Here is a 71,679-nt window from a genome sequence, read left to right on the forward strand (position 1 = left end):
CCTGGGCCAAGTGCCTTCAATTGCACCCCACCTTCTCTCAAAGCCAATGCAACCTGCGAGAGAGAAAAGCTCCCCAAAGGGGAGGGGTTCCCAGAGTGGGTAACCGTCCTGGTGACTGGTCCAGGGGTTTATATATCTCTGTATGTCCTCTGTTACTTGGAGTCTGGGAGGCAGTTCTTAAAATTTGCGTAGGGTATTTGCATGTCCTTGAGGGGTCTCCTTCTTTCAGTAGAGGTGTCAGGCTTGCTCCAGGGATGTCTCCTGGGTTTGTTGATTAGTAAACAGATGGTTTTGTGAAGCTTTGGTCATTCTTATCTCTGAACCTTGGAAGGGCTGGTCTCTTTTTAGGAGCCTTGGAAGTTAATTAGCATTCGTTGCCCCTCAGGAAATTAAGTTTTTTCTACTGAGGCCTCTTCCCTGCCTGCCTACTTCTTTTCTACCTCCTCACTAGCAGGACCCTGCTTCAAAATAAAAATTAAAAATAGGGCTGGGGGTATAGCTTGAAGGTAGAATTCCCCCAGGTTAAATCCCTAGTGTCACAAAAAAAGAAAGAAAATGTATCCTGCTCACTAATGTCTACCAGTTCTCACCTAACGGCCAAGGCCTGATTTTAGGATTATAAGCGATTGACTTTGGCCCTGCTGCTGAGCACCGTGAGATGACGTGGCCCTTTGCCCCTGCCCAATATATCCCTCCAGCAATACATCTCGTATCTTTAACTGCCTTCTGCCCGTATTTATCTCTGGGTTCATTCTAAATTAACCCTTTGTTTCAAATTCCTTATACCACCAAGTAGAGACATTACCACTATAAGTGTTTGCCCAGGAAACGCACTAGATGAGGCTGGTTGAGTGGGACTGTCTGGTTCAGGGGCCCACTGATTCTGTAATAGAAATAATGAAAATGAAGGCATAGCCATGGGGCGAGGGAAGGTCCTCATAGAGATACAGTATGTAAGACAGAACCTGGAGCAGCGTGAACACTCGAAGAATGTCACTCGGTTATCATTGCTGTTACTGCCATCAGCTCTCAGCAGAGGTTGTGCTGAGGGCTTCCCGTCCAGCGGATGCCTCCCAGCTACCTCATGAAGCTACGGGCCCTGTTTCACCCAGAGCTGATCTTTTATATTGGGCAGCACAGCGATGCTATGCCTGAAGAGAGGGCCCTGCTGCTAAAGAAAAGGGAGAGGAATTGGGTAAGCAGACTTCAGATAAAGGAGAAGAAACTCCAGTGGAGTGATGGAGAGGGTTTAGAGGAGGAAGTGAGGGGGGCGTGATGAAGGCAGTGGTTCAAATAATGGTATGTGCATATATGAAATTATCAGCACCAATCTCAGTAACATGTATGGGAAAGGGAAGAGGGAAGCGAGTGGATTGGGATCCAGTGGGAAGTACACCAAGTGCTATGTGCATGTGTTCCTATGCCTCAGAAACTCATTATGATATATAATTACAATGCCTCGAAAAAGCATATTTAAAAAAAGAAGTGCAAAAGCCATCATTCTGGAAAAGCAATTAAAATTTACCCAAATTTTAAAATAGCCCTTCTTACGAAAACAGAACTGCAAGAACTAGAAATCAGTCAAGCCCACAGGTTCCAGGTCTCTCTGGCTCAGAGACCAAAGTGAGGTCGCCCCCACTTATCAAGACAAACAGACAAGGAACCTGTGCCCCCCTCCCGTGACTTTTTTTTTCTAAAAAACATTTCTTACGCTAAATGATGTCATTTGCAAAGAAACTGGATGGATCTGGAGAAGAGAAATGCTGAATGAGATCAGCCAGACTCGGAAAACCAAGGGCCACAGGTGTTCTCGCATATGGGGAAGTCAAGAAATAAAAAAGGGAAAAAAAGAGCTTCATGAAAATTAGGAGAGAAAAGAGAAGAACAGTGGAAAGGGATGAGGGTAGGTTGGAAAAGGGCGATATGGGGAAGAAAACAGATTAAATAATGTTATGTACATATATGAATGTACCACTCTGAGTCTCACCATCGTGCATAATTTCAATGCACCAATAAAAATTAAGCCCCCCAAAAATCCCTTCTGATAAAAACAGAACTAGAAGTACTAAAAATTAATCACGTACGAAGCACCCCCCACTTTTCTATAAATAGAATATTTCAAAGTCAGAAATACTCTGGCTTTGAATTTTAAACAATCCTTTAGAAAATACACGTTAAATTCTTTTATTTCTCCTGGAAACCTAAAAAATTTAAGTCAGCAAAAACATTTTAAACACAGTAAAGACCGTCATAATCAAGCAGAAAATAAAAACAAAATAGTTGGCTTTCAGGAAAGATGTGGCCCAGCTGAAAGTTGCCTTCAAAGGTGTTGGAAACAGAAATCTCTTCGAGGGGCTTAAACAGCCTTGTTAGGGTGTGTATAGCTATAGCCATTAGTTATTCTGCTAAAGTCACATGAGAGGTTTCTATAGAAACAGTGTGAGGGTCAAAATGTGCACCTAACCCCTCCTCCCCTCACGATGTGCTTGACCATGTGGGGTATAAGCATTCGTGTTCTGCACAGATTCAGGAATCATTTTTCATCCTTTTTTTGGGGGGGAGGGAGGGAGGTACTGGGGACTGAACCCAGAGGCATTCTGATCTCCACCTCTGAGCTCCACCCCCAGCCCTATTTTATTTTTTACTTTGAAACAGGGTCTCATTAAGTTGCATAGGGCCTAAGTAGCTGAGGCTGGCTACAAACCTGTGATCCTTCTGTCTCAGTCTCCCAAGTACTGTGATTACAAGTGAGTGCCACCACGCTCATCTGGAATCATACTGTGTCTTCAAAACTTACTTTTTCAACCAATCTCCCTTCCTACATGACTACAGGAAATCCAGTTCTTTCTCAAAAAATTTCAGAAGACTCCAGAGGCTGCCTATATATGTGTGTGTGTATGTGTATATGTGTATATGTGTGTGTATATATATATATATATATTTTTTTTTTTTTTTTTGGTGGTACTGGGGTTCCTGGAAACTCTTCTACCTCCGGGCTATACTCCCAGACCCCTATTTTTTTAATATTTTCATTTGGAAACAGGGTCTTTTAAGCCAGTGAGTCTGGCTTCCAACCTGCGCAAACCTCCTGTCTCCGCCTCCCAAGCGCAGGGATTACAAGCGTGAGCCACCATGCCCGGCTGGAAGCCGCCTATATTTTAAACCAATATGAGACCTCCCTGCTCTGCCTGTTTCTGATGGGCCAACTCTGGTGGCCCCCAAGCCACCTCTGCAGAGCTACAACTTTGGGAGTACAGCAACCCCTGGACACTGGCTCTTCCCTTTATTCCGCAGACACAGCTAGGAGCAAAACTTGAACACAACAAAAGGTGACTGAATCCTAAAACTGACTCGGAACTAGGGGACAGCTTGCCTCGTCCTGCGGTATCACAACCCTAACCCTAACCCTAACCCCTGGTCCTTTCCTCTGCAGCCTCTGGCCCACCCCTCCAGTGATGAGATCCAATCTCCTTTCTGTGTTTGGGGATCAAACACGTTCTTCACCCCTTGTCTCCCACTCCCAGTCAGCAAAACTGCATCCCCTCCTGGCTGTAATACTCTCAGCACAGGTATCTGCTGAAGTCAGCCTTTCTTTTCCTTCAGCAAAACATCTGGCTCACACAGGGCTCTTGCTGACTCATGGGTCTGCTAACCCCAGGCCTCCCTCACCCACTAGGTTCCAGCTCTCTAGATCTCCGGGTGACTTGCCAAGTGACCCAAAACCACCACCAGCCCACGTGCCCACTCCCTCAAGGCGAAAAAAATAAATGCTCAAACAAGCGCTTGATCAGTGTTGAACTAACCTCGGAAACCTTTCCGCTCGGGTTCCTTCCCCTTGGGGGTCCCTTCTTCACCCGTGATTTATCCTCGGCATGAGCCTGTACCTCGTCTCTTTCATTTCTCCCAGGCTGGCGAGGTTCACCCTGGTGGCCTCGCTCAACAGGGTGATTCCAGTTTCCACTCTAGTAGGGAATCTGCTGCGTCCTGTGAATTGCGCATTCCTGAGCTCACAGCCAGAAGGACAGGTTAGAAGTAGAGAGACTGCTGTCTAGCCAGTGACCTGGGCCCCACGCTCTGTTGTGTCTTGGGTCCTCCCAACTGACTCGGGACTTCCCATGGCTCTCCTGAACCGGTGCTTCTGGGCTCGGGCCTTTTTTCTTTTCTTTTACTTTTTTTCCTTTGGTACTGGGGATCGAGCCCAGGGGTATTCTACCTCTGAGCTACACCACACACACACACACACACACACACAGAGTCCTTTTTATTTTTTTGTTTAGAAACAAAGTCTCCCTAGGTTGCTGAGAATCTCCTTATGTTGCTGAGGCTGTCCTCAACCTGTGATCCTCCTGTCTCAGCCTCCCAAGTACTGGGGTTACAGGCGTGCACCACCAGGCCCAGCTTCTCAAAACTGCTTTTTCAGAGAAGGAGTCAACATAACCCCTGACACACTCTGGAATGTCTCCGCCCCACAGGGTTCAACCCAGAAAGAAGCCAGAGAAGTTTCTTTCTGCTCCAAACATAAGCAAACCGACTCAGACAAGCCCACCGTTTCCACGTTTCCTCAATACTTCGTGGTAGGCGAATCTGTTGCTCAAACAACATCCAGTTTGTCTAACTAGAGACTCACTTGGCCCGTGAGTTCAAAATCATCTTCAGAGTCAGGGTTCACTAACGCGTGCCTGAACTGGCTTGCAGCCAAAAGGCACATACTTCATACACTGTGAACTCCTGGTCCTCAAGTTCTGCTTCAAGGCGGCCTCAAGATGGTCAGACAATGAATAAAGATACTGAGGGAAGAGGGGAGAGGGAAAGTTAGAGGGTGTCCACCGATGTGTCCTGGATAGGTGTGGGAGGGAGTCGGGGAAGAGGAGCTGGGGGAGGCTGGCTTCAACCTAGTCATAATTTGCAGAAACCAGGGCAGATGCTACCTATAAGCACCGAGGCATGCTGTGTCCAGCAGAGGAGATGCTGCTTAGGAAGGACAGAGGGAAGCCAGCAGACATATGCCCAGACCCCAGCAGCTGGGAACCCGAAGGAGGCAGCCAACTTCAGATTGCTTAAGAGAAGTTGGGCCGGGTGTGGTGGCGCACGCTTGTAATCCCAGCCTTCGGGCGTCTGAGACAGGAGGATCTGGGTTCGTGGCCAGCCTCAACTCCTTTGCAACTCAGTGAGCCCCTGTTTCAAAACAAAGAATAAAAAACAGGGCTGGAAGTGTCGCTTGGAGGTTGAATGCCCCTGGGTTCCATCCCCAGTACCGCAGAGAGAGAGAGAGAGAGAGAGAGAGAGAGAGAGAGAGAGAGAGAGAGAGAGAGAGAGAGAGGAGAGAGAGGAGAGAGAGGAGAGAGAGGAGAGAGAGGAGAGAGAGGAGAGAGAGGAGAGAGAGGAGAGAGAGGAGAGAGAGAGAAGTTGGTTAATGGGAAAAAATTCCAAGAGTTTCATGGAGTCTATTTCTCCAAACAGAAGAAAGGTCCACGGGCAAGCCTCAAAGAGCTTTTCTGGAACCCTCTGAGGGCTTCCGTCCTCTTCTGCAGGCCTTTTCTTCTGCCCACTTCCAGAGCTCCAGGGAACTCATCTCCTGCTTTCCTGGAGGCTTTCACTCTCCATGGCCACTCTAACTCCCAGTCATTACTTCAATTCTCCCATCAAAAATCACTCTTTCTTTTCCTTCCATGGCACAGTAGAGATCAATTGATTAAAATGTTTTAAATATTCATCTAACATCAATGAGAACAGAAACAGCAAATTTTCTGGTAATTATAAAGATAGGAAACCAAGGGGGAAAAAATGGTCACACTTATTTAAAGTGAGAATTTCTCCAGGTGTAGTGGCACACGCTTGTAATCCCCGCACTTGGGAGGCTGAGACAGGAGGATCGCACAGGTTCGAAGCCAGCCTCAGCCACTTAGTGAGGCTCTCAGCAATTTAGTGAGACCCTGTTTCCAAATAAAGTATATAAAATAGGTCTAGGAGTATAGCCCGGGGGTATAAAGCTTCTGGATTTCACCCTTAGTACCACCAAAATAAATAAATTAATTAATTTAATTAAATACAGTGGGAATTTCTAGCTGGGTATAGTGGCGCACGCTTGTCATCCCAGCATTTGGGAGGCTGAGACAGGAGGATTGAGGTTCGCGGACAGCCTCAGCAACTTAGTGAGGCCCTTTGCAACTCAGTGAGACCCTGTTTCAAAACAAAGAATAAAAAATAGGGCTGGAGGTGTAGCTCAGAGGTAGAATGCTCCTGGGTTCCATTCCCAGTACTGCAAAAATAATAAATAAATAGGGGATTTTTAAAACACAAGGAATAAAGTTGACATATAATTTTTAAAAGAAAATATTTCCTAGGATATATGTTCTCAGGTGGAGGGACAGGTGGCTCTAAATAGTGGACTGCACTTTGCCTTAAAGGTCTCCTCTCCAAACTGTACTGTGGGAAGGAAGGGTAGGATTAAGATGAATGGAAAGAAACCAGAGACATTCTAGCTCAATATAAAGGATTCTGAGAAGAGTTCTTCCTTGATGGACAAGTTCAGACAGAACTCTCCAAGATGTTTCTGGTGGTATTCCTGCATCACAGACTCGGATAAGCTTAAGAACAAGCAAAGCTCCTTCCTACAAAGACTGTAAAATTTAAAGATATGTGAAAGGCGCAGCCCGTGCCTGGCGCATGACAGACACACACGGATATCAGTTCTTCCCATCTTGAGCATCCACGGCCCACAATCACATATATTGGATGTATTTCTGGAGGGGTAATCGGATACATTCTAGAAGCTCACAATTTTCTTATCAGGGCAAGTGAGAGAGGAAGGCAAGGGGAGGTGAGGAGACAGGGTCTCTCTCCTGGTGTCCACGGCTCTTCCCCTGCTCGGAGTTTTCAGCACCTTCAGGCAGTGACAGGTTTGGGCTTGATGCTACCCACCATGGCAGAGATGACCGCACCTGCAGCCTTCGCACCTTCCCTGAAGGCGTGCTCTACCTGCAAAGCACATCAGTTCACGGGACTGTCAGTGCCCACTCTAGGCTGGTGCACGCGCGCGCGCGCGCACACACACACACACACACACACACACACACACACCTTTACCCCACCAGTCCCCGTCAGGAGCCAGCCTTTTCGTAGGGGAGGAGTGAGCCTGGGCTATCCTATAATGCCAAAAATCCTAGAGCTGCAGGAGACCAAGAGAAGCCAGGACTGCCGGGAACGGATCACCAAGGCAGACTGGCTTCCTTTCTCCCAGATGCATCCAAGGATCCCGATCCTCATCCTCCTTTGGAGCCAGTCAGTCAGCACAGAGCTGCCTCTGGAAAGGGGCTCCGACAAAGGATCTCTACAAAGGATCTGCTGCAGCCTCTGAGACCCTCCATCTACAAGAAGGGCATCTGGGAGCCGAGGAAAGGGACTCACTTAGACAGAAGCACACACTGAATAAGTGCCCTAACTGAGCTCTGGGCTGGGCCCAGGGTTCTTCAGAGGGTCCCTGATCGCGCCTTTGATCCTCTGGGTCTGGTTTCCCATTCAAATGCCCATGGAGCAGGAAGACCATCAGGCTTCTGGCACTGGTGCAGGCCTTAGAGAGAATGGAGTACAAGCAAGGCCAGGGTGCGGGGTACGAAGAGGAAGGCTCAGAAAGAAGAAAGAGAAGAGGAAGCAGGCGGAAGACCCACAAATACTGTGAGTTGAATGATAGGGAGATCGATGGTGGGACTTGAACCTAGTCCATTCAGAGAATGTAAAAAACAGAGAAAGTGGGGAGTGCGCTGGGGGAAGCTTCACCAAGCGAGCTCATTGCTGAGTTCACGTCTTGCTAAGTTATAGCTAAGTTACTGGACTCCGATCTGTGATTCTCCTGTCTCAGCCTCCCAAGTACTGTGATTATGCCCAGCTCCAAAATTTTTTTTTTCTTTTTGGTGGTCCTGGGGTTCCTGGAAGCCCTTCTACCTCTGGGCTACACTCCCAGACCTAATTTTACATTTTTATTTGGAAACAGGGTCTCCTAAGCCAGTGCACGCGGCTGGCTTCAAACCTGCGTGATTCTCCTGTCTCTGCCTCCCAAACGCAGGGATTACAAGTGTGTGCCACCACGCCCAGCAGCTCCAAATATTTTTATGTAAAATATCTACAATATTAAACACTGGCAAGTAACTTGAATTAAGAAGATAAGCCGGAAGCCAGGCGTGGTGGTGCACGCTTGTAATCCCAGCATTCGGGAGGCTGAGACCAGAGGATCGAGGCTCACGGACAGCCTCAGCTACTTAATGAGGCCATTTGCAACTCAGTGAGACCCTGTTTCAACAATAAAAAAAAAAAAAGACTAAATAATAGGGCTAAGGGTGTAACTTGGAAGTAGAATGCCCCTGGGTTCCATCCCTAGTACTGCAAAAAAATAAAAAAAGAAGATCAGCCGGGCATGGTGGCGCACGCCTATGATTCCAGTACTTGGGAGGCTGAGACAGGAAGATAGCAGGTTCAGTGCCAGCCTCAGTCAGCAATTTGGTGAGGCCCTCCACAGCATAGTGAAACCCTACTTCCAAATAAAAATTAAAATAGGACTGGGGTGTCGCTCAGAGGTAGAAAGCCCCTGGGTTCAATCCCTAGTACCACAAAATAAAATAAGATAATAATAATAACAACATCTGTACGAGATATGACCAGCGGGCTGCTAGTTTGCAACTTTAACGATAAAACATCTACCTCAGTCTCTCCACATTTTGTAATGGGAGAAACAGCCTCAGAAATGGAGAGGCCAGAGACCGAGGAGACCACCCTGGTCAATGGTCAAGCTGGGACTTCAACCAAGTGGTCTTCCCAAGGCTCCTGCTACTTCCCCACAGGGGAATAGAGGGGGAATTTCCTCCCGAACCCTACAAGAATGACACATTTTGTGACGGCCGTTCTGGTCACGGCCGAGCTGGCCGAGCCCCGGTGGCTCGGGTCGGGGCACACCTGCTGGCTCCTGGGCACGCCGTATCTGAGGTTGTTGACAAAGTGTTCGCAGTTGCCCTCGATCAGGCTGTACTGCACAGTCTTGTTGATCATCTTCTTGGTGCGCTGGAGGATCTTGTCCACGGGCAGCGGCAGGTAGGTCCCGTCCAGCTTGTTGTTGACCTTCCAGGAGCAGCCGTGCAGCACGTCCCCCAGGCGACTGTACCTCACCACTGCGCGGTTGCTGAACACGGAGGTGATGCTGCCCACCTCGAACTCCTCGCCTACGGGACACGAACAAAAGCCGCACAGCCGCTGGCGGGGCCGGGCACTGGCTCAGCCTAAGAGTGTGCCAGCCGCTCCCCTCTGGGAGCCTCAGTTTCACCATCTACGAAGGGGCATGGCAGAGGATGGGGGTGGGTTAAATGAACCGCAGGGGACCAACTTTCCCTAGACGCCTTTGGCCCTCCACTGTACTTTCCTCTCACCTCCCCAGGAGTCCCTTAATATTAACTCTAGCCGACCCTGACAGCATGGCCTGGACTGTGCTCTAGGACTCCGGTCTCGCTTCCTAACCAGACGGCACTAATTGCCACCCTGGGTGTTAGGTGTCAGCTTCGGGGTATGGGGCGGTCACCTTTACAACCACAGTGGTTCTGTGACAGCCTCTCTCTTGGCCACAGGAGAGGCCAAGCGGCCGAGCTCTGGATGGTGCCCCTCCCAGCACTGTCCACCCAGAGCCTCTTGGCTTTTATCTCTACTCAAATGTGCAGATTTTTATTAAGTGTTTGTTTGAAAATAGGGCTGCAGGGCTTTGAACAAAGAGATGATTGAAAACTGAGATGTGGGAACCTGCTAGAGGCCAGGTAGGTGGTCCTTTAAAACCATCTAAGGGGAGCCGGGCCGTGGCGCACGTTTGTAATCCCAGCATTTGGGAGGCCGAGACAGAAGGATCACAGTTCGCAGCCAACTTCAGCTACTTAGTGAGGCCCTCTGCAATTCAGTGAGACCCTCTTTTAAAATAAAGAATAAAATAATAGGGCTGGGAGTATAGCTCGGAGGTAGAATGCCCCTGGGTTCCATCCCCAGTAATGTAAAAAAATTTTTTTAATTAAAAAAAAATAAAACCATCCAAGAGAGAGGATTTTGAATGTTCTCACCAAAAGGAAATGATAAGTGAGCTGGGCATAATGACACATTCCTATAATCCCAGTACTTGGAAGGCTGAGACAGGAGGATCACAGGTTTGAGGAGAGCCTCAGGAACCTAGCAAGGCTACCAGCAACTTAGTGAGACTCTGTTTCAAAGTAAAAATAAATTAGGGTTGAGGGTATAACTCAAGAGACAGAGTGTCCCTGGGTTCAAACCCTAGTACCAAAAGAAAAAGAAAAAAAAATGATCAATGCTAGCCGGGTGTGGTGGTGCACGCTTGTAATCCCAGCACTTGGGAGGCTGAGACAGGAGGATTGCGCAGGTTCGAAGCCAGCCTCAGCTACTTAGTGAGGCTCTCAGCAACTTAGTGAGACCCTGTTCCCAAATAAAATATAAAATGGGTCTGGGAGTATAGCCCAGAGGTAGAAAGCCTCTGGGCTCCACCCCCAGTACCATCAAAAATAAATAAATAAATGAATAAAATAAATGATCAATGTTTAAGGTGATGGATAAGCTAATTACAGCAATGTGATTATTATACATTGTTGGCATCAAAAACCCTCCGCACCCCTATAAAGACCTACCATTCGCATGAGGCACATTCACAAACACATCAATGTCAATCACTAAGCCAAACAGGAGAAGGAAGAGGGGGGGGGAGTGGGGCGGGGACTGGGTAAGGGATAAAGTGATCTGCGCATATATGCCTCTAACATCTTGTATCCCATTACGATGTATGAGTACAATGCACCGATTTAAAAAATAAGAATTATTCATTATAATAAAGGAATATTGGAAGCAGCTGCATCCGTGGAAACTAAAATATTTGACTGTTCAAGCCATAAGATAAAACTATACATTTTCTTCATACACCTAATTATTTGAGTATGAGCTATGTGCATGCATCTGTGAGTTCATATACAGAGCGTGATATAAGCACCTATGCAAAATAAACTGAAAAGGATAAATTAAAATGTTAAAAAAGATATACCATTAATAAAAGATCGCTCTGCCCTAACTACTCGGACATGCAGATGTGTGTGCCTTCCCCTTTGTAAACTGTCCAAGAGAAAGCAACGCTCCTGCTCCCTATTTGAAGGAGATGTGCTGGCTTTTATAAAAAGCCAGGGGGAGACAATGTGGGGCCCAGGGACAGACACAGAATCCGTTTTGAGAGAGCCCGTGGGGGGTGGAATAGCTGTTAACCATTTCTCTGGCTGTACAGGAGGAAGCTCCTGGACTTCATCTGGGAAGGACAGGTGGAGATGAATTTTTACCTTCTTCAAATTAGACTCCTAGGTGGGAAGTGGGGCCAGGAAGTAGACAGGGCTGAGAAGAGAGTCCAGGAGAAGGAAACTCTGCTCTGCCAGGAGGCCGGGGCAAGGTGGAAGACTAGGCCTAAGGCAGGGACAGCACGCAGGGACAAGGGCCGAGAACAAGATTGGCCCAGGGCCTTTGGGATAGTTACCCTTCCATAATTCGTGTGTGTGTGTGTGTGTGTGTGTGTGTGTGTGTACTGAGGGTAGAACCCAGGGGCTTTTCTACCTCCAGGCTATACTCCCAGACCTATTTTGTATTTTATTTGGAAACAGGGTCTCACTAAGTTGCTGAGAGCATCATTAAGCTGCTGAGGCTGGCTTCGAACCTGTGCGATCCTCCTGTCTCAGCCTCCCAAGCACGGGGATTACAAGCGTGCGACACCACGCCCGGCTCCATACTTCATTCTGAATGGGCAAGTCTTGCACAAGACCCCAATTCAAAAGGCATCAGAGAGTGATGCAGAGGCCGCTCCCCAGCCCCCAGGCCCGCCCCACCCCACCCCAGCTCCTCAGCAGTGGCTCTAGATGCCCAATTTTAAGTTCTGTCGCTATCTTCCTATACTCTCCCCACCTGCTCCCCCGCAGACCCCCACTCAGCTGTATCAAGCACAGGTTCAGTTTCAGGCTGGTGTCACTGCTGTCTTGAGAAGTGGGAGAAGAACTGTGCATTCTGGGACAACCAGAAACAAGTGGCAGGTAGCCAGCCCAGCCCCTCAGGTACCTGCAGAATGCTGGGAAGGGTGTTGAGCCACTGTCAGTATAAAACGGAGGCTCAAGTTCTTAGACTTGTACGTTAAAAGAGTGATCAGAAGGTCACGGGACTTGGGGCACACTCCACACTTCTGTCACTCTTAGGGCTGAACACCCAGTCAGTGGTTACTGGTAATCAGAGACCAACCTGGACCACAGAGTAAAGAAAGGTCCAGGAATGCTCCAGGGTGTCCCATCACCAAAAGAGGCAGCCATAGCCACGCCTGGTGGTGCACACCTGTAATCCCAGGACTTGGGAGTCTGAAACAGGAGGATTGAAGGTTTGAGGCTAGCAACAACTAGAGTTAGTTAGTGATAGCCTCACTAACAACTTAGTGAGGCTCTCAGCAACCTAGCAAAACTCTGTCTCAAAACAAAAAACAAAAATTTTCCAAGGTTTATCTACATTGCACCTTGTATTACAATTTCATTCCTTTTTTTTTTTTTTTTTTTTTTTTTTGCGGGTCTGGGGATGGAACCCAGGGGCATTCAACCTCTGAGCTACACCCCCTGCCCTATTTTTTATTCTTTATTTTGAAACAGGGTCTCACTAAGTTGTGGAGGGCCTAAGTAGCTGAGGCTGTCCGCGAACTGTGATCCTCCGGTCTCAGCCTCCCGAATGCTGGGATTACAAGCGTGCGCCACCACGCCGGCTAATTTCATTCCTTTTTATCACTCAATAGTATCCCACCATATGGATGTAACATATGTTATTTACCTGTTCATTTGTTGATGAGTATTTGGGTTAATTTCTTCTTTTTTGGCCATTATAAATACTATTGTTAGGAGCATTCATGTATGAGGTTCTGTGTGAACATGCGCTTTCATTTCTCCTGAGTATGTGCTTAGGAGTAGAATTTGCAGAACATGGTAACTCAGCCGGGCGTGGTGGGCACGCTTGTCATCCCCATGCTGGGGAGGCAGAGACAGGAGGACCGTGCTGGTTTGAAGCCAGCCGCGCTGGCTTAGGAGACCCTGTTTCCAAATAAAATGTAAAATAGGTCTGGGAGTGTAGCCCGGGGATAGAAGGGTTCCATCCCCAGTACCATAAAAAAAAAAAAGAATATGGTAACTCAATGTTTAATCTTTTGTGAAATTGCCAGACTTTTCCAAAGTAGCTATACTGTTTTACATTCGCACATATGAGTGTTTCAGTGTGCCCACATCTTCATTGTACTGTCTGTCTTTTTTTATTACAGCCATCCTAGGGGATGGTTTGATTTGCATTTCTTCTTTTTTTTTTGGTGCATTGTAGTCATATATCTAAAAACCATCACCAAAGGCTGCTTATTCCATTATTCCATATATATGAAATGCTCAGAACAAGAAAAAATGTAGAGACAGAAAGCAGAGTAGTATAACCCAGGGCTGGGGAGTTGGACAAGATGAAGAAGGGTTCCTGATGGGTTTGTGCTTTGTTTCGGAGGTGACACAAACATTAAATGTGTTAAGAATGTACCAGATATGGTTGAATGACACACTTTAAAATATTGTTAGGGCCGGGTGTGGTGGCGCACACTTGTAATCCCCGCGCTTGGGAGGCGGAGACAGGAGGATCGCGCAGGTTCGTAGCCAGCCGCGCTGGTTTAAGAGACCCTGCTTCAAAAATATAAAATACGTCTGGGAGTGTGGCCCGGAGGTAGAAGGGTTCCAGGAACCCCAGTACCACCAATATAAATAAATAAATAAATAAATAAATAAATAAATAAAATATTGTTAGAAAAATTACTGCTATAAAAAGAGAACAAAGGCAGAGTAAAAACATTTTTTGTGGTACTGGGGGTGGAACTCAGGGACTTTCTACCTGCGGGGTATACTCCCAGACTTATTTTATACTTTATTTGGAAACGGGGTCTCACTAAGTTGCTGAAAGCCTCACTTAGTAGCTGAGGCTGGCTTTGAATCTGTGCGATCCTCCTGTCTCAGCCTCCCAAGCGCTGGGATTACAAGCGTGCGCCACCACACCCGGCAAGTAAAAACATTTTTTTTTTTTTTTTTGGTGGTACTGGGGTTCCTGGAAGCCCTTCTACCTCTGGGCTACGCTCCCAGACCTATTTTTATACTTTTTTTTTTTTATTTGGAAACAGGGTCTCTTTAAGCCAGCGCAGCTGGCTTCGAACCTGCCCGATCCTCCTGTCTCCGCCTCCCAAGCGCGGGGATTACAAGTGTGCACCACCACGCCCAGCTAAGTAAAAACATTTTAGACGATAAAAACTAAATTCTGTTTCTAAATAAATATATAAATAAAATAAGAAGGGCTGGGGGTGTGCTCAGAGGTACAGCACCCCTGGGTTCAATCTCCAGTAACACACGCTGCGCAGGTCAGCAGCTGGGGAACACGGTCAGTAACTCGACTTCTATCTGCTTCTGTAACCTGCATATTGCTATTTCAATAGTGTATCCATCCTTACTTGGAGGAGCCAGGTGGACCACACAGTCATCTTCCACATAGATGGCCCAGTGCTCATAGCCAATTCGGAAAATCTCAATCAGGTCTCCAGGTCTGGGTTTTGGTTTGCCCTATGAACAACAACAAAACACACACACACAAAGGTAAATTGTGCACGGCCAAGGAACTCCAGAGACCCTATTTAGAGAGGAGCACTGCGATTCACCACTAACAGAAAAGCTCTTTGCACACAGAGGACTCCAGGACTCCATCCCCCTCACTGAAGCTGTCAAGCTCTGGGGGCATCTGAGCCAGCGATGCAGCCCGTCTCTCCGCTCCACATGCACCGCGATGCGCCCTGTGATAAGCACCTAGACTACTACGTTTCTCCTTCGAAGTGAAGCATGTTCAGCTTTCTGGGTAGAAGGTGCTGGAGGGTCGTTGCAAGAGGAAAGGGCCCTCCTACTGTTGCAGGCTGGGGGCAGGCAGCATACTGGTCAGTGGTCTGGCATGGGAACACCCAGTAGAGCTCAGCCCAGGCCCTTTCTTGACAGGGAAACCATGCCCAAAGGCCACCTGATACCAGCACCCTGATTTCCTGTGCAAGCCCCCTGAGTAGCCCCCTGTGGCCCAGAGGAACCCCCTCCTCTGCACTCCCACACCCACCATGGCTGCTTGCACATGGCAAAATCAGCGGGCCTCTCTGTCATCGGGTGGGTTGGACCACATCTCTCCATCAAGGTCTGAACCTCTTCCAAATGCATCCTTCCTTGAGCGCTCTCCCTAGGCCCCGGGAGACCCTCTAGAGTCTCCTCATTCCTTAAGACACTCTTCCATCCCAGCCTAATAATTCTGCCTGCCTTCGCTCTCCTGGTCGGCCCCAGACTGCTCCTTCACTGCTTGTCAAAGAGGCTCAGAGGAGAGGAAGTGTTCGTGTGTGTGTGTGTGTGTGTGTGTGTGTGTGTGTGTGTGTGTGTGTTTCGAGAAGTAGAGAAGGTATAATATTGTGAATATGCTGAGCATCCACATTGCTAGAAATTTTTATTGAGCACATAAAAAGTGTCAGATAACACTGCCCTGGGCACTAGGGATCCGATGAGAAAGAAAATGGCAGCCTTTGAGGGTGTGGAATGTTCATTTCAGTGGAGGTCCAGAGATATCAAGAAACTTCCAATCAGTATGTCGGTAGGAGTGCACACATGAAGGTATGTGTGCAGTCGGGTAGCCATTGGTAAACATTTGAGTGTGCGTGGCATAAATGTGCTTGCACATGTGTGTGCGAACATGTAGACAAACTTACACAACTGCTGGTTGGCCCATACGTGTGAGGCTGGATACATGTGCTCTCGCTGCACACACCAGAGGCAAACAGAGCCCTTGGGGATCTACTACTTATGATAACCAGAGTCCTTTTATCCTTACAGTGCCAGTATTGTGCTTCATAATATAAAATTCCCCCTGAAGCTCTGACACCCAGGCCTCTCATGCCTCCCAAACTATCTCCAAGTTTGTCCAGGGAGGAAACGCACCCTTTGCTCCCTGGGAAGGCAACCAAGGAAGTTGGGGTCGCAGAGAGACCTGAGCTCCCCCGCTGCCTATCCATCTCCCAGCTGCATCACCCCTCATTCCAAGTTTGCGACAAGCTTCAAGCTTCAACTGTCATCTAGTTTCCTGGGTTGTGTCTCTCCTCCCAGTTCCCAGCCCCATTTGCCTATCTGAGGATGATCACTTGCCAGAATTCACAGACATAAAAGTTCTTTTTGTTTTTTTACTTGTTTCTCTTAAAGATTTTTCAAGATATTATTTAAATCCAAAAACATTTGCATTTTAATTATGCAATCCGGTGACTTTAAATAAACCTAGAGAGAGTGTGCAACCACCACCACAGCCCAATTTTAGAACGCGAGCATCATCCCAGGAAGACTCCTGACGCCTGTTGGCGGTCATCCCGCCTCCTACCCCTGTCCCTGTCAGTCAACCTTGTATCCGTGGGAGGCCACTGCCTTTGCCCTCTCCCCTCCCTCCCAACCCCCAGCCCCAGCCAACCACTAAGCTGCTTTCTGCCTTTGGAGACTTGCCTTTTCCAAGCACATCATGTAAGTGGGTCCATCCAGCCCGTGGCTTTTGTGTCTGGCTTCTTTCACCTAGCTCAGTGTTTGGGCATCCATGTCCGAGCAGGTGTTATGGGCACCCCATTCCATGAATGCAACACAGCTTGCCAGCCAGTTTTGCTCTTTTTAATTTTATTTTGGCTATTCTGGGTCCTCAGTCTTTCCATATAAATCTTAAGATCACCTTGTCGATTTATTTTTAAAAGCCTACTGTTATTTTGAAGGGGGGGGGCTGCATTTAATACAGAGATTAATGCGGTAAAGGATTGCCACCTTAATATCATAGAGTTTTCCAGCCCATAAATGTGGGATGTCTTAATTTATTTAGATGTCATTTCATCTCCCTTACCAACACTTTGTAGTCTTGTTTGTTTGGTTGTTGTTGTTGTTTTTAGTTAAATTTATGGCTGAGTATTTCACTCGCTATTATGAACAGAACTATCTTCTTCATTTTAATTTCAGATGGTTTATATCTAATACATAGAAATACCATTGATTTTTGTACATTAATCTTATATTCTACATGCTTGCTGGACATTGTTCCTAATTTTTACTATGTTAACTATTATTGTTGCGGTTACAGAATAGCATGGGATGTTGGAGTGGGGGGACATATTTACTAATTCTAAGAGTTCTGTAAGTGTGTGTCTATAGAATCCTTAGGGTTTTCTACACACACTGATTAGAAGTAATGAGAACAGATGCCCCTGCCTTGTTCCAGAGCTAATCTTTTACCATTAAATATGTTAGTAGCAGTGGTTTTATACAGTCCCTTTCTCCAGTTAAGGAAGCTCTCTTCAGTCGATCATTATTAAAGAGAATTTTTATCATGAACTGCAGTTAGATTCTGTCAAGTGCGTTTCCTGAGGCTACTGAGAGAATGCCGTGATTTGCATCCTCTGCTGTATTAACGTGGTATGCAACATTCATTGCTTTTGTGGTGTTACATCAAACCTGCACTCCTGGAATAAATCTCCCAGAGTCACTGTCTACAATCCTTTTCATAGGCTGCTGAGTTCCAGTTGCTGGTATTTTTCTAAAGATTTTTTGCAACTATATTCGTAAGAGATATTAGTTTGTAGTTTTCTTTTCTCCATCTATGTTTGGCTTTGGTGTTGGGATGATGACCATCCTCACAGAATGAGTTTCTCCAAATAAAGTCGCTTCCCTCCACTGACGGGCAGCCCTCCCGGCAGCCCGCCCACAGAGCACTAAAGCACTAGACACCTGCTGTTCTTCTGTTCGGTAAACCTATTGAACTGATGGTGTTCACCTTGTCGCGTGCCCTTGGGCACACATCCAGCATACCCAGGCTTTCAAAGTGTCAGTCTTGGGCAATTCCATCAGACTTCATCTCTGCTTTTTGGAGGGAAGCTGTGCTAAGATCTGTACTTAGCCAAACACCAGGAATCTTACTCACAGTCGGAGGACTACTTTCTATGCACTCAAAGCAAGCAATCAACGTTTCATGGAGAAAAGTACTGGTGCCTGAGAAATTAAGTGATTTTTCCAGAGTCCCAAAATAAGTCCATGGCAAAATCAGGACCAGAATCAAGTCCTAAACAAACCATGTGGAGGCAGCCTATTGCCACTAGAGGGCTCCCCAACCCAGGCTTCTCACCTGGGAGGCAGAATTAAGAGTGTAGAATTACAAGTTGACTTGGTTTTCTTTTGCCATAGGACTAAGGAAGGGGAAGTGGACCTTCTCCTCCCTGGAACCTGGAAGGTGGTAGTATATTAAGGAAGGGGAGAGAGAAGGGTCAGGAGGTCATGTAAAGGATGCCAGGCATCCTAAGTGGTGTGATGCTGGCAGGTGGGGCTGGAGAGCCAGAAAGCGGGCAAGAGCCAGCAAAGGAGGGGAAGAGTGAAGAGGGCGTCCTTCCCATCCCTCTAATATTAAAAAGGGAACAATTAGCAAATCAGCAAGATTCCCTTTGTGTTTCAAATGATAAGAAGAATATACCATTTTAGCCAGGTGCCTATAATCCCAGGATTTGGGAGGCTGAAACAGGAGGATCGAAGGTTCAAGGGCAGCCCCAACAACTTAGCAAGGTCCTCAGCAACTCAGACCATGTTTCAAACATAAAAGATAAAAGAAGGCGAGGAGGGTAGCTCGAAGGTAGAATGCCCCTGGGTTCCACTCTCGATACTACAAAAACAAACAGAAAGAATATATTGTTTTAAGCAAATGTCTCTGCTTTGACAAACAGCAGATGGGTCTGCGAGGCAGGTTTGTAAATGTCCATAAAGAGCTAGGCGTGGGGGCACATGCCTGTAATCCCAGCATTCGGGGGGCTGAGACAGGAGGATCGCGGTTCACGGACAGCCTCAGCTACTTAGTGAGGCCCTCCACAACTTAGTGAGACCCTGTTTGAAAATAAAGAATAAAAAATAGGGCTGGGGGTGTAGGTCAGAGGTAGAATGCTCCTGAATTCCATCCCCAGTATGGTTAAAAAAAAGAGAGAGAGAGAGAAAAGAATTTTAAAAAATAGGGCTGGGGTTGTAGGTTGGAAGTAAAATGCCCTGGGTTCCATACCTGGTATTAAAAAAAAAAAAAAAAGATTACATGCCTTAATAGAGAACACCACCTGTTTTAAAAATCTGTCACCGAAAACTTGTTCTAATCCTTTATAGTAGATATATGATCATTTTATTCCCCCAAGAAACTCTCCCTTTACACACTCAAATGACAAATATTTGTCGAACACCTACTACTTTAATCACTGGGCATATAGCAGCAAATAAGGCTGACAAGTTCTCTTGTTACCTGGTTGAAAGGAGACAGGCAATCATTAAGCGAAATATCCGTGTGATATAAGTGGTATTAAGGCAATTAACAGAGTAATAAGACAGAGTATCCTATCACTTGGTTGCAGAAGACTACTTCAAGTCGTGTGTATAGACTGTAGCTCTGGTGAGTGGTATAGATGCCTGTTCCTTGGGTAACTTCCCCTGGCTGTCCATAACTACATGTATGACTGGGTTTGAGAAATGAGGAAAGACCAGTCCTGGCCGTCGGGTCAGCACAGAGTCCCTGAGGAGAGAGGAGGCCAGTGAGCCAAGCGTGGTGGCGCATGCTTGGAACCCCTCAGCTGCTTAGCGAGGCCCTCTGCAACTCAGTGAGACCCTGTTTCAAAATAAAGAATAAAAAACAGGGCTGGGGGTTTCACTCAGAGGTGGAATGTCCCTAGGTTTCATTAAAAAAAAAAAAAGAAGAGGCCGGTGGGCAAACACGAGGGGGAAAGGAGGGCTGGTGCCGAGCCAGCAGGGTATGGAAAGGCTGTGTGGGCACCAGGAATAGAAAGGAACGGGGGAAAAAGTGGGGGTGAGGCTGGGCCCATGTCCTGTCCAGAACCCCCTACAGCCTGATTTCAGGAAGAGAGAGAGGGTGCATATATGTCATCCGCCCTTCTCCGCACTGCTGCAACCGTTATATAAAGCAGTAACTGAGTCTTCACGGGTTTGGGTGGGTTTTTGGTTGTTGTTTTGTTTTCTTTGCAGCACTGGGGATGGAGCCCAGGGTATTCTACCTCTGACCTACACCCCCAGCCCTATTTTTTATTCTTTATTTTAAAACAGGGCCTCACTGAGTTGCAAAGGGCCTAAGTAGCTGAGGCTGTCCGCGAAACCATGATCCTCCTGTCTCATCCTCCCAAATGCTGGGATTACAAGTGTGTGTCACCACGCCTGTGCGTTTTGAAGGGATGCATGTGGGTTGGTGGAAGCAGCAGAAATGGGAGCCAGTGGTCAAAGGGTCACAGCAGAGCCTCACAGGGCCCCGGGAGGAGAGTGAAGAGGAGCGTACTCGTCAAAGACAGGCACCCATGCAGACCTCGACTAGGCTCAGAGGAACAGAGCAGCTTGAAGGGATGTCCTGGCAGGTTCCTGTCATAACTCTAACATGGAGAGAACTGATGACACCGTGTGTCGGTGTTACCCAAGCTCTCATAGGCGGAGCTGCTGATGCTGTGGCTTCTCCCCTTGGAATGGAAGTTCTCATCTTCTTCCCGTTTCCCTACATAGTCTGGGAGGACGTTGACAGCCAGGGCAAGCATATACTTCCAGCTCTCTGCAGGACAAAAACCTGCAAAGAAGCAATGCTCTGCACTCCTTATTTCACTGTTATGAAGTCAAATTCTTACTTTCTCCTTTTATTCCATTTCTGCCAGTAATATTGAGCTTTTCAGGCCTATTTTTTATTGTAATGCTACCAACTGAAATCCCAGAGCCTACCCTTAAAAATGTCTTTATAAATTATTTTTAGAGGAATCATTAAGCCGGGCGTGGTGGCGCACGCTTATAATCCCTGCGCTTGGGAGGCAGAGACAGGAGGATCATGCAGTTCGAAGCCAGCCGTTCTGGCTGAAGAGACCCTGTTTCCAAATTTTAAAAAGTATAAAATAGGTCTGGGAGTGTAGCCCGGAGGTAGAAGGGCTTCCAGGAACCCCAGTACCACCAAAAATAATAAAATAAAATAAAATAAAATAAAGGAATCATTAAGTATTGAAAGGCAATGGCCACCGTGCAGCTACAGAGGCAGCACTAACTTTCTGCATCATAAAACGTGCCCAAGAAGCTGGGCACGGTGGCATATACCTGTAATGCCAGTCCTCGGGAGGCTGAGGCAGGAGGATCGCAGGCTCAAGATTAGCCTCACCAACTTAGCAACACTCTCAGCAACCTAGAGAGATCCTTTAAAAAAAAAAACTTGCCAAGGAATCTGACTTGATAAGGTGGTAAATTGAAAACATTTGCCGAGCATGTTGGTGCACATTTATAACAGAGCATGATGGTACACGCCTGTAATTCCGGTACTTTGAAGGCTGAGATAGAGGATCGCAGATTTGAAGGGAGCCTTAGCAACAAAGCACAATCCCTGCAACTTAGGGAAACCCTGTTTCCAAATTAAAAATTATAAAGGCCTGGGGTGTAGCTCAGAGGTAGAATGCCCCTGGGCTCAGCCTCCAGTATCTAAAATAAATAAAGAAATAGAAGAACATTGGGAAGAACGTTGACTTTGTTGTATTATGCAGTATAGAGGCCTTATGAATATTCATAACTGTTGCCAACTTGTTCTCTCCTCTGTTCATTTAAATGAGTCTTTAGACGTATGATTTGAACAAATGGTCCTTGAAACGCACTAGAGCTTATTGTAGCATTCTAAAAAAATACTCTTCAAGGAGAATCTGAAATTCTCGTTGGTTGTTGAGCTTGATGATTTACTGTCTGTCAATAATGTTGTTGAGACTGACATCTCTAGAATCCTAAACAATTGATCTGTGGAATCAACTAACGCTTTTCTATCACATTATAAAGATATAAACCTGCAACTACTGGATTATTGTGTTACTAAAGAGATGAAGAGTCTCACTTCTTTTAAAGGAACACAATCACGGGGTCATAGAAAACCCAGGAATAACTGTACTGTCAAATTATCCAGCAGACCCTGAGGACTACAATCAAATTTCATTAAAATCATGCCTAGAAGACTCCTTGACTCCTTACAAAACATTGGTCCAGTCTCTTCATTTTTCTTATAATTTCAAATCTCTTAAAAGATAACTTATTAAGAGAATTAAAAATATATGTCTGTGTATGAAAATGGAGAATTGAAAACGTATGTCTCCATATGAGAATAGAGAATTGAAAACAAAACTTGTACGTGAATGTTCATAGCAGCCTTAGTCTTAACAATCAAAAGGTGGAAATAACTCAAATGTCCATCAACTGACGAACGGATAAACAAGATGTGATCTATACATACAGTGGAATATTATTTGTCAATAAAAATAAAGTACTGATACATGCAAAAGCATGAATGAATCTTATACACAGGATACGCCAAGTGGAAGAGCCAGTCACAAAAGGTCACATATTGTTGGTTGCACTTGCGTGAAACCTATGGAATGGGCAGATCCAGAGGTAGAAAGTGGAGAGGATGGGAGGGACTGGCAGTCCTGGAAAACGGGGGTGGGCTGATAATTGATACAAAGTTCCTTTTGAGGGTGGTGAAAATGTTCCAAAGTTAGGTGGTGATGATGGTTGTACAACTCTGTGAATATATTCAACACTGTTAAGTCTACTTTAAAAGAATGAATTTAATGCCTGTGGATTATTTGTCCATAAAGATGTTATTTTTTTTAAAAAAAAAATAGAGTTTAGGCAAAAATAACAACGCAAGAGGTATTGGTAACAGAGGCATAAGTGAGACACGACAGGAGTCCAACGATGCCAGGTGTGAAAACGCGGATGCTCCCGGCAGCCTCTTCTACTACCTATAAAGTGGTACAAAACCACTTGACACTGGGCTGCAAAGAGTTAAAAACTGTGCGAGAGAAAAACATTAAAACAAGAAAAGTGTATACTATAAAATGAAAATAAGAATTAAAATGTAGACTTGTAGCCAATAAGCCACAGATGCAGTTAAAAAAAAAAAAGAAACACAAGAAACATCAATCTCATGGAATTCGAGAGTATCGTGCTAAGATTAGCCATCTCACAATGTCAGGGACCATATGTTTTCTTTCATAGATGGAAGCTAGAGAAAAAAACAGGAAACAAAAGGGATTTCACAATAATAAGGAGTGAGACCCATAAAATAGTGGCAGAGTATCCACGGAGGCAGAATATGAACATAAAAAATATTATGTTCATATACAAAGGCAGCACTAACAACTTTGCCAGCATGTATAGAAGGGAATCAAACCAAAAGATGGTGTGTATTTACTACTAATGATACTACTACTACTACTTCTGATCTCACTATGATATATAATTATATCACGCCAATAAAATGCTTTGAAATATTCATCTAAAGGACGTCAGAAAAAGAACAGAAAGCAAACAAAAAAGACAATAAATAATAGAAAATGAATAATGAAATTATAGAAGATAAATAATGAAATGACAGAAAATAAATAATGAAATGACAGACTTAACTCTAACCATATCAGTAGTCACACTAAAGCTCATGAACTGCATACACCCAATGAGAAGGTGGATATTGTTAGACTGTGTTTAGGAAGCAAAACCCAACTTTATGCTACATAGAATATATATTTAGTATAAGTGCATAAATAGGATAAAAGTTTGAAAAAATGACATACCATGCTAACACTAGTTGAAAGTGGAGTGCTTACGTAAATATCAACCAAAGTAGACATCAAGAGAATGAATATACAAGGAATAAGGAGGGTAATTTCAGAATGATAAGGAGTCAGTTCACCAAGGAAAACTCTCTTAAATGTTTATGTCCTTCTGTGGTTTGGACATGATTTAATTGTGCCCCCCACCACACACACACACACGCGCGTGCACACACACACATTTCCTGTGACTGGAGGAGTGTTCCCCAGGGGTGCTATGGGGAGGTGCTGTGTTGTGAGGATTATGGGGAGGCCCTTAGGTCATTGGGGGGGGGTGCTTTTGGAAGATAGCTCTGAGACAGTCCCTTGAGTTTTCACAAGACTGGTGTTACAAAGGCTCAAGCCAGTCCTCCAAACCAGCTCTCTCTGTTTCCCTGGACTTAGATGTGGTTTCTCTCTCCTACACACTCCCTCCCACCGGGATGTGATGCCACCCACTGCTTCACCACAGGCTGGACCACCAGGACCATTAGCTACCGAACTTTGAACCTCAAAACTGTGAGCTAAATTAACCTCTTTTCTGTATATGTTAGCCGCCCCTAGTATTCCATTGTTATAAAGCAAAGCCAACTGATATACATACATAACAGGCCATCACAATTAGGAATAAACTGATAAAACTTCAGGGAGAAATAGACAAATCCACAATTGTAGTCATAAATTTTAATACTCCTCTATAAAGTTGACAGGAAAATATAAACAAAAGATCCGAATAACACTATAAACCAACTGGCCTTAGTCAATATTTACAGATCACGCTCTATCTTAAATTTGTGTGTATGGCACTAGGGACTGAACCCAGGAATATTCTGCCCCTGAACTAAACCTCTAACCTGATTTTTTAATTTCATATATGGAAACAAGGTCTCACTAAGTTGCAGAGGGCCTTGCTGAGTTGTCGAAACTGGCTTTGAACCTGTGATCCTCTTGTCTCAGCCTCCCAAGTACTAGGATTACAAGTATGTGCCTCCATGCCTGGCTTTAGACCACTCTAGCTAACAATAAAACACAAAGGCTTCTCTAGCACTAACAGAACATTTACCAAGATAGACCATAATTGAGACCATAAAACAAATCTCAATAAAATTAAATAAACTCAAATGATTCAAAATATACTTTCTGATCTTAACAGAATAATTATAAATTCATAGCAGAGAGAACATTTTCAAGCATCTGAAAATTAAATTACACAGTTTTTTATAACTAGTAGGTCAACTAAGAAATCAAACAAATGAATATCTTTTATGAACATAAGTACATGAATTTTACACAAAATTTTATAAACTGAATCAAATAATGTCTGAAAGCCAAGTGTGGTGGCGCACGCTTGTAATCCCAGAACATGGGAGGCTGAGACAGGAGGATCACAGGTTCTGCCTGAGCCTCAGAAACTTAGGCCCTTGGCAATTTAGTGGGATTCTGTTTCAAAATAAAATAGGACTAGGGTTATAGCTCAGAGGTAGAATTTCCTGGGTGCAATCTTCAATATCACAAAAATAATAATATATAAAAAGGATAATATATCATGGCCACATGGGTTTTTTCCCAAAATTTCAAGGTTGACATGACACTCAAACACTAATCAATATAATTAAAACTAAAAAGAATCATCTCAACAGGTGCACAAAATTTATTTTTAAAAATGTGACATCTGCTCAGCATTGAGAGGGAGGAAAAAGGGAAGCGGGTGGGGAGGGCACCAAGTACTGTACAAATATATGCCACTGTCAACAGGATCCACATTATGACGAGAGACTATAGTGCACCAATAAAATAATTTTAAAATGTGACATCTGCTCTTGATTGGGGGAAAAAACAAGTTCTCAACAAACAATCAAAGGAAAGGAAAATCCTCAGTCTAGCAAGCAGCGCCTACCAAAATCCTCGAGTTTACATCAGACTAAGTGAGAGACCAGATTTCCTTTCTAAGAAATCAGGCAAACACATCTCATATCACTTGTATGAAGTATTGTACTGATGGTTCCAGCTAACATAATTAAAGAAAAACAAATTAAATTAATCTAGATTGAAAAAGGAATAAATGAAACGGTCTTTATTTGTAGATGACATAATCATTCTGACAAAAATCTAATGAAGTCTATAAAAAATATTCTAAAGCAAATAAGTCAGTCCAGCAAGGTTAAAGGATAAGAGGTAAATATAGAAAACTAATTGTAGTTCCATTTACCAGCAACAACCGGAAACTGATTATTTATGTTAAATTTTGATACCATTTTAACAGTATTAAAAATATGAAATAGTGCCGGGCGTGGTGGCGCACGCTTGTAATCCCCGTGCTCGGGAGGCGGAGACAGGAGGATCGCGCAGGTTTGAAGCCAGCCTCGCTGGCTTAAGAGACCCTTTTTCTAAATAAAAAATATAAAATAGGTCTGGGAGTGTAGATCGGAGGTAGAAGGGTTTCCAGGAACCCCAGTACCACCAAAACAAAAAAAGAAGAAGAAAGAAAAGAAAAAAGAAATACTGCCTCCAGATCCACAAATATTCCAACAGATATACAGTATATATTTCCAGTACACACACACATACACACACACACACACACACACACACACACACACACACACATGCACAATGAAAATTACAAAACATTGCTAAAAGAAACTTAAAAAGGCCTAAATAAATAGAACACTTTTTTCATGGGTCAGAAGTCTCGATATTGTCATTACCAGTTCTCAAAAAATTCAAGGCATGGCCAGTCAAAATTTCAGCAGACTCTTTACAGAACCTATAATATCTAAAACAACTTAGAAGGAAAATAAAACAACAGAGTTGGAGGGATAACGTTACTTGCCTTCTACAGTAATCAAGACAGTGTGATATTGGCCTTTCAATAGACATAAATAGGATCAAAAGAACAAAACAGGGAATTCAGAAAGAGACCCACAAGTGTATGGCAAATTCAGAGGCAACTCAGCAGAGAAAGGATAGTCTCTTCAACAAATGGTGCTAGAACAACTGTATCTCCTTAAGGGAAAAAAAAATGAACTTTGATCCACACCTCAGATCATATACATAAAATTAATTTAAGATCTGTCAAAGATATCAAGGTAAGGTGTAAAACTATAAAATATCTAGAAGAAAACAGGAAAAAATCTTTATGACTGGATTAGGCCATGATTTCTTAAATATAATTCCAAAGGCCCGATTCATAAGACAAAACATTGATAAGCTTCATTTCATCAAAATTTTAAAACCTAACTTCCGGGAAGATGGTGACCGAGAAAAGCAGTGTTTACAAGTCCTGCTAAAACTCGATCTCTGTTGCCACAAAATTAGCACTTTTCATAGCCAGAAAACACCATCAGCAGAAAAATAAAAAATGTAAACACAAGGGACAGAGAAAAAAAAGACTAGAAGAACAACCAGAGACCAGAAATCAAGCCTGCAATGCAGCAGTGGAACCGCGCCAGCACCATCTTCCTTCACAGCACCAGGCTCTAGAGAGGAAAGGTAAACAAAGAGCTGAAGTGAGCAGCTGCGGATCATTCGGGTGTAATTCAGCAGTTCTTTCAGCACAATGAACATCTAAAACTCCCAGTGGCCAAGCTCATCACGCCTTCCAGGGACTCAGAACAGAGCTCAAAACCAGAAAAGAAATATGCCAGCCTCAGGGCCGAAGGCGTGGCAGCGGTGCCATATTGCCAGCAGCAACAGCGAGTTCATCGTGCCCTGTGACAGCTCCTGATCAGCGCGCACAATGACTGTGAGTGAAATTGCGGCCCCTAAAGTAAAAATCCCTGTACTGTACTCCCAGGGACTTGCGCAGCTTTGATAATCTCCCTGGGTCTGAGATTTTGCAGTCCAACCCAGTGAAGGAGTAGCGGTGGCAGAAATACCACACCTTAGTCACAGCTCCCCATGGGAAAATGCCCAGCCCAGCACCCACACGGTCTTGCACAGCCTCGATTAACTTGCTAGGTCTGAGACTTTGCGATACAACCCAGTAAAGGAGTAGTAAAGGCTGAGATTACCACAGACTCAAGATCCAGAGCACCCTAAGTGAAGTCATAATGACCCAGGGAAGAACCCAGAGAAGGCACAAACTTCTGAAATCATGGGAAAGAAGAACAACAATAGAGCAATGAATGTCCACAACCCCATATTATCAGAACCTGATAACACAGAATTCAGAGATCTCAAGAAGATCAAATCAGGAATATAACTGCAGGAATAATACAGGAATTTCAAAAAGAATTTAGAGAGTCTAAAAGAAATAATGGATGCAATCATTGAGGTAAAGGCCTCAGTTCAAAGTATAAACAATCGATTAGACCACATGGAGAACAGAATCTCACTCCTAGAAGATGATCACTCCAAAAACAAATGCATAATTTATAACTTAGAAAAAAAATCAGGCAGCAGGAATCTGACATTGAAGAAATGTCGGCCCATTTTAAGAGAGCTAACCTAAGAATAATTGGAATAGAGGAGGGAAAAGAAGGTGAAACCAAAGGGATCAATAATACCTTCAAAGAAATAATAGCAGAAAATTTTTCCAAACATAGAGCAAGAGGTCGATACACAGGTCCAGGAAATTTATACAACTCCCTTTAGACAGGATCGGAGAAGAGGATCCCCACGCCACATAATTGTCAAAATGACCAATGTGGAAGCCAAGCAGAGAATCTTAAAGGCAACAAAAACAAAGGGCCAAGTGACATTCAGAGGCAAACCAATTAGAATCACTCCAGACTTCCCAAACCAAGTCATGAGAGCCAGAAGGGCTTGGAGTAACATATTCCAAACTCTGAAAGAAAACAACTTCCAGCCAAAAATTTCTTACCCAGCAAAGCTATCTATCAAATTAGATGGGAAAATAAGAAGCTTCCATGACAAACAGAAACTGAAGGAATTTATGTCTTCAAAACCAGCACTAGAGAAAATACTCAAAGAGATTAACTACAAAGAAGAAATAGGTAACACACACCAGAACCAGAGAGATGAGATTTTCCATCCAGCAGACAACTAAGCAAAGAAGAATATATTCATGTGTTTATAGGTTAAAATCTTTGGAGATTCATTATTTATTTTAGTCTTTTACCTATTTCTAAATTGTATTGTTTGCTTTTATTGGTGCTAATTTTTATGATTTCTATTTGGAATATTAATATACCTTCAGATATAGCATTTAGAAATATTTAATCCCATTCTATCAGTAACTTTTAACTCTGCTTACATTGTCTTTGGATGTACATAACTTTTTTAGGAAGTTTGTTTTTTTATTCTTTTGTTGCCTATGCCTTTACAATCATATCCAAGAAATCACTGCCAATTTCAATGTTGTGAAGTGTTATGACCCAGGTTTTCTTCTAAAAGTTTATAGTCTTAAGATTTACATTTAGGTCTTTTATGTATTTTGAGTTAATATTTGTATATGGTGTTAGGTAAGGGTCCAATTTTATTCTTTTTCATGTAATTATTATTTTTCAACAATATTTAGTGAAAAGATTATTTCCTTCACCAAATGTTCTTGGAAACTTTGTCAAAACTAACTTGGCCATATATAGAAGAAATTATTTCTAGGCTTTTTATCTTATTCCACTGGTTTATATATCTGCCTTTATAGCAGTACTACACTGTTTCAATTATTGTAGCTCTATAAGGTTTGGAATCAGAAAATGTACATCTTCTAGCTTTGTTCTTTTTCGAGATTGTTTTGGGTATTTGGAGTTCATATTGCATATTAGGATATTTTTTTCCGAAAAAAAAATGTATAACAGTTTCACCTTAAAAAGAAGAAGAAAAAATATCCTCTGGTAATAAAGAAAGCAAAAAGAAATATTGAAATGTTATCTCTAAGTGATCAAAAGTTTGATATCAGACAAATGAATCTGTTATGTGAGATTATCATTGTTAATTTCGGATAAATTGCTATAATATTAGATGTCAACCACTAAGCCAAGCTTGGGAAGGAGGGAGGGGGAGGGAATGGTGTGGGGATTGGGTAGGGGCTAACTGGGAGATGTGTGCATGTACGTCTACAAAAGCTTTTTAACCCATTATGATGTATGCATACAGTGCACCAATTTAAAAAAATTGAAAAAAAATTTTAAAACCTGTTCTAAAAAAAACAAGTCAGAGACTAGGAGAAACTATTGCAAAGCATAATCTGGTGAGGTACTTACATGCAGAATTTTTGATAAACTCTCAAAGCATGCAAACCAATGGAAAAAATGAACACAAGCCTTGACTACATCCACAAAGAAGATATGTACGGACAACACAGAAACACACAAAAAGAAGCTCAGCACCAGTAGTCACCAGGGAAACACAAAGTAAAACTCCAGTGAGCTGCTGAGCCCCTATTAGAAGAGCAGAAACGCCAAGCGTTGGCGAGGATGTGGAGGATAAAACACTAAGTCAATCACACCCCTACCACATGATTCCTAGGGTTCACTCCAGATGAAAAAAATGTCTGTCCAAAACCCTGTGCGCAGTGTTCGGAGCAGCTTTATTTGTAATAGGCCCAAACTAGAAACAACCCAGATGCCCATCACCGGTTGAATGAATAGACGAATCGTGATACATGCGTTCAATGAACTGGTGCCCAGTGCCAAAAAGGGACAGCAAGCAACCACACGGCTGTAACCCAAAATAATTGTGCAAAATTATGTAAAAGGAGACAGTTAAAAAGGAGCACAAACAATATATTATCACTGGACCAACCTCTAGAAGATGCACACTAATCCACAGAGAGAGAAAGCAGATGGGTTGTTGCCTGGGGCTGGAGACACGGCCAGAAGAGACGGATTACAAAGAGGCAAAAAACAAAAACAAAAAAAATTCTATTTAATGGAGATGTTCATTATCTCGATTGTGGTAGTGGTTTCCCAGTTGTAGGCACACATATGTCCAAAGGTATCAAATCATACATTTTAAATATGTGCTCATTACACTTCAATAAAGCTATGGTTTTTTAAGCATAATCAACATCAGAAATCATAGAGGGTATTTATTAGACACAATCTAAAGAAAATGCAGTCCAATGAATATGTAGAGAAGTGGCCAGGAGGTTAAAACACTCTGACAATTCTTGTTATACCAACCTCAGTGGCTTGCTTTACTAACTTGTCCTCCCTCTCAGGCTTGGGTGTTGAATTCGACTCTACTTTCTTCTGGCAGGGTGTGGTCTCCAGATTACTTACGGTCTTCTCTCTAAATGATTTTGCAATCACAACATTAACAACACTATTTCACCATTATTAGAAAATTCTGTATTACTGATCACTTCAGATTTGTGCTTTCTTAAGACACCTTTCAATGCTGACATTGTAGAAAACATTTCCCCTCGGCTCATTTCTGTGAAGCCAACTCACTTTCACAGGAAAACAGCTGTTGCTTCCCAGTTTTCTGCCTACTGCTTAAAACACTAAGGATAATGAGTGTGAAAGCTGGCAGATTCAAAATGGAGTCACTGCTATCAAGCCCCAAGGAAACGAAGCCAGCGGGAAGCCAGGAAGGGAGGGCTCTCATGCACAAACAGCCCAGTAACAGGAGCTATTGCAAGAAATGCAAGAAATCCCACAAAACAATAGCTTTTCACAAAGACCACAGCAACCAGGCACAAACAACCCTGCCCCTGTTCAATCTGAACTCGCACCGTCATCCTTACTGGTCCTGGCATACCTTGTCAATCCTATGGCCAAAGAGTATGGCTTCAAAACAATCTCTGTAAGCCTCCTCACTTTGCCTTGAAGTTTCCCTTTACCCCATGCCCTGAGAATACACTCATGGTTCCCACGGCATGTGCATTTTGCATTCTAATATTCCCAAAGAAATATCATTATTCATTAGAGAGTCTTTTTTCTTTTTCTTTTTTGTGGTACTGGGGGTAGAACCCAGAGGCATTCTACCTCTGAAATACACCCCCTACCCCCAGCCCTATTTTTTTTTTTTTTTTTTTTTTTGGTGGTACTGGGGTTCCTGGAAGCCCTTCTACCTCCGGGCTACACTCCCAGACCTATTTTTACATTTTTTAATTTGGAAACAGGGTCTCCTAAGCCAGCGCGCGCGTCTGGCTTCGAACCTGCGTGATCCTCCTGTCTCTGCCTCCCAAGCGCGGGGATTACAAGCGTGCGCCACCACGCCCGGCCCCCCAGCCCTATTTTTTTATTCTTCATTTTGAAACAGGGTCTCACTGAGTTGCAAAGGGCTCACCTAATATCTGAGGCTGTCCGCGAACCATGATCCTCCTGTCTCAGTCTCCCAAATGCTGGGATTACAAGCGTGCGCCACCATGCCCAGCTGAGAGTCAATTTCTCCCCATCCTACACCTGGTAGCTTTCAGGTTATACTTGAATAACTCTGCCAATAATTCTTTTAAAATGTTTATCAAAGTAATACTATAACAAAGACGTAGAGGATCCTTTAGCTAAAAAAAAAAAAAAAAAAAAAAAGCAACACCTGACTCTTACCTTGGGCCTGCAAATGTTAAAAAAAAGAAAGAAAGAAAGAAAGAAAGAAAACTTGGCATCTCTACTGCATTTTGCATCTGTCTCCTTTGCTCTAAATCAGCCCCCTTGGATTCCAGGAACAACAGGTCCATTCCATAAATATCAACCACACACACACACACACACACACACACACAGCAAAAGCACTTTCTTATCTGACCAATCCTGAGGCAACAGTCAACCTCACCGCAGTCTGACTAAGCCCATCTGTGCACACTCCTGCTTCCCCCTGTCTACAGAACCTCAGAGCTCAGGTCAGTATCTCTAAAGATGGGGCTGGGAATGCTGGCCCCACATCGTCCCAGTATGGCCATACTGAGTATAAGTTCTGCTTTTCACCATTACTTTATCATCTGATTTTGGAGAGCCAGTGGTTGGGACCCAAATTCAGGCCCCTGGCCTAGGACACCAGTCCTAATCCTTGCACACTGACTAAAAGAAGAAATAAATAAAACAGTATATGAAAAGCCAGGGGCCCCTGCCCCTTCCCCTCTCGCCCCATCCTCCTACCCAGGGACAAGCACCTCCAACTCTTGAACCCCACCTTCTAATAATCAGCTCCATATTTGTGAGACATCTTCTTCAGCCACAACACTATAACTGCAAGTAATGAAATACATCTACTTTGTCCCTTGAATCAAATGTTACAGGGCTGAAATGGAAGGCAAGGGATGCCTCTGAGATAAGTCTAGAAGAGTGAAACCTTTTGGAGCCCAAAGATCCACGTATGAATTCTAGCACTGGTGCCTGCTACCCAACCTGGAGCTGATAAAGGAACCTTCCGCACCTCAGGGTGATCATCCTTAAAACAGACATAATCTAAAGCCAGGCGTGGTGGCGCACACTTGTAATCTCAGTACTTGGGATGCTGAGACAGGAGGACCGTGGTTCATGGACATCCTCGGCTACTTAGTAAGGCCCTTTGCAACTCAGTGAGACTCTTTTTCAAAATAGAGAATAAAGCCGGGCGTGGTGGCACATGCTTGTAATCCCCGTGCTTGGGAGGCGGAGACAGGAGGATTGCGCAGGTTCGAAGCCAGCTGCACTGGCTTAAGAGACCCTGTTTAAAAAAAAAAAAAATTAGGTCTGGGAGTGTGGCCCAGAGGTAGAAGGGCTTCCAGGAACCCCAGTACCACCAAAATAAATAAATAAATAAAATAGTAATGAAAGAAAGAAAGAAAGAAAGAAAGAAAGAAAGAAAGAAAGAAAGAAAGAAAGGGTCTGCAGGTGTAGCTTGGCAGTAAAATGCCCCTGGGTTCCAGCCCCAGTACCACAAAAGAAAAAAAACCAAAACAGATATAATCTTTGTCTCACAGAGTGGTCTCGTGTGTGTGTGTGTGTGTGTGTGTGTCTCAGGGCATTGTCAAGAGGGCTAAATTAAAAAGCATTATGTACACATCTACTGTATCACCAAGCCCAAAACAGTTCCTGCTTTACCCTTCCCCAAAACTATATGTAGTATATTTTCAAAGATTTTTCTAGAAAATTTCTGCCATTTGGAATTTTTTTCAATGAGAGTCATCATGGTTTTAATAAAAATGAACCAAGGAAATTTCTTGTTGTTGTTGTTGTGGTGGTGGTACTGGGGATGGAACCCAGGGGCATTCTGCCTCTGAGCTACACCCCCGGCCCTATTTTTATTCTTTTTATTTTGAAACAGGGTCTCACTAAGTTGTGGAGGGCCTCACCAAGTAGCTGAGGCTGGCTCCAAAACTGGATCCTCCTGTCTCAGCCTCCCAAGTACTGGGATTACGAGTATGTGCCACCACACCCTGCTGCATTAAGGTAATTTTCAAGAAAACCTTATCATTCACTGGTTAGTGAGACCAACCAGTGATCTTGAAAGCCTCCTACTGGAGGGATTCGGTTTTCAACAGTCTGGAGAACAGTCTGGCTAGAACCTGCTGCAAGCGACGCACCCCTGCACCAGCGGCCCCAGCAGGTGCCATCTCTTGCCAGGAGCCACCAGCCTCCTGCCCGCTCTGTCAGCACTCAGCTGATGCACAGAGAACCGCCTCAGGGCTTGTCTTACAGAACTGCCATCCAAGTCGATTCTGCAAAGGCTGAGCCTACCCCAAGACCCAGTCCTTTCCTAAAGGAGTCTTACCCCTGTTGGATGCTTGGGCCGTGTTCTGCCATGTCCTGCTGGGGCTCCTTGGGCAGGAGCTGGACCAACGCTTGGGATTCCCCGGATTTTTCTATTTCAAGAGGGGAAAATGTTATTTACGCCACTGCCTTCTATTAGGGTTGAAACCTGAAAAGGGAGCAGAAAACAGCACCTAGACAGCTATGTAAGGGCCCTCTGATCTAGATCCATGCCTGCCTCCTGGTTAGTCCTCAATAAATTTTTGGCTAAGGGCTCCATTCTTCTGTAAAGGGGAGACTTCAAAATTGCCGGGGACAGAATCTGAAAGAGGATGTTAGCCAGGAGGGGTTAGGTACACCTGTAATCCCAGTACGCGAGAGACTGAGACAGGAGGATGCCAGGTTTGAAGCCAGCCTCCACGACATAGCGAGCCCCTCAGCAACTTGGTGAGACCCTGTTTCAAAATAAAAATAAAATAGGGCTGGAGGTGTAGATCAGAGGTAGAAGGGCCTTAGGTTTGATCCCCAATACAAAAAGGAGGAAGAGGAGAATGAAAAGGAGAGGAGGAGGAGGAGGAGGAAGGGGGAGGAAGGAGAGGAGGGGAAAGAGGGAGAAGAGGGGGAGGAGAGGGAGGAGGGGAAGAGGAGGAAGGGGAGAAGGAGGAAAGGAAGGAGGAAGAGGAGGGGGAGGAGGAAGAGGAGGGAGAGGAGGAGGAAGAAGAGGAGGAGGAAGAGGAAGAGAAGGGGGAGAAGGAAGAGGAGGAGAAAGGGGAGGAGGAAGAGGGAGAGGAGGGAGAGGAAGAGGAAGAGAAGGGGGAGGAGGAAGAGGGAGAGGAAGAGGAAGAGAAGGGGGAGGAGGAAGAGGAGAAAGGGGATGAGGAGGACTACGACGACGACGACGTCGTCGTCGGGAGTCTTTGGGTGCTCGGTTCACTCCGATTCAGTAACAAGTGGTCATCTGGACACGGACTGGAGACGGTTACCGGGTATTAACATAATCGACCAAGGTCTAGAAGGACCTCGGAAGCGAAGCGGCCCTGCGGCCGGGCCTCCTCCCGGGGCGGACCTGAGCGCGGCGCGGCCGGGCGTCCGGGCCGGGTACCGGCGGCTCTCGCGGCGGGCTTGGGGCGCGGCCGAGGGGGCCCGCCGAGGCGCCGCCCGCTCCTCCCCCTCGCGGCCGGGCTCAGGCCCATGGCGCTGCGGCGGCCGCCCCAGCCTGGCAGGGACCGCGCCAGGCCAGCTCCGAGCCGCGGGGCGGGGCTAGGGGCGGGGCTGTGGACGAGGGCGGGGCAGGCGAGGGGCGGGGCAGGCGAGGGGCGGGGCTGTGGACGAGGGCGGGGCGGGGCGAGGGGCGGGGCTGTGGACGAGGGCGGGGCAGGCGAGGGGCGGGGCTGTGGACGAGGGCGGGGCAGGCGAGGGGCGGGGCTGTGGACGAGGGCGGGGCAGGCGAGGGGCGGGGCGCCGCGGGGCGAGGGGCGGGGCTGTGGACGGGGCGGGGCAGGCGAGGGGCGGGGGCCTGCGAGGGGCGGGGCGCCGCGGGAGGGCGCACAAACGGCGGGCGCGCAGCCGGCGCAGGGGTGATAGTTTAGCTGGTGACCGAGGGGAGCCTGAGGACAGGTTAGGGAGGCACGCTGGAGTCAGCCCAGAGGCTCTCAAAAGCTCGCGTTCAGAGGCTCTTTATGTTACAAATACAATTAAAAATAAATATGCGATGCTGTATATAATCTGCTACAAAACACGTGGAATCCATGTTGTTATAGGATCATAAAATTCCATACCCATGAGTACTCCATCCTCCTTAAGAACTGAAATGCGCCTGGCAGCCCCCCCCCCCCGTGTCCCTCCCCGCCCCACTTCCCTGCTTCCCTGTCCTGACTTCGGTGTCTGTGGTGTCCATGGTTTTCGTCTGTTTGAGACAAAGTTCTGCTGTACTGCTCAGGCTGCCATCCTCCCGCCCCACCTTCCGGAGTAGGTGGGCACCTCCCTCTGTGCCTGACCTTGCTTGCCCCTTCTGTTTGGCTTTTAAGCCCCTTCTTTGCACCTCTAATACACTGTTCCGGTTTGCATATTTGAAACTTTATTTTTTTTTTTTTAATAGTGTATGCTCTGGATATTTGTGACCTCCCAAAATTCATAGACATAAATCCCAACCTCCAAAGGAGATGGCATTAGAAGGTGAGGTCTTTGGGAAGAAATCCGGTCAGGAGAGCGGGCCCCTCATGCATGAGATTAATGTCCTGCAAGCAAAGAGAGGGCCCCCTCCACCGTGCAGAGGTGGCCGGCTGTGCACCAGGAGGGCGGCCCTCCCTCATAAGACCCCTCACCACTCCCTGAACCTGCTGCACAGAAGGCCTGCCCAGCCTCGGGACGGCAGGGGACACATCTCTTGTTTATCAGGTATTTTGTGAGAGCACACCATGAAGGCTAAGACAAGCGGTACCGTGCTGTGTTCTCTGTGCCAGGCTGCTCTTTCAGGGTCATTTTGGGGGTGCATGCATGCTGCTATGGAGAACTGGAATTCACTCTCACTGCTGTGTGAGAGTCCACTTTGCACCTACGCCATGATTTACTGATAAGGTCACTGGGTTAGTTGGTGGATTTGGTTCATTGGTTTTCTGATTTGGGATTGAAAACAACTGGATTCCCTGAGGTTTCATGCCTAAGGAGGGTATGCCAGTGTGCAGCTTTCAATTGGTGGCACCAGTTTTCCTTCTAGCAACAGTGTGTTGGAATTATTCTTTACATCTTCATCAAGACTCAGTACTATCACAATTCTTACTTTTTCCAGGTGAGTGGACATAAAACAGCATTTTACTCAAGTTTTAATTTGCAGAGTTCTGGTCACTTATAAAGTTGAAACCTTTACATATATTTACCAGCCATTTAGATTTCTCCTTCCTAAAAAATGCATGTCTTTTGCCCATTTTTTCCTGGGTCTTCTTACTGTTTTGTAGGATGTGTGTGTGTGTGTGTGTGTGTGTGTGTGTGTGTGTGTGTGTGTGTGCTTTTTGCAGTACTGGGGATTGAACCCAGGGGCATTCTACCTCTAAGCTACACTCCCAGCCCTATTTTTCATTCTTTATTTTGAAACAGGGTCTCTTGATAATCATGCTTAGTCAATTCTACTTGTTTATACAGACAGATAGCCCTCCATATTTGCAGGTTCAGCATGTGTCAACCAAGCACAGACTGAAAATAGTTTTCTTAAATCAGGGACTGGGAGTGTCGTTCAGTGGCAAAAGGAAGGAAGAAAGGAGGGAAGGAAGGGGAATTCTGTTCAGACAACTACTCTGTTCTTTTGTTACAGCAGCCTTAGGAAGGAATGCTTTCTCCTTTCTTAGCAGGAAGAACTGAGTCTGGGTGGGGGAAAGGGCGCCCTGGCCTCAGGCCACAAGATCTACAGTGCTGGGGAGAGGACTGGGACCCAGGTCTGATTCCCGCAGGGTCCATGTCTCTGCTCAACTGGCCTCTCCAGGTTTGGTTTCTCCTCCCACTGCGTACAGATGACTCTTCCTGAACACACTCTGGTGGGATTTCACCTCTGCCACCCAGCTCCACCTCCACAGCAAATCTGAACAAGCTCCTCAGCTGGCCACCCAGAGGCCTTTCAGTTATGACTCGAGTCAGAGCGTCTCAAACATGAGTACTCAACAGAGTCGCCTGGAAGGCAAGCTAACAAGCAGGCTCCTGGGCTCCAGGGCCTCACCCCCAGAGAGCCTGCTCCGTTCAGTCTGGGGTGGAGCCTCAAAATTTGCATTTCTGACAAATTTCCAGTTGTTGCTGATGCTGCAGAGGAGCACAGATCGAATAGCTGGTCCCAACACCTCGTCCCCGGGACCCTCCCGCACTCTCGCCTACATTCCAGGAGCCGCTTCCTCTTTCCCCATGCACTTCACCCTTCACCCAGCCTGGTCCTACCAGGAGTTGCCTGCTGCCAAGTCGGACACCATGCTCAGCTCCAGGGACCTCCCCCAACTCAGGCTAAAGTTGAGAATTTGGGCCATATGTCTGGCTGGTGTGTGTGTGTGTGTGTGTGTGTGTGTGTGTGTGTGTGTGTGTGGAGTGGGCTGCCCTCTTATTGAGCCGTATTTGCATGTATATAAAAATATAGTTTAAGGCCGGGCGTGGTGGCGCACGCTTGTAATCCCCGTGCTTGGGAGGCGGAGACAGGGCTTGTAATCCCCGTGCTTGGGAGGCGGAGACAGGAGGATTGCGCAGGTTCAAAGCCAGCCGTGCAGGCTGGCTTAGGTGACCCTGTTTCCAAATAAAAATATACAATAGATCTGGGAGTGTAACCCGGAGGTAGAAGGGCTTCCAGGAACCTCAGTACCACCAATATATATACATACATACATATATATATATATATATATATATATATATATATATATATATTTTTTTTTTTTTAACCAATTTCACTCCCCAGTAACCTCCGGCCCTTCCTCCTCAGGTGCCCTCCAGCCTCCACGTAGGAGGGAAAGCAGATTTCTCTGAGTCTCACTTACTCTACTCCAAGTTATAGTGCCTGGTTCCATCCATTGTTCTGCCTGTGACATAATTCACTTCTTCACGATTGAATGGTCCAGGTAATCTGAAGAAAGCCTTACTCAAATTTGAACCAGAACTGGAAGGACTCTTCATAAAACACGGCCATCTGGGCCCACTCTCAGACGCAGGCCTCCTGTGAGACCTGCTTGGTCACCTTCTCAATACGGATGAGCCAGAGGAGGCTGAGAGGAGAGGCTGCGGGCATTGCTGGCCAGAGGCTGAGCAAGAGGCCAGGTCCCCTCCTTCGGGTGCACCCACGGTCCCTCGGCCTTCTGAGCCCAAGGGGCCCCTCCTCTCCTGACCTTTCTCACTCCACTGTAATCCCAGCTGGCCTTGGCATTTCCCACTGATGCTGAAACGCAGCCTCTGGGAACTGTAGTAGGGAAAGGGGCAGAGAAACAAGGGTAAGAGACTGGGCTGTTTCGTGGGGTGCAGAGGGGAATGTTGGCGCGGGCCGCGCCAGGCCGTCCAGGAAGCGGGGGGTGGGGCTTCTCCTGGAACCTGCACACGTGTACCGCCACCCCTTCCTCTGACCTGGGGGAGGGGGGCTCTGGGGGCCGGGAAGCACAAGCCCTCGCGGGGCCCCACGGAGTCAGCCAGCCCCTCGCTGTTATCTGCCAGACTGATTGCTTCAGACCCAAAGGGGCCAGCTAATTGGTTAGCTGGGGCCCTGCGAGCACCACCCGGACTGGCCTGCTGTGGCCCCGCAGGTGCACGGCTGCCCTCCCAGGTCCGCTCCAGGCGGCATTAGGACCCAGCAGGGCGCAGGTGAGACTTAACAGCTGGAAGGGCCGGCCCAGGTGCTGAGGACCCTGGCTGGCCAGGGTGAATCAGCCCCCGGGGAGCAGGGCTACGGGAATCAGTCATGTCGCCGGGAGAAAAGCTGGACCCGATTCCTGACAGCTTCATCCTGCAGCCGCCAGTCTTCCACCCGGTGAGCAGCCGCCCTAAACCGGAACCTCCTAGATCTCGGCGCCCTCCCCTCCCCTCCCCCTCTCCCGCTGAGCTCAGACTCACCCTGGGTGGAGGGGTGGAGAGGACCTCGGGTTGGGCCCTGCTTCACTCCCGCTCAGGGTTCTAATTCCCACCTCGGCATTAAGGACAGCTGGGCTGCCAGGGTCCCTGCATTTTACAAGACCTGAGTTCTTACGTGTTATAATTGGAGAGCCAGGGCCGTGCCCCACCTGGGATGCGTGGCTCGGAGGGGCAAGGGAGGAGGATCATCGAGGGAGACACTGATTACTGCGAAGGACAGCCTCATCTCCAGCAGGGGAGTGACAGTCCCGGGAACCTTCCAATCAGAGATGGGTTCATCTTTTCTTCCTGCTGTCCAGTGCCCAGGAGACTTGGAAGCCAGGCAGTGCTTCACAGAAGCCTGGGCTCCCGGCAGACATCGCCACTAATGAGTACTAATTATCACTTTCCCTGGCTTAGCCCTCTCCTCCCAGGAGGCATGCATCTGCTCAGTTAATTACACAGCCTGCCGGGAGCCTGGAAAACGGAAGCCACTGAACTGCTGAGCCCTGCTAGGACAGGTGGGGTCCTAGCCCTGCTAGGACAGGTCGGGTCCTGGCCTCCGGTGCCTGAAGCAGCCACCCAGGTCCCAGGGCTACTTGCTTCACAGGTTGGGAGCTGCCGTCTAGAAGGCAGTGGGGACTCTCAGCTCTTTCTAGGTGGAGACTTAAAGACAGCTCTGTGATGCTGCCAAGTATACCCATGTTCTGATCCCACTCCTGCAAGTGTATCTGCAGAGCTCATGCTGGGCCAGATTGGGCACTGAGCCTACTGAAGGCTTCTGCTTTTGAGAGGCTGTGGTCACCCAGGGCAAACTAGCCAGTCTCTCTACATCGGGGACAAAGGCCAAGCTTGCCATGCAGGCAACACGCTCTGGGAGCTCAGGGGAGGGACGGAATAACCCAGGCAACACATGGAGATGCTGGGAGAGGGCTTCAGGAAATAGGAAGAGCAGAGGAACCGTCCTAGAAATGGCGAGGGAGGTGGAAAAGTGCATGGAGCTTTTTCTTTTTTCTTGTACTGGAGTTCCTGGAAACCAACTCTTCTACCTCCGGGCTACACTCCCAGACCTATTTCATATTTTATTTGGAAACAGGGTCTCTTAAGCCAGCGCGGCTGACTCCGAACCAGCACGATCCTCCTGTCCCGCCTCCCAAGCGCGGGGATTACAAGTGTGCGCCACCACGCCCGGCATGCGTGGTGCATTTTGGGAAGGCCCTGCAGCGTCTGTGTGGGAAAGACGGGCCCAGGAATGTGGCGGGGCCATTGTCAGGCATCTTTCCAGGGTCCCCATTGGGGTTAGCTCTCAGTGGCCAGCTCACTCACTCTGCCTGCCTCCAAGTTCCCAGACTCCAGCCTTTACCCAGTCCTCAAGGAGCCCCAATACCAGGCTTCAAGGGATCCGGGTGGCGCCCAGTGAACGGCATCCTCCGTGGAGACACAGCAGCCTGTTGAACCCTAGGAGCTGGGGAGAACGAGCTGGTCCCCCCTCCAGGGGGGGCCGGGGAGTTGAATTGGGCTTTGATATATGATGTAGCTTTGATATATATTGGTCCAAAAAAGAACAGGTGGAAGAGTGTTTCTGAGAAAAGTGATTTTTCCCTCTGAAGATATTTTCTGAGGAAAGTTGAGTTATCTTTTCTTCCCTGCCCCTCTCCAGACAGAGGGGTCCCTTGGCCCTTTCTCTGACCTGCATGCCCGGGTTTCTCCCCTCGCCCAGGTGGTTCCTTATGTCACAACAATTTTTGGTGGTCTGCACGCAGGCAAGATGGTCATGCTGCAGGGGGTGGTCCCTCTGAAGGCTCACAGGTGAGGGGGTGCTGAAACCCGGCTTCAGAGCCATCGCCCGAGGCTCCTCCCTGTCCTGGGGCCTCTGCAGGTCTCTGAGCAGTATGGTACTTGTGGAGCCTAACAGCCCATCAGGTTTCAGGTGGACTTCCAGTGTGGCTGCAGCCTGTGTCCCCGGCCAGATATCGCCGTTCACTTCAACCCTCGCTTCCACACCACCAAGCCCCACGTCATCTGTAACACCCTGCGCGGTGGACACTGGCAACGGGAGGTGCGGTGGCCCGGCCTGGCCCTGCAGAGAGGGGCCAGCTTCCTCATCCTCTTCCTCTTTGGGAGCGAGGAGGTGAAGGTGAGTGGGAGGAACATCAGGTGACCTAGAACGTGTTTCCTTCCATCCATCCGTCCCTCCGCCAATTCCCCACCTCACCGCGTTGCAGGGAGAGAAGCAAGGAGCCGCCAACCCTGGTTCCAGCAGCAGGGAAACTCTAGGTGCCTGGCTTTGGAGAGGGCTCCACCGCCAGAGCCAAGGAAAGCAATTGGAGAGCACCTGCTGGAGGGGAGGCACCAGGCTAAGGCATTTACCTTGAAGATGGGCTCAAACCCAGCGTTGTGTATGTGCGAGGCAAGGGCTCTACCACCGAGCTGCACCCCCAGCCCCCTAAGCTCTTCAAATCCATCAGCCCACTGTATGCCCCCTGCAACCTGCCTCAGTTATAACTATCCTCATCTTATAACTGAGGCGGCAGGGGACAGGAAGCAGGGACTTGACCCCAGGCTTTGACCTCTGCTAGGAACTTCTGCTAGAAGGATGACAGGCGGCTCCAGGCAGCTGGGGAGAGAGGAGCTGAGAGATACGTGTTACCACCTAGCCCCGTGAGCCTCACTCAGTTTTATCAGCTGTGCATGGGGTTGAAGTGATGCTGCAAGTTTGCTGAGAAGGGGAGGTGCTTCCCAGGGGCGGAGGGGAGCGCTGAAGTCGCCAGCTCTGCCATCTGCAACCTTAGGAAGGTCTCTTCAGCTCCTCTGGGAAGCAGTCCTACCTCACAGAGTTGGTGTGGCGCCAGATGAGGACAAAGCCGGGTAGATGTGCTAGCCAATGCCTCGGACATGCTTATGAACCGGTGAACTTTCCCTGCTGTTGAGCCAGGCTCTGTCTACCTCTCCAGGTGAGTGTGAATGGACAGCACTTTCTCCACTACCGCTACCGGCTCCCGCTGTCCCGGGTGGACACCCTGGGTATATTTGGTGACATCTATGTGAAGGCCGTTGGGTTCCTGAACATCAGTGTAAGTTTCCTCGGGGTCAAGGCCTGAGAAGTGGTGGCCTCTGACTTCCCCCGTACCCGGAAGGGCCCAGCCCAGCATTTACTCACCCACACCCGCCCCAGACTGAGAGAGAGAGGGGAGGCCCGTACACCAGCAGTACTCCAGAGGGAAGGTTTCCACAGAGGTGTCCCACATGGCTGAGGTGAGGGAAAGAGAAAATATTTTGGTCAGCATTCTCAATGCTATAATCCAAAATACCTGACCACCACATCTTACAGGAAGGGTTATTTTGTCACACTTCTGGAGATTTCAGGGGTTCAGTCCATTTTAGGCCAGGTTATATCAACGAAGCTCAAGGCATGGTGGTGGGACCAGAGAGAGAGAGAGGGAGAGGGCTTTGTTCTAACATCACAGAGGCCAGAAGCAAGAGAGAACAAAGGAATTCAAGGACACAAACACAGTCCCCAAGCCCACACCCCCAGGGACCACCTCCTCCAGCCACACCCACCTACTTAGGTTGCCACACAATAAATCCATCACAAGGGATGTATCCACTGATGAGATTGCAGCCCTGGTGATTTAATGATGTCACCTGCTGGCTGTATCGTTGTATCATTCCCCCAGTGAATTTTTCCAAAATGCAGATCTCTAGGACCTGCTAGCAGATTCCCATTCTGAGATGGGGCCTAGGAGACAGTAGGTTCAAAACACCAGAAAGGCCCCAGTGACCAGTTGTGTGGGGGCAAGCAGAGGGGCAACTAAACGGCTCTTGAGTGGTCCTGGATTCCCTGTTTCCTCTCTTTCTGAACAGCCATTTGTGGAGGGCAGCAGTGAGTACCCCGTTGGACACGTAAGTCTCTTGGGAGCAAGGCTGGAGCTTGTGGATGGACAGGGCTAGACAGAGCCACACTGACAGGTCCAGCCGCTCCTCCCTCCGCCTCCTGCATGACCTGCTGCTCACACTGCACAAGGCCCGGCTGCCCCGTCCCGCCCTGCTCCCTCTAGCCCCCGAGGGAGCCTGGATTTGGCTTTCCCAGCCCTTCTCCAGAGCCAGCTCAGACGACGGGTGGGGATGGGCTGGGTGTCGCAGGGGGCCAGGGGCCACAATCCCTGTCAGGAGATGCCTTTCAGTGGGCGCTTTTGATCCTGAGAGCAACCCTGCAAGGTGGCTGAGGCTGGCTGGGGTGGGCCTCGCAGGACAGAGGGGAGATGAGGCCCAGGAACTTACCCAAGTTGTGAGATCGGATCCACCAAGGTGTGAGATCGGATCCACCAAGGTGTGAGATCGGATCCAAGTCACTGATCTTCCCCGTGGCTCCAGGGCTGGTGGGCCTCTGGATTCAAGAGGATCCCAGTAGAATTCCAAGAGCTCACCTGCTGCAGACTCCAATATCCCCAGTGTGTAGGAACAGTAGCAAGGGGCTCCCCTCCCCCCCGGCGGACCCCAGTAGCCACCTTGTGCCTCCTCCTCTCTCTTTCCTGACAGCCCTTCGTGCTGCAGAGCTCCAGGCTGGTGAGTGACACTCCCTCCTCAGGCCCCCTGTCCTCATGTGGTCCCTCCTCCGTTCCCTCATGAGCAGAGTCTGAGGAGCTCCCTGTAGTGGGAAATGCCCTCTGCCCCAGGAAAACTGCAGGCTGCGGGTGGGCCAGGCGGCTGCAAGCTGAAACTCCAGCTTCATTTTACCTTTTCTCCATTAGTTCTGCAAATAAATATTGAATGATGTCTGTGCTGGACCCCGTGTCAGGCTCTAAGGGCAAGCCAGTCCGAGCCCTCCACCAGGTGGTGGAGGGACAAGCCACTGAACGGTCATTACAGTTGAGAGCACAGCCCTAAGAGAAGCACGGGAGGCTCGGATGCCAGGGCGCTGAGCCCGGCCTGGAGGAAAAGCTTTAGAGAGGCCTGCAGTAGGTGTTTAATAAATAAGCAGAGCTGTGTTCCTGGCTGCACGCCCACGGCAGAAACTCTGCCTCAGAGCTCCCCCTGCCCCCCGAGCATAGCCGGGGAAGCTGTTCCTGGAGGCAGAGGCCCTTCCTGCCCACCTTCTGAGTCACCCCCGTGTTTCCCTAGGAGGTGCCCTGCTCACGTGCTCTTCCCCGGGGTCTCTGGCCTGGACAAGTCATCATAGTCCGGGGACTGGTTTTACAAAAGCCAAAGGAGTAAGTATACAACTAAATTTGGCACCTTGTAATCTCTCAGCCCCACCACGTAATCCCCTTCCTAGAGATGAGAAAGCAGAGGAGCAGAAAGAGATAAAAGTCCGGCTGGGATTGGGACCAGCAGCCCCACCTGCAGGAAGGATCATCTTCTCTACTGGGGCCTCTCTCTGGTCAGGCCCACTAGCCTTGGCTCCAGGAAGAGGCACTCGCAGGCACATCTGTATCCCCAGGAGTGGGTATGGCCTCCCACAGTGCCAGTGTTTGGTTTAGGAAATAACCATACTGCCCCTGAGAGGAGGACTGACTGGCAGCTGGTACTTGGAAGCCAAGATTTGGCAGGATGCTATTACTGAGCGGGTGCTGCCTGGATTCTCCTCCAGGGGGCGCTCAAACCCACAGCTGCACCGCAAATCCATTTAGACAAGGGCCAACCTGCTCACCTGCCTGCTGCCCGCCTGCCTACCTTGAGGAAATGCATTGAATTTGATGGTTTTTCCGTGCCTCAGTTTCCTTTGCTGTAAAGGGGGTAATAATAATGCCAGCTTCAGGGTGGTTCTTAGAGCAGTACCTGGCACACAGTTAGTGTTCCACAGAGCGCATGGTATCAGAATTACCTCAGAGAGGCAGGGGGAGAGGGAGGGAGCAGCACCCTGCGTTTTCCCAGCCTTGTTTTGGTTTTTAAATCACTGACCCCACTAAACCTTTGCCCTGCACACTCCTGATCACATATGTGGACCCAGGCAGGCGTGAAGCACAGTTCACCGGGTCGTATGGGCTTCCGAGGCCAGGCGTGACTGGTTGGCTTTCTGGGTTTGCCTCTTATAAACTGTGTGCGCTTGGGCAAGTCGCTATACCTCTCTGAGCCCGAGTTTCCCTATCAGAAAAAGGAGAAGAATCATCTCAGCCTGATGGGGAACATGAAAAGGTATTCAGTGAGCCAGGCGTGGTGCCGCAAGCTTGTAATCCCAGCATTTGGGAGGATGAGACAGGAGGATCTGGGTTCGTGGCCAGCCTCAGCTACTTAGTGAGGTCCTTTGGAACTTAGTGAGACTCTGTTTCCAAATAAAGAATAAAATAGGGCTGGGGTTGTAGCTTGAAGGTAGAATGCCCCTGGGTTCCATCCCCAGTACCGCAAAAAAAAAAAAAAAAAAAAAAAAAAATAGTACTCAATGGTCAAAAAAACACCTTCCTCCCCCAAACCTGGGGGGAGCCTGGGAGCGGCCAGTTCATCTCCTGGTTCAGTTGTACTCTTGCTATTAGTGACATGGCTTTCTCAAGGGTCATGAATGCATAAGTCCCCAGAGGCCAGCCCTAAGCCCCATCATGCCAGATCTCCTGGGTTGGTTTGTTTTGTTTTGTTTTGTTTTTTGCAGTCCTGGAAGTGGAACCCAGGGGCATTCTACCTCCAAGCTACACCCCCAGCTCTATTTTTTATTCTTTATTTTGAAACAGGGTCTCACTGAGTTGCAGAGGGCCTCACTAAGTAGCTGAGGCTATCCTCAAACCGTGATCCTCCTGTCTCCGCCTCCCAAATGCTGGGATTGCAAGCGTGCGCCGCCATGCCCAGCTTTCTCTTGGGTATTTTTAAAGAATTAAAAATCTTCATTAATATAAACTCAGATTTTGAACATGATATTCATTTAAACTTAGAGAACACTGTGGACCAGAGAGGCCCTCCCTAGAGTCCAGCTGATCTGCTGCTATTTTCTGCCTCAATTGGCAGCTTGAGCTGGACAGAGGGCACCGAAGCAGAAGGACTTGGGCTCACTTGCATAGAACTTCCCCCTCCCTGGCACTAAGTAAGGAGTACAGCTGCACCTCCAAGACCTTAGCCGAGTTTCTCTGGCCATCTAGAGGGAGTCCTTTATCCAGACTAGAGCTGTGCCGGATGAGGGTAGTTAGGGGCCACCGAGTTCTCAAAGAGCTCTCAGGCCAGTGGGAAGATGAAGTTGGGGGGAGGAGGCTTGGCTGGGCCAGGCCAGCTCCCAGGCACAGTGGAACCCGCAGCCCCATGCAGTCCGCCCCTGCATCCTTCCCAGTGTTAAAGCCCTTGCCTCCTCCTTTCCAGAGCTGGAAACTCAGAAGCCTCCTACCTCTAGAGCCACAGAATCCCGAGAAGCCACCCCACCCAGCGCATCACCCCGCCCCCCACTCTGCCCATCATCCGCATCCTGGCCCTCACTCTCAACTTGGTGGGCCAGCGGCAGCCTCAGGGCTGATGTTTCATAGAAAGGGACTTCGAAAGTTTCCAAGAAAGGGAGCAGATTCCAGGGGCCCTATTGAAAAGCAGCTGCCAGGCAGTAGAAAGACCCTCCCCAAATCTGGAGTCATGAATGCCCAGCCAGAGGCCCCACGGCCATTGCTAGTAAGAGCAGAAGTCTTTAACTCCCTGTCCTTACCAGTTTAAATAGAGTGATCAGCCTCACAGCCCCGGGTCTTTGTTGAGAATTAAGGAATGGCAAATCCTTCCTTCGGCAAAACACCTACTGTGTGCCAGGGACTTGTTAGTTTTCTTCCTTTCTCTATCTGTTTTTCTGTCTCCTACATGTATTGTGTGGTTTTATGAGATAGATATTGTATTATACTTTTTTTTTTTGCAGCACCTGGGATTGAACCCAGGGGCATTCTACCTCCAAGCTACATCCTCAGCCCTATTTTTTATTCTTTATTTTGAAACAGGGTCTCACTAGGTTGCAGAGGGCCTCACTAAGTAGCTGAGGCTAGCCACAAACCCATGATTCTCCTCTCTCAGCCTCCCAAGTATTGAGATTACAAGCATGTACCACAATGCCCAACTTACTTACAATAATATTTTTAAAGCAATTGGTATATTCAGTGTTTTTTTTTAACATACCAGGCATGTTTTAAGTAGACATTTTACATGTATTAACTCTTTTTTGTGTGTGTGGTCCTGGGGATGGAACCCTGAGGCTTTCTACCTCTGAGCAACACCCTCAGCCTTATTTTTTTATTCTTTATTTTGAAACAGGGTCTCAGTGAGTTGCAAAAGGCCTCACTAAGTAAACGAGGCTGCCTGTCCATGAACTGTGATCCACCTGTCTCAGCCTCCCAAATGCTGGGAGTATAAGCGTGCGCCACCACGCCCAGCTATATTAACTCTTTTTATGCTAACAACACTCTCACAAGACATTTACAATACTGTTATTATCCCTACAGGACAGATGAGGAAAGAGACACAGAGAGACTAAGTGACCATTCAAGGTCATAGGACCAGAAAGTAGCAAAAGGAGGTGTTGAACTCCGCATGCCTGGCTCCAACTGCTAAGCTATTTTTGCAAAATATTTAAGACAATACCTGGCACATAGTGCTCAATAAATGTTAGCTACTACTGTTATTATAATCATCCCCACTCTTAGAAGGAGAAACAGAGACTGGGGCTGGGTAATGCCTCACCCCGGCGGGGGTCCTCCGGTCAGTCGCTGGCGGCTCAGGAATTCGGTCTCAGGTCTGTCATCCACGTTCTTTCCATTCCTCCAAGCTGTCCTGCGTCCGAGGGTCCAGCCCCAGCCTGTCCTGGGCACTTAACACCTGGCATCTGCAGATCTTCTCCCCAGCTCCCTTGGGGAATGTGGCAGCCTGTGGGCAATGGAGGCCAAGCTTCTTCTCTGGCCTTCTGCAGTTTCACCCTGAGCCTGAGGGATGTGGCTGCCCAGGTTCCCGTGACACTCCGGGCTTCCTTCGCGGACAGAACGCTGGCCTGGGTCTCCCACTGGGGACGCAAGAAGCTGGTCTTGGCCCCCTTCCTCTTTTATCCCCAGCGATTCTTCGAGGTGAGTCTGATCCAAGCAGCTATATCTCTCCAGGCAGGAGGCAGAGCTGAAGTCCCCTGATGGTCTGGGACCCTAGGGTGCATGTTGTAGGGTGGGTGGGCCGGGCAGACATCTTCAGCCTGGGGAGCCAGAGCCAGCCCAGCCAGAGAACACCTAGTCATTGGCCCCAAACCCGCCGCTCTGATGCCAGAGTTCTGGTGCCCCCAAAACCCAGGCATAATTAATGCAAAGGGAGCCCCAAGCATTAGCTGTGTTAAAAAAAAAAAAAGAAGCCCCTTAATGATTCCAGTGAGCAGACAGGGTTGAGAACTATTTCTCCACAGGAAGCAATCCCAGATGGAAAAGGTAAACTGAGGCCAGGGGCCAGGAAGATACTTGTCAAAGGCCTCAGCAGACTGGTGACCAGCTGCGCCTCTCTGGGTCATTTTGGGGTGCTCTAAGGGATTGGAGGGTCTCGATGGGAGGCATGTCAGGTAGGCCAGGGAGGTCTGTCTGGAAGCCTCCACCCATGCTAGCCCTTCTCGTCAGGTGCTGCTCCTGTGCCAGGAGGGGGAGCTGAAGCTGGCGCTCAATGGGCAGGCGCTGGGGACCATCAGCCTGGACCAGCAGGCCTTGGAGCGGCTGCGGGAGCTCCGCATTAGTGGAAGCATCCAGCTCTACTGTGTCCACTACTGAGGAGGCCAGAAAAGGCCAGCCCCTCCCCAAGACCCCACAGTGTGACCCCCACTGTGCTGTCTCCATTAAAAGGTCACCACCAAGTCAGGCCCTAGTTCACTTCCGGGTCACAAGCTGACTCTGCAGGGGCGTGGGGGCCCATGGCAGAGGGAGGTGCTGCGTGAGCAGGTCTCCCAGCTCTGCTTTCCTCCCCCGGGAACCTGGGAGTTGGCTTCGTCCAGACTTTGCTCTCCGGTGGACAGGTTTCAGAGCCCAGCAAAGGTACTCAAACAGTTCAAAGTGTTCAAACATTCACCTCCTTCTCTCTCTCTCTCTTTCTTTCTTTTTTTATTTCTTTTTATATATATTTTTGAAACCAGGGGTGAAACCCAGGGCATTCTCTCTCCGAGCTATACCCCCAGACCTATTCTCTATTCTTTATTTTAAGACAGGGTCTCACTGAGTTGCAAAAGGCCTCACTAAGTAGCTGAGGCTGTCCGCAAACCGTGATCCTCCTGTCTCAACCTCCCAAATGCTGGGATTATAAGCGTGCGCCACCACGCCGGACTCTGTGACGGCTAGCTCAGTACTGGGCACAATAAATCTGGCACTGAGTCCGCTCGGGACAGAGATTCTCTGAAAGGTGGGCAAAGGCTTCGGTTACGGTTCTGCAGGGGTTAAGTCCTAAGCAATTCCTCCCCCTAGCAAGTAAAAGCTCCTTCAAATCCCCATAAGTGTGGGGTCTCGTCCCCGGGGGCTTGGGAGAGAGGAATCTGAAGAAACGACACAGACACCTGCCTCTTGTGCAGCTGACAGAGTTTTAATTTTCATAACTGGTACTTATACCCTTATCCCCACCAAAGAACGATAGTGAGGCATTAAGTGTAAACAAGATAAACAGGATAAAAGAAGATCCATGGTGTCACAGTTTAAGATTCATTCGTCTGGGACTCGGCAATTACAGTCAGCCCACTTGGCTTTTGTGATTGAAATCAGGTTTCTTGGCCCTAGGGGGCAAGGTCTGGAATCCAGAAAGGTGGGGGTTACACCCAAAGTCCGTTTTGGAGAAATTCAGTCTTCTAGGATCTCCTTTAATCCTTTCAGAGTCTTTTGTCCCTAGGGCTTAGTCCAGGCCCTCCTCTGCCTATCAAGATCCATAGGGCTGTTGTGAGGATTTGTCCAGTCCTGTCTGCTCCGCCATCTCCTATAAGGCAATACTTAATATTACAGTGAGTAGACAGAGCAAAAACATTATAACACAGGTGACTGGATTTCTATCATTGTTCTTTAATGCATAATCTTGAAGCAGACTTTTGGGTGTTTTACTGTTCTGCTGCTGAGTCACAAATGGTAGGCTTTTGTTAAGTCAAGGCTAGAAAAGAGCTTATTAGCATCTCTAAGAGGGAAACAAGTGGCCCAGATTCCAGAGAGTTTTACATTTCTTTGGGAAATGGGGAAAAAGGTATAAATTTGTTTTTGTAGTCTCCCCTGCTGGCAGAGAGGTGCTGGGTGCTAATCTTTAGATCAAAGGACCTGCTGCTGCGGAAAGGCCAGAGGAATTTTGCAGCCCCTGAATTCTGACTGCCCTTTATTACAGCTGGAACAATACAGAGAAAGTCTGAGGGCTCAGACATTTTACTAGAAAATCTATCTTTCACTGACTCAACATCTTCCACAGTCCTAATTCTTGGGATCCTGTTTTACATCATTGGAGCTTATTAGTATAGAAATCTAAGAGCAGGGAGTATTTTTGCCAGAGATGCCGCTTCCTCCTCGGGGCTTGCTTCCATGAAGCTTTTTGCTGATAATACAAGCGTTTCTCACGCATGTATATGCCGAGAAAGGACGGTGGCAGGACTCTATTTTTTATTTTGAAGCTGGGTCTCACTAAGTTGCTGAGGGCCCTGCTAAGTTGCTGAGGCTGGTCTCAAACCTGCCATCCTCCCATGTCAGTCTCGCAAGCACTGGGATTGCAGGCATGCCGCCACCACGCCCTGCTCATTTGTTTCATACTTACCCAGAAGTTCTGGAGAAAATGGCCCAGCTAGTCCTCTCTGCACCATCCCAAGCGCCAGTGTCCACCACATTGCTGGAGCTGTGTGGCCGCCCTCTGTGAGTTCCAGCCACTGAGAGGTCAAACTGAGTGTGGAGAAGATCTACATGATTTCTAAGCCCCCAGCCTAGGACTGACACACACCACCTCCACTCACGTGTCACCAGAAAGCACTTACTCACAAGCCCAAAGAAACACACACAGCTGCTCATGTTTGGCGCCAAAGCAAGTCATAGGACCATGTCGAAGTAAAGCACACCAATGATGGACCCAGAAAGAGCAAGAACCAAATATCAGTTGCCCTACAGGGGCTTTAGGACACTCTCGGTACAGTCACGTACCACGTAGCCACACTTCAGCCAACTGCCTGGTACTTGATGGTGGTCCCTTTAGAGTCTAATATAACCTAGGTGCACGGCACACTAGAGCATCGAAATTTGTGGAAGGATGCTCTGTGGTGGGCCCACAAGGATGCATTTGCCAACAATGCATTTCTCAGAATTCTCTCCATCATTAGGTGACACACGACGGTATTTGGCAGACTGAGTCGACCAGGAGAAGAGAAAGGATATGGGAAATTTGAATTACATAGCCAAGTAGCTAAAATGAATAAGTGTCTTTATAACTTGGTACCCCAGAGCAGAGAGCAACAGTCTTCCCTCCCATCCTTTTGCCAAGATTGATTGATCATTTATCTATCACAAGGAAGAATCTAAATCAATTCCCCAGAGTAGAGATTTTTGGGAAATATACCCTTATCATAATTCAATGAAACTAGAGGTCAATGAGAGAGTTAACTGTAAAGTGACCACCTAGAAACTAAGGCGCTGACTTATGGCAAGATCCAAGTCGAAGAGGAGATGGCAAGTGGGTAGATGAGATGGGGAAGCAGATCCCAAGGTCCAAGTGAAACAGGGGTTTCTTGAGAGGAAACCCGGCGTTTCCTCGAGAGGAAACGGAGTTTCCTAAGAAGGAACTCGATGTTTCCTTACCGGGTTCTTGTCTATGGTGAGCGAAGAATGACACCCGCAGACCTCAGGAAGGGGAGTAAAAGGTTTATTGGAAGTAACAAGGAATGGGGGGAAGGGTGCCTGAACACACCCAAAGGGTCTGGAACTCTGGGTCCAGCAGCTGCCTTCAGGACAATACTTGAGAGTAGCCCAAGCCGAATTGCCTTCAGTTGCAGGCTGCTTTCTTCCAGAGTCCACACGATCTGCCAGAGGAAATAGAGAAAAATAGCCGAACACCCCAAAGGGGCAGTCAGAACTCCGGGGTCCAGTAGCTTGCCTTCAGGGTCACTACCTGTTAGATGAATTCGGTTCTTATTTCAAATCCCCCCTCCCATAAGCTAAGTGTCCTGAAAGGCCCTGGTCTGACCAGTTAAGCTACCATCCCCCTCTGACCGCACCTGGTCACTTACCTGGGAAACCTGCCCCCTCCTGGTGCCTTTGGCCAATCAGTGAAAGGGACATTCCCCACTGACCCCAAGCCAATTACCTGGCCGCACGACCCCCTCCCATGAGACTCTAGCCAATTAGTTCAAAGAGCATTTCTCCTATCCTATTGGCCCCCAATCTGTAACCCCAAGCCCCTATATAACCCTGATCCCAGCACATGCTCTCTCTCTTCCCGGATTCTTCTCTCTCTCTCTCTCTCTCTCTCTCTCTCTCTCTCTCTCTCTCTCTCTCTCTTTCTCTCTTTCTCTCTCTCTCTCTCTCTTCCTTTCATACCAGCCCCTCCAATAAATCTCTTGGCCACAAGGTGGTCTCTGGTGTGATCAAACTTTGCCCTTTCACTACCCGAGTGTCGCCCGAGCCAAGTGCCCATCAGTTGCAAACTACTTTCTCCCAGAGTCCATGCGATCTGCCAGAAAAGAGGTGCAGGTCACCCCTAGGGGCCTGGCCAGCCTTGATGTCCAGCAGAGGCCTTTAAGTAACTACTCGAGAGTCGCCCGAGCCATGTGCCCTCAGATACACTCTGCCTTCTCTCAGGGCCAACACGACCTGCGAGAGAGAGAACAGCTCCCCAAAAGGGGAGGGGGTCCCGAGAGGGAAAGTCCCCCTTGCTGATCCCCCAGGGTCATTGTACCCCGCTTGCAAGTCCACTTTTGGTTAGGGTGACTTTGGGGAATTCTGGGAAGCAGCTCTCAGGATTTGCATAGGGTATTTGCAAGTCCTTTGAAGGGTCTCATCTCCTTTCATTCAGTAGGAGTGTCCACTTGCTCTGTGCTGGCTCCTGGGTTTGTTGATTAGTAAACAGATGGCTTTTGTGAAGTTCTGGCCTTCCTATCTCTGAGCCTTTGGAATTTCAGGTATTTGTCGCCCCTCAGGAAACTCAGGAAATTAACTTTTTTCTACCGAGGCCTTTTCCCTATCTGCCTATTTCCTTTCTACCTCCTCACAAGCAACACGCCAGGTAGCTCGGCCGGCTGCTCCGCTGAGCCGGGCGTGAAGCCAGCCCCGTTCTTCACTGCCCTGGCCGCCTTGCTGTGGCACGAAGGTAAACCCTAATGTCCTGTAGGCCGTCAGAATTTCCTAAGCTATTCTTGACGTTTTATTCTTCTGCAAGAATTTTTAGAACAAACGTTCTAGTTTCCACTAATATCTTTTTGGGTTATTATTGGAATTCAAGTTGAATGCATAGATTTTTAGAGGAAGAGGAAAAGATGCATCCCCACCTTGCTCCTTCTCAACCATGAACACAGTGTATCTCCCAGTTTATTTAGGTCACCCTTTGCGTCTTTCAGTAAGGGTTTATTTTTACCAGCACTTTGCAAAATTTTTGTTACATAGGTGCTTCTGTACTTTATAGATTTTTAAACTATTCATACTCCTGTCTTCTTAAAAATTATACTTGGTTGATGTTATTTGGTATGAAAATGGACCTGATTTGTTCAAAGTGATCTTGTTTCAAGCAACGCTGCTGGATTCTTTTATTCATTCAAAATGACGATAACGTGGTGGTGCACACTTGTAATCCCAGCATCCAGAAGGCAGAGACTGGAGGGTCACGGTTCTCAGACAGCCTCAGCTACTTAGCAAGGCCCTTTGCAACTCAGTGAGACCCTGTTTCAAAAATAAAAAGACTAAAAATATAAGGACTGGAGTGTAGCTCGGAGGTAAAATGCCCCTGGGTTCCTTCCCTGGTACTGCAAAAAAAAAAAAATTATAACAATTATCAATACTAATAATTTGATTTATTTTTTCCTTTGCAAGCATGTTCTTTAGGCCCCCTCCCCACTTTAACCTTCCCTTCCATCTCTCCCTCCTCCTCTTAATAAATTAATTACGCAAGACTTCCTGAATAGTGTTGAACAGCAGGGCTATTAGCAGGCAGCCTTGACCTGTCGGTGGCTTTTGAAAAATTTACTAATATTTCACCATGATTAAATATAATCATCATGGCAAGATGAGGACAGAAACAGACTTTAAAGTAAATATTTTCACTTAGTTTGCTAAGAGATATTTTTAATTCTATTTATCATGAAGTATTGTTAAGTTTTAATGAATGTCCTCAGCATTCATTAATCTGTTCATGAGGTAAATGATATGAATAGGATCAAAGACATAGATAAAAGAACAGAAACTTTGCAACTACTAAAATAAAACCCAGGGGAAGTACTTCCACACATTGCCCCAGGCAATGACTTCCTGACTCGGATTTCTCTAGCTCAGGAAATCACATCAAGAACTGATAAATGAACCGGCATCAAATTAAAAACTTCAGCACAGAAAAGGAATTAACAGTGTGAGGACAGAGCCTCCAGAATGAGAGGAAACGTTTGCCAGTTATTCTGACTGAAGATTCACACCCAGAATACACAATTAACTCAAAATAACCCATTCAGCAAATAGAAAAAGGAAGTCAACACATTTCTCAAAAGAAGTATAAATGGCCAACAATTGTATGAAAAATACTCAACATCTTTAACCAGGGAAACAGAAAACAAAACTGCATTGAGATTCCATCTTATCCCAATCAGAACGACAATCCCAGGAATACAAAGAGCATTAAATGCTGGTGGTTTGGGGTTTTTTTGGGTTTTGTTTTGGGGTTTTTGGTTTTGGGGGGGTTGTTTGTTGTTGTTGTTTTGCTTGGTTGGTTGGTTTTTAGGGGGGGTTGTTTTTGTTTTGTTTTTTGTTTTGTTTTGAGGTTCTAGTGGTTGAACCCGGGGCCATTCTACCTCCAAGCTAAACCCCCAGCCCTATTTTTAGTCTTTATTTCAAAACAGGGTCTCACAAAGTTATATAGAGCCTCACAAAGTAGCTGAGGCTCACCACAAACCTGAGCATTTGAGAGGCTGAGACAGGAAGATCGTGGTTCATGGCCAGCCTCAGCTACTTAGTGAGGCCATTTGCAAGTCAGTGAGACCCTGTTTCAAAGTAAAGAATAAAAAATAGGGCTGGGGTGTAACTCAGAGGTAGAATGCCCCTGGGTTCCGTCCCCAGTATGGCCAAAAAAAAAAAAAAAAAGTAAAGTATATGTAGAATAAGATTTTCCTTAGCTGGCCATGGTGGCACACGCTTGGAATCCCAGCATTTGAGAGGCTGAGACAGGAAGATCGTGGTTCATTCATGGCCAGCCTCAGCTACTTAGTGAGGCCATTTGCAAGTCAGTGAGACCCTGTTTCAAAGTAAAGAATAAAAAATAGGGCTGGGGTGTAACTCAGAGGTAGAATGCCCCTGGGTTCCGTCCCCAGTATGGCCAAAAAAAAAAAAAAAAAAAAGTAAAGTATATGTAGAATAAGATTTTCCTTAGCTGGCCATGGTGGCACACGCTTGGAATCCCAGCATTTGGGAGACTGAGGAGGATCTTGATTCTCGTCCAACCTCAGCTACTTAGTGAGGCCCTTTGCAACACAGTGAGACTCTGTTTCAAAATAAAGAATTTTTTTTTTTTTAAAAATAGGGCTGGGGTTGTAACTCGGAGGTAGAATGTCCCTGGGTTCCATTCCCAGTACTAAAAAAAAATAATAATAATAAGATAGTCTTGAAGAAAACTAACAATACTTCCTCCAGGGAAGGGAACTAGATGTTGGAGGTAGGGTGGGGGTGAAGAGCATAGAGGCTTATTGTTCTTTGTAGAGTCTTTTACATAACACTAATAATAGGAACCCTTTGTCTCCTGGAGCAGGAGCACAGCAGCTCATAAAGGCACGTCCGTCCTCAGCAGCTCACAGTGCAGCTTTTGTCCAGCAGATAAATCACGAGGGGCCACTCTGTGTCTGACAGCAGGCCAAGCCCTGGGACCCCAAGTACGGTGTGGACGGGGCCCTGTCGTCAAGCCTGGGAAGTGAGTTCACACAGGTGGTCTCCCCAACTTTATCCTTCAAGGCTGCCAGGTGGCCGGCCCTGGCCCAGGACTTCTGGACACTGCCCTCTGTCCGTCTAGGGTTTCCCTTTGAGTCTTTTATGTTTATACCTTCAGCTCATTCTTTCATTATCAGGGAGGGTGAGGGGGAGCTCTGACGATGCCAGGAGTGTCCTTGCAGGAAGAAGAGAGTCCAGAGTTCTCTCTTTCCCTCCTCCGCCGCGCGCAGACCTAGTGAGCAGGTGCCAACCACCCGCCAGGAAGAACCTCTCCCTAGACACCAAATCTGCTGGCTCGTTGATACTTCCCGTGCTGTGGTCTGAAGAAAGTGGGTGCCCTCAGAGATCCCCACTGACACTTAATCACCCTTGAAAAATCTGGAGAGGGTCAAGGACTCACTGATCTATATGACTAATTAATAAATACGTCAGTGGCCCGTGGGCCAACCGGGCCCCTACCACGGCTCTCCCACAAAGCCATTTGGCTGGGTCTCTTGCAGGCCACGCCTCATGTCACGTGATTTCCTGCGGTGACTCGGGTCTCTGCCAGCAAGCAGGCCACCCCAGGTGTGGCCTGTTCACCTTGGACAACAGCCATGAGCCCCAACAAACTTATTTCTTCATTACTTACCCACTCTGTGGTATTGTATTATGAGCAGCAGAAAACGGGCTGAGACCCCAGCCCTGGAAACTGCGCTGACCACCACGGGCCCTGGCCCTCGGGCTCTTCTGCTCGCCCTGGGAGGGCTGAGTTCTTTTTACGGTGTGAGGACACACGAGGCAGAGGGGAGACAGACCTGACTCATGGGCAAAAATGGAAACCATCACCTGCGCCAGGGCTGGGGCCTCAGCTGCTGGACTCTGGAAGATTCCTGGCCTTGAGTGTGATTCTCCCACTAGGGGCCGCCCTTCCCCTCCTCGCTCCCTGCTCCTCTGGATTCCAAGATATCAGCATCATCCCTTCCCTCTTTCCAAGTCTTCTGCCTCCTCAGGAAGTGGGGGCCCCTGCTTCCTCCCCGCTTCTCCGTGCCTCCACCCCCAAGTCTCCGATCCCACATTCCCACCGCCCTTCTCTCCCACCGCAGCTCAGCCTCAGTTTCCCCAGCTGCCTGCATCTGTCACCACGGTGGCGAATCAAGCTGTGTTCTCTGGGGACAGGGCTCCTGGGTGTCTATGCAGAGATCTGGTTCCTGCTGATGAGTCTCACATTAGCTGCTGCCCTAAACCTCATCCTCAGTGAATAGCGAAAGCATATTTCAGAGTGACGCCCATCACACACGTGGGCATTTGCTAAGCAGGTGGTGACCAAGGGGCACAGCGCCATTTATCTGACCTCTCCTGGATGCCGAATAAAGACACAATCCTCTGTCCTCCGTGCTGTGTCCACACCTTGCGTGAGACAGTCACTCTAGACACGATTCCATTGCTCGGATGTTGGCACTGGGCAACGAGAAAGCCAACCCAGAGGCCGGCCACCCCTGGTGCACTCAGTGCCACCCCCAAAGACTCACCTGGCAAAGGCTTGGTCCCCGATGGAGCAGCAACATCCAGAGGTAAGTTTGGGGGAAGTAATTGGATCATGAGGGCTCCAACCCCATCAGCAAAACCCATTGATGCTAGTAGATTAACGGAAAGTGGCAGAAAGCGTAGGAGATGGGACCTATTTGAAGGAAATAGGTCATTTGCTAGGGGCAGGCCGTGGAAGGGTGTCTCTTTTCCTCTCACCTTTGTCCTCCACTAATAAAGAATAAAAAATAGGGCTTGGGGTGTAGCTCAGAGGGAGAACACCCCTGGGTTCCAGCCCCAGTACTGCGAAAGAAAAAAAGAAAAATCCTATATACACACAATGGAGTTTCATTCGGCCATAAAAAAAAGAATGAAATAATATCATTTGCAGGAAAATGGATGGATCTAGAGAGCAACATATTGGGTAAAATAAGCCAGACTAAGAGAATCGAGGGTCCCGCGCGCCCGTTTCTATGTGGAAGTGAGAGAGAAGTCAAGTGGAGGAGGGGCCTCACGGAGATAGAAGGGAGAGCACAGGGCTGAGGGGAGGGGCCGGGGAAGGGGGAAAGGGAAGGAAAGTCATCGGGTTATGTTATATGCATGGAAGAATTATGTCATTTCACATATCCCAGTGCACCAGTGAAAAAAAACAAATTTGTAGCATGAAACCTATATTAAGAAAAAGTACAAATCAATGAGTTTATCACCCAAGAAGAAGGAAAAAGTGAAAAAATATGAGTAAAACCATACGAAGCAAGACAATCATATGAAAGAGAAAATGTACAAGTTAACATTTTATTTTATTTTATTTTTTATTTGTTTATTTATTTTTTGCGGGTCTGGGGATGGAACCCAGGTGCATTCAACCTCTGAGCTACACCCCCAGCCCTATTTTTAGTCTTTATTTTGAAACTAGGTCTCACTGAGTTGCGAAGGACCTCACTCACTAAGTAGCTGAGGCTGTCCGCAAACCACAATCCTCCAGTCTCAGCCTCCCGAGTGCTGGGATTACAAGCGTGCACCACCACTCCCGGCTACAAGTTAGCATTTTAGAAACAAAAAGAATAACTACAGATGATAAGGAGATAGAAGAAAAAAAATAAGAAATATAAATAAATAGCCAAACATGGTGGCCTATGCCTATAAACCCAGGCAGGACTTGGGAAGCTAAGATAGGAGGCTCACAGGTTCAAGACCAACCTCAGCCACTTATCGAGACCCTTAACACTCCGTGAGATGCTGTTTCAAAAAAAAAGTTTTGTTTTTTTTTTTTTTTTTTTTTTTGCAGTACTACGAATTGAACCCAGGGGCATTGTACCTTTGAGCTATACCCCCAGTCCTATTTTTTATTCTTTATTTTGAAACAGGGTCTCACTAAGTTGTGGAAGGCCTCACTAAGAAGCTGAGGCTGGCCACGAACCTGTGATCCTCCTGTCTCAGTCTTCCAAGGACTGAGATTACAGGCATGTGCCACCACACCTGGCTCTGATTCAAAATTTTTAAAATAAATAAAAGGATAAGGGGTGTAGCTCAGAGGTAGAATATCCCTGGATTCAATCCACAGTACCACACAAAAACTATCAATAAATAAGTTCATAACAAGAAATTGGAATTTTTCGATGAAATTAACACATTAAAAATATTAGAAAAATTGAATGAAGAATTAAAAAATCTAAATAGCCCTATAACTATTCAAGGACTTAAATAGGTATTTAAAAAATTTCCCCCAGAATAAGGGCACACCTAGATGGTTTTATAGGTGAGTCTTGACAAATATTCAAGAAACAAAGGAGTGAAACTTGTATGGAGAAAATATGGCTGGTGCTTAAGGAACACCTAATAGTTGGAAGAACTAGATCTCTCATCGACAGGAAGCCTCAGCATCATCGATATGTCCGTCTTTCCAAGATTCACCGCAAGATTCAACGTGACTCCAAGCCAGAGCTCAGCAGTGTGTCTCTTGGAACTGGCAACCGTACTTTAAAATTTTTATGGAAAAGTAGCCGGGAGGGTGTATTCATTTCGAGTCACCCCTCCATGCCAGTCTGGTATGGAGCTGTATTTCTATTTTCTGTATTTCTATCTTTCTAATAAACTTCTTTAAATCTTAAAAAAAAAAAAAAAAAAAAGTAGCCGGGCGTGGTGGCGCACGCTTGTAATCCCCGCGCCTGGGAGGGAGAGACAGGAGGATCGCGCAGGTTCGAAGCCAGCCGCACGCGCCTCCATGCCCGGCTAGGTAGTATATTTTTAGTGCAGCAAGAGTTTAAACTGAACAATGGACGTGAGCAAAGATCCCAAACAGACTCACAAATGAGTGAAACCTAGGGTATGACTAGAGGTGTCCCGTCAGAGGGAAGGAGAAACTGCTCAGGGCTTGGCAAAGGTTTCTCGGTAAGGACTAGATGGTAAATATTTTAGGCCTCTCGGGCCTCACAGTGTCTGGTGCAACTACTCGGCTCTGTCGTGGTCAGTGACAAGCAGCCATAGACAGGCGTGAACAAGTGGCCATGAGGGCAATCAGACTTTTATAGAGAATGCTTCTATGGGATCCATAGACAAATTGACTATTTTAGACATTACAAGGTTATCTTAAAGCAACAATGGATGTGTGTGAGTAAAGCCAAAGTCTCAAAGCAACTCTTTGTTTTACAAATAGAAGCAAAGAACACCTGTGACGCTCATAACATCTCAAGCTGTTTATCATACCAATAAGTTTTCTGAAAGATGTCTATGCTGGGAAGGACATGCAAAGAGACCCCCGGAGCCGTTTCCCAACCTTGAAGGGAACTTGGCAAAACTCATAGCTCACTGATTAGAGGAAGTGTGCTTGCCTCCCAGCCTGGCATTCCAAGCCGCTTCTCAGGAGCCAGGGTTGCTTCGTTAACCCTTCAAGCAGGAGCCTGCATCTCAGTACTCTCACAATAGAGGAAGGAAATTTTGTTTTCTTACCATTTCAGGTTCAGTCCATGTGAGGCTGGAACCAAGTATCTCAGGCAATGGCGGTGGAAGGAGAAGAGAGGGAGAGGACATGGCTGTTCTCACATCATGAAGGCAGGAAGCAAGAGAGAGCGAGCAGGGGGAGGAGGAGCCATATGTAATCCCCAAGGCTGATTCCCCACCCGGGGACCCACCCCCTCCAATCACACCCTACTAGACTAGGCTACCACCCAAATAAATCCACGACGAAGGATTTTTTTTTTTCTTTGCGGGCCCAGGGATGGAACCCAGGGGCATTTGACCTCCGAGCTACACACCCTGCCCTATTTTTTATTCTTTATTCTGAAACCGGTTCTCACTGAGTTGCAGAGGGCCTCACTAAATAGCTGAGGCTGTCTGCGAACCGCGATCCTCCGGTCTCAGTGCTGGGATTACAAGCGTGCGCCACCACGCCCAGCTCACGAGGAAGGATTTATCCACTGCTGAGATTACAACTCTCATGACTTAAGTATATCAACCCTGCATATTCATAAAGGAGCTCTTTAAGGGACATTTTATATCTAACTATATCAATCATTTAAAACGAAAACACCATTCTTAGCTTCTAGGTGTTACAAAAACAGGGAGAGGGCTAGATTCGATCCATGGACCAGAGTTTCAGATCAACAAACAGTATTCAAGCCACTGCATAACCATATGGCGTTCACGCTGTGCAGTCAGCCAGTTTGGGGAAGATTATATAACGGAAAATAATGCAAAATTTTTGGAAGCAAATACGAATGAGCATCATTATGATCTTACTGCAGTTCATTGTTAGGATAAGCAGCCCAGTCATGCCAAAGATGGCGCCTCTCCGGCTTCTCTTCCGGATTGTGCTGACTACCTCATAGCCAGCCAAAGGGGCCACGGGATGCCCAACAACCAGTCCCCTGATAACACACTCACTGGGGTATGAACCATCCAATCAGTAAACGCCCCGTACTTTGTGCGATCTTCCACTGTGAGAGGAAGCCTCCCAGCTGCCTGATATAAAAGGGAGCTGGGCTGTCTTAATAAAGCTTTTGCTTGCTTGCTTGCTTGCTTACTTATCTCCAACGGCTGGCCTTGGGTTTTTTCCGTGCCAGACTTCCACTTTCATTGGTGCCAAAACCTGGGAGGGAGACCCCTCTATCTAGAGGACTCCCTCCTCCTGGCTCTCCCCTGGCTAGCCATCCTCGTCCTCCTTTTTGGGCGCTCGCTCTCCGCATCCACCACCATCAGCCATCTGGACCATCTCTGCCACTTCCACTCTAGCTGGGTAAGTCCCCCTTAGGCTATCTGCCTGAGTCTGGCTATAGCAGGGTATCTGACCATGATCGTCCGGCTCTACCCTGACACCAGGCTTGGGGAGAGACCGCACCCCACCACGGCCCTTGAGGCTATGGTGGACTCCCATGACAGTCTACTGTTTCCTTTAATTATGAGATAACAGGAAGGAAGAACAGGCCCTGCTATTCTTTCCACTCTCGTCCCTTCCTCCTTCTAACACTCTCCATTCTGATAACATTCTGATACCATACCATCCGACTGACAAAGTTCAACCGATACCATCCGTCCGAAAATCCTGGCGCTAGGTGTCCCGTGATCCCCGGCTCCAGCCTAGGCAGACTGTTCTCGGGTGACAACCTGAGGATGTCTTCAGCCAATCCAACCCTACTGGGTTCCGGGAATAATCGGCCATCTGGGGATGCCCATTTTGGTCCTTTATTCCTTTACCAGTCTGGGACTTACCATTCTCTCTCACTCACACCTCCTCAAACACCGGAACTTTCTGTTCTCTCTCTCTCTCTCTCTCTCTCTCTCTCTCTCTCTCTCTCTCTCTCTCTTTCTCTCTCTCATCCTTACCTTATTCCCTCTTTTAACCTCTCCCTCCCTCTTTCATAACCTTTTACCATGGGGGCTTCTTCTTCCATCCCAGATACTGCCCCTTTAAGGTGTCTACTTAATAATTTAAGCCGTCTCTCTCTTATTCCAGACATTAAACCTAAATTGGCCTCATTACTCTCTGGACAATAACAACCATTGTCCTCCCGAGGGATCCCTTGACCCTCTACTCCTCCATGATTTGTTTAATTACTGCGAGCATGCAAAAGGATGGAAGGAGATCTACACTCTTACTCCAATCTGTCTTCTTCCTGCACCCCCAGCAGGTTCTGTTAGCCTGCAAACCTGCCGCAATTACCTTAAAAAAAAAAAAACCTTTCTCTGATATTCTCCCTGAGTCAGATATTACTGCCTTTGACCCAGCAAATGAACCCCCCACCATTATAGGCATGCACCTTCAGCACAAGCGTCTTTTTCTCAGCCGCCTGCTCTCCCACAAACTCCAGCATGCTTGTCTCTTTCTCTGTGTTCTGCTGTCCCACAAACCCTACCCCCTCCTCCACAAACCTCAACCCCTCCCGGGCAACCTTCACCTCCTCATCTCTACCCCCCCACCTCATTCCTCAGATTTCTCCCCAACCAGGCTTTAGTCCTCCATTAACAAGATCTCGTGCTCAATCTCACTCTCAACCCTCGGCCACCCCCGTGTCTTTGGTTGTGGCTCCTCTCCGTGAGGTGGCTGGGACAGAGGGCATAATCAGAGTTCACATCCCCTTCTCCATGGCAGATTTGTCCCAGATTCACACCAAGTTAGGCTCCTACACCTCCAACCCTGATATCTATATCAGAGAATTCTGTTATATCACTCAAGCCTGCAGCTTCATTTGGCATTAACTTTTAGTAGTGCCACTGTTTGTCTTTTAACATTTGGAGTTCAGCTGGGATAACAGCCAACTTTTAGCTGACCAAGGCCAACACTGGCTGCAGCTTAGAGGCAGAAAAATATTTTGTTGTTTGCCTATGTATAAAAGTTTAAAAATTGCACCAGGCATGGTGGCGCACGCTTGTAATCCCCACACTTGGGAGGCAGAGACAGGAGGATCACGCAGGTTCGAAGCCAGCCGCGCTGGCTTAAGAGACCCTGTTTCCAAAAATAAAAAAAATTGGTCTGAGAATGTAGCCCGGAGGTAGAAGGGCTTCCAGGAACCCCAGTACCATAAATAAATAAATAAATAAATAAATAAATAAATAAATAAATAAAGTTTAAAAATTAAGACACTTTGTTTTCTTCAGGCTAAGACAACTACCATTGGCTTCCTGGTAATAGATGTTTAAATTATAATGTCATTCTGAGGATTTATTTTGTTTAAATGATGGTTTAATCTATTGGCTGGTTATTAAGCATCAGAGGAGACAAATGCAGACACAGGGACAAGCCCATTTAATCGCCCTGCTTTGGGTAATAAGTCTTTGCACCTCAGAGATACCAAAGGCTTCTCATACAGAGAGAGAAAGGGGCTCATGGCTTGGTACCTGCCGGTACAAAGGTGCCTGATTTCCTCCACTCCTGAGTGGAGTCCATCTGCATCTGGGCTGTGCCGTCTCTAAAGATAAAAATACTGGAACGCATGTTGCCCTCACCCCTGAAGGGAGGTGAGGTCCTCTGCTCCCACAGTGGCTGCCCTCAAAGACCAAAGACTGAAGATGCCTGAGGCTCAGCAAGGCCCCCTCTGAACAGCCCTCTAACCAGCAAGAGAAAGCCTGGGTAGCTCTTGAGGTGTCAGGCAGAATATTGATTTTTTTTTTATACAGGGCTTAGTTCTCTGCTTGCTTTGTCTCCCGTAGAGTTCTCTTCTATGGAGACCTATTCTGTAAAAATTATGCAGAATCATTTCAAAATGTAAATTCAAGAAGGGAATTATGGCAGAAAGGAACCAGTATGTAGGGATGAGAGAAAGATGTAAAGAAGGAAAATTTTGGTAAGGAAGGACAAAAGGAAAGGAAAAAGGTTTAAGATTGTCCCAAACGGGAAAGAATAGGATCAGAAGGCTAAAAGCAAGTCGCAGAAGGTTTGAGCATGTTAAAAATGATTGTGTAGAATTAAGTTTATGTAAGGAATACTGCATGTGATAAAGATGGTTATATTTAAAAATTATTCAAAAGGTTTACAGTGAAATTAAGATAATTTCCTATGTTGCTGTTTTCTATGGTTATCTCTATATAAATCAGTATTAAAACAAGACCACAAAAAGCTTATCCAGACTCTCCTAGTCCCCAACACAAAAAATAAAATTCTTTCCTTCCTGGGTCTTGCTGGTTATTTTCGGGCCTGGATTCCCAACTACTCCCATCTTGCAAAATCCTTATACGAGCTGGCCAAGGGCCCCCTTCATGAACTCCTGGCCTCCTCCCCTTCACATGTTTTTCATCTCCTACAAAAGGCATTACTCTTAGCCCCAGCTTTACACCTGCCAGACCTAAAGAAACCATTTATTCTATATATACATGAAAGAGGGGGACAGGGCCTTGGAGTTCTTGGCCAACAGCATGGGCCCACCTTCGCCCCGGTCACATACCTGTCCAAATAACTAGATTCCACAGTCAAGGGTTGGGCACCTTGTCTTTGTGCCCTGGCAGCAGGCCACCTTCTACAGAAGGAAGCCCACAAACTTACTTTCAGAGCACCCTTAACCATTTTTTCTCCACATCATCTCCGAGGTTTGCTTACCTACAAAGGCCTACAGACTCTACCTCCCTCTAGAATCTTATCTCTCTTAGTCTCATTCCTCCAAAATCCGTCCCTTTCTTTTGAGGCCTGCACACCCCTAAATCCTGCCTCTTTGCTACCAGAAACCACAACTAACCATCCTTCTCCTATACATAATTGTTGTGAGGTTCTGGAAGCCTTTCTTCCTTGTCCCTAAACCATCTCTGGTGAGGCATTTAGAGATCCTGATTTTACTTGTTTCATTGATGGGAGCTCATTCCTTCTGGATGGAGTATGGTGGGCAGATCATGCCATAGTCTCATCCACTGAGACAATTGAGGCCCATCCTCTTCCTGTTAATACCACCAACCAACAGGCCGAGCTAATGGCAGCTATCAGAGCCTGTACACTAGCGGCACAGAAAACTCTCACCCTGTAAACAGACTCCAAATATGTTTGCCATATCTTAGTTTCATATGCTGCAACTTGGAAGGAACGTGGTCTTCTCAATTCCAAGAGATCAGCCATTATTAATTCTAAACTGATAGCCAAACTCCTCCAAGCTCCTGTCCTCCCACAGCAGTTAGGCATTGTTCACTGCAAGTCTCATCAGACTGACTCATCCCCAATAACCCAGGGAAATTCAAGGGCTGACCAGGCGGCACGGGAGGCAGCCCAAAGAACTTATCAACCCCTTCCCTTCGTTCTGTTATTACACAATGCTGATGGCATACCTTTGCCAGCCCCTAATAATTTGGATTCCCCCTCTGATTCCAACCAGTCCCATTCTGATCTTTTACAATATCTACATTCCTTATTTCATTCAAACCCACAAAGTCTTGAAATATTCCTGCAGTCATTCCTCCTTCTCACACTTAAAGATAAATAATTCCTTCATCAGATTACATCCAATTGTATCATCTGCCAAAAAACAAACCCAACCACTCCCCTTAGACCTCAGGCCTTTCCGGCCCACCAGGCGAGGGAACATACTCCAGCTGCTGATTGGCAATTAGAGTATACCAATATGCCCAGGGTTAAGAGATTCAAATACCTTTGTCTTCATTGACACTTTCTCGGGATGGCTCAAGGCCTTCCCAACCTCCAATAAAAGGGCTTCTACAGTATCTGATCTCCTAATTTCTCAAATTATCCCCAGATTTGGCATGCCTTCCTCTTTACAATCTGATAATGGCTCTGAGTTCACTTCCCAAATAACTCAACCTGTAGCCCAAGCTCTATCTTTGCCTTAGCATTTTCATTGCCCATACCATTCTCAAGCGTCAGCAAAGGTACAATGTTCAAATCACACCCTCAAAGAAGTCCTCACAAAGCTGTCTCTAGAAACACATTTACATTGGATAAAATTACTTCCCCTGGCTCTTTTATGCGTTCGAGCCTTACCAAAATAACCCCCCCTTTTATCTCCCTTTGAGATTATGTTCAGCCGCCCCTTACTCCCCCCCCCAGGAATTTCTCCTCATTCCAATGTCTTTCCTCCACAAATAGCCTTTCCACTCTTATCCCATCTCAGATCAAAGCTCTGGAAATATCAAAACTAGCTACTTCCTGACCCCAAGCGGGCACCCACCATTTCCTCTTTAACCATAGGGCAACAGGTCTATTTTAACCCCCCGGGAGATAAACCTACCTTCCAACCTAAATGGGATGGCCCGGCTCAGGTTATCCTATGTACTCCTACTGCTGCAAAACTTAATTTGAATGATAACCAGTATACTCCTTGGACTCATATTTCTAGGCTCAAACCAGCTCCAGAGCATATCCAACCTCCTGCTTCAGCAGCTTCACAAAAAGCACCAAACACCTCAGGATAATATACCAACTTATATGTCCACTATCTCCCCCATAATCCTCTAAAACTCCAAATATCTCGACTTTGTTTGGATTCTCCCATACATGAAAATGAATAACTACCTTTTTGTATTCACTAGTTTCATATGCTTTCCTGTAACCTTTTCCTCCCCTTTTGTCTGGAGATTCAAGGTTCAGCAAACCTACACCGATGACAATACAATGGTCACTGAACTAGCTGCAATGGCTGATTGCCCCCTGATGGGATGTTCTCATAGTTTACACCTAGCCTTCCCTCCTACCATTAAGCTATTCCATCAAGCTACCCACCCTTATCTTTGTTTTCTTTTTGACCAAACTAAAAGTTTTTGCTGCAACCCAAATTGGGATAATGTATATGGCGGATGCCCATACTGGTCATGCAAAATCCATGATGCCTATCTAGGACAACTAGGATCGGGAAATTTTAAATTTGACCCCAAAACTAAAGCGTACCTCTATACTATTCCTGACCCTTGGGATCCAAGATGGGCTTATGGAGTTACAGCCGAGGTTTACTGTAACGGATCTGCCTCTACCCTTTGCAGTTCACTTTATTTCTTCTGTAAATATATAGCCACTGGCATCCAAATCTCACAAGTTTCCATGGATATCCAACACTCAGCTCAGGTGGTACTTAACTCTCTCCGAAAAATCTCTAACTCTGCTCCATCTTCCTCTGCATATACGTGGTTTCAGTTAATTACCAAAACTCTATCAGTTCTAAATCTCATCTCTCTCACCTTGAGCCCCTCAGACTGTTTTCTTTGAGCATTGCTTGCCTGGCCCTTGTGAGCTGCAGTTCCTATAAACGCCTCTCAGTATGCCTTCACCTCTCAAACTAATTCATTTCATATTCTCCAAAATATTCCCTTATGGGAACCCAATGACGACAATATCACCCAGCCAAACAGAGTTTGCATTTTTGTGACATTACCTTCCTCTCGAGATCCCACTTGTCAGTACATTATCATTCTTGCCAGTCCTGGTTATACCCAACCAGGCCATTTCTTCTGGTGCAACAGGACCCTCAGCAACGTCATATATCCCAACTCCACCACTCCCTGTTTCTTGGTCACGGCGGTCCCACAACTGACTCTCTACAGCTATGCCGAAATACAATATCCGATTACCCCACCCAAGCTTACAAAAGGACTGCTTTTCTCCCTATTCTGGTTGGGGTATCCTTAACCTCCTCTCTCATCAGAAATGGACTTGCAGGAGGGGCCCTGGCTATGCCTTATGGGCCACTGATGATTTAGGCAATAAACTTGAAAGTGCCCTCACATCAACTGCCAAATCACTCTCAGCATTACGGAAACAGGTTATATCCCTGGCCCAAGTAACGTGTCAAAACCATAGGGCCCTTGATCTCTTGACAGCTGAAAAGGGTGAAACCTGTGTTTTCTTATGGGAAGACTGTTGCTATTATGTTAATGAATCAGGCATAGTAGAACAAAATATACTCAGGCTTAATGAGCTAACAATAAGATTTAAAGGATACTTACATGGACATGGCCCATCCTGGGTCCACTTTCTATTATATTTGTTGCCTGCATGTTCTTACCCTGCATAACTAAGCTCATACAAAACCAGGTAAATAAAATATCTAATCAGACTATTAACCAGCTTCTCCTTAGAAACTACCAGCTTCAAAACTCGGAAGATACCAATTCCCAGGGACGACTGACAGCATACAGAGATGGATCCCTTCACGATGGAGACTTATGATACCAGCCCTCCTGGAAGAAACCTCCTGTCCACCATCCTGATGACTGGTTCATGTCTTTGTGGGATCTGCATCTTCGGGGAACATTCGTCAGCTTTTGCCACGATGAAATTTACTTTTTATGGCCTGGACTTGGGGGCTGCTTTCCCTACTCCTCCCAGCCCCTTCCCATCGCTGCCCCCTTTCAGCAGGAAGTAGTCAGAACTATCCAATGCCCTCTGCCCCTAAAAAAACAAAAACAGAAGAATGTTAGGATAAGCAGCCCAGTCATGCCAAAGATGGCGCCTCTTCGGCTTCTCTTCCGGATTGTGCTGACTACCTCATAGCCAGCCAAAGGGGGCCACAGGATGCCCAACAACCAGTCCCCTGATAACACACTCACTGGGGTATGAACCATCCAATCAGTAAACGCCCCGTACTTTGTGCGATCTTCCGCTGTGAGCGGAAGCCCCCTCCTCCCAGCTGCCTGATATAAAAGGGAGCTGGGCTGTCTTAATAAAGCTTTTGCTTGCTTGCTTGCTTGCTTGTTTGCTTATCTCCGACGGCTGGCCTTGGGTTTTTTCTGCGTGGACTAAACCATATGTAATCCTCAAGGCTGATTCCCCACCCGGGGACCCACCCCCTTCAATCACACCCTACTAGACTAGGCCACCCCCCAAATAAATCTATGATGAAGGATTTATTCACTGCTGAGATTACAACTCTCATGACTTAAGTATATCAACCCTGCATATTCATAAAGGTGCTCTTTAAAGGACATTTTATATCTAACTATATCAATCATTTAAAACGAAAACACCATTCTTAGCTTCTAGGTGTTATAAAAACAGGGAGAGGGCTAGATTTGACCCATGGACCGGAGTTTCAGATCAACAAACAGTATTCAAGCCACTGCATAACCATATGACGTTCGCGCTGTGCAGTCAGCCAGTTTGGGGAAGATTATATAACGGAAAATAATGCAAAATTTTTGGAAACAAATACAAATGAGCATCATTATGATCTTACTGCAGTTCATAAGCACAAGGCATAACAATCAAAGAGCAAGGTGGAAAGAGGTAAGTTGGGTTACATTAAATAAAAACATCTGTTATCAAACACCAGCAAGCAGATCAAGAGGCAGGACAGCCCTGGGGAAAAGATCTGTAACCCACATGGCAAAACTCTCACAAATCTGTCAGTAGAAGGTAACCCAAGAGAGGTGTGGACAGATACGTCAGTGGGCCCTTCACAGAGGACACATGTCTAATAAACCTATGACAGGCCGGGCATGGGGTGCACGCTTGTAACCCCAGCATTTGGGAGGCTGAAACAGGAGGATTGTGGTTCAAGAACAGCCTCAGCCACTTAGCAAGGCCCTTTGCAACTCAGTGAGACCTTGTTTCAAAATACAGACTAAAAAATAGGGCTGGGTGTGTAGTTTGGAGGTAGAATGCCCCTGGGTTCCATCCCCAGTACTGAAAAAAAAAAAAAAAAAAAAAACTATGACAAAGTGGACCATTCATACGTAATTATAGAAATGTGAATTAAAACCAACTAAGATCCCAGCCGGGTGTGGTGGTGCACGCTTGTAATCCCAGCATTTGGGAGGCAGAGACTGGAGGATCATGGTTTGCAGACAGCCTCAGCTACTTAGTGAGGCTCTCAGCAACTTAGTGAGACCCTGTTTACAAATAAAATATTAAAAAGGTCTGGGAGTATAGCCCAGAGGTAGAAATCCTCGGGGTTTCACCCCCAGTACCACAAATAAATAAATAAATAAATAAATAAATAAATAAATAAATAGACTAAAAAATAGGGCTGGGGGGGTATATCTCAGAGGTACACAGGCCCTGGGTTTCATCCCCAGTACTAAAAAAAAAAAAAGCCTTAAGCCCCTATACTACAGTGAGCAGTTTGCAAACGCCTAAAGAGATAAGGAGACCTTGCAACCCTTATATACTACTAGACAGAGGAAAGCTTACCTTTGCATTGTTTCTCTAATAAAGCTCAAGGCCATACCCTACCTGCTGGGAGGAAAACAAACTTTCTTATTTTTCCTGTGTCCTGACATGATAGTCAATAGAGAAAATGTATGTGGCCTTGAAAGGAGTGGGGATTTCTCCCCGCCAGCAAGTAAACAGTTGGTCCCGCAGCAGATAGCAGCTGAATGTCCT

At 47.0% G+C, this 71,679-nt stretch overlaps 2 protein-coding genes across 4 annotated transcripts; one reads left to right on the forward strand and one right to left on the reverse strand.

Annotated features, from left to right (window-relative positions):
- Positions 1-6,885: 6,885 nt before the first annotated feature.
- On the reverse strand, positions 6,886-34,630 carry PLAAT5 (phospholipase A and acyltransferase 5; the record flags this gene model as incomplete). Its single annotated transcript, XM_080692063.1, has 6 exons — positions 6,886-6,978; positions 8,947-9,209; positions 14,552-14,666; positions 30,859-30,967; positions 34,373-34,463; positions 34,585-34,630. The coding sequence occupies 6 exons, from the start codon at positions 34,628-34,630 to the stop codon at positions 6,886-6,888; spliced, it is 717 nt and encodes a 238-aa protein (XP_080548189.1).
- Positions 34,631-39,763: 5,133 nt separating this feature from the next.
- Positions 39,764-49,589, forward strand: LGALS12 (galectin 12; the record flags this gene model as incomplete). Of its 3 annotated transcripts, XM_080697328.1 has the most annotated exons (9): positions 39,764-39,832; positions 41,633-41,721; positions 41,836-42,049; positions 42,867-42,986; positions 43,777-43,815; positions 44,452-44,478; positions 45,034-45,122; positions 48,764-48,914; positions 49,443-49,589. In XM_080697328.1, 9 exons carry the CDS (start codon positions 39,764-39,766, stop codon positions 49,587-49,589), a joined length of 945 nt encoding a protein of 314 aa, XP_080553454.1. The 3 variants fall into 3 exon arrangements, with proteins under 3 accessions (XP_080553454.1, XP_080553455.1, XP_080553456.1); XM_080697329.1 differs by lacking the exon at positions 44,452-44,478; XM_080697330.1 differs by lacking the exon at positions 43,777-43,815.
- Positions 49,590-71,679: the final 22,090 nt, after the last annotated feature.

The sequence above is a fragment of the Muscardinus avellanarius genome (genome assembly GCF_963383645.1).
Source record: "Muscardinus avellanarius genome assembly, chromosome: 1".
Lineage (NCBI taxonomy): Eukaryota > Metazoa > Chordata > Mammalia > Rodentia > Gliridae > Muscardinus > Muscardinus avellanarius.